This window comes from Octodon degus, unplaced genomic scaffold, assembly GCF_000260255.1.
Source record: "Octodon degus isolate 3935 unplaced genomic scaffold, OctDeg1.0 scaffold00245, whole genome shotgun sequence".
Lineage (NCBI taxonomy): Eukaryota > Metazoa > Chordata > Mammalia > Rodentia > Octodontidae > Octodon > Octodon degus.
Genome location: NW_004524821.1, coordinates 2,320,017 through 2,383,716, shown reverse-complemented (window position 1 = coordinate 2,383,716; position 63,700 = coordinate 2,320,017). Strand labels below are relative to the sequence as shown.

The following is a 63,700-nucleotide window of genomic DNA, read 5'->3' as shown; positions in this document are numbered from 1 at the left end:
GGGGGAGGCACTGCGGAGTGGTGGGGGGTGGCCCAAGGGGCTGGGAGAGGGTCCGGCCCTTGCTGTGCCTGGGCTGGGACTGGTCCCGCCGGCTCAGGGTAGCAGGAAGCTCCTGAGTGGTATTTCTAAGACACAGTTCTAACAATGTCTTTCTGTTTCTTAAAAAGTTTTCATAGAAAAAAAACTATGCTCATTAAGGTGACTCATAAAGTCCTTCCAGGGGCTGGAGAGATGGCTCAGTGGTCTAAAGCACCTACTTAGAACAAGCTTAGCAAAGCACAGGGACTGCGGTTCAATCCCCCATCACCACAGGCCAGTGAGCCCCGCCCCCTGGTGGGCTGAGCTGGCCACACACACACACACACAAATAAATAAATTGAAAAAAAAAAATGAATAAAGTCTTTCCAGAAAAGACCACTACTCAGATCTCAGGACTCATGTTTTCCCCAAAACTTCCTAAACCCCCACTCATACTGTATTTTTAGGCTTTATTAATCCTCTGTTGCATGTTCTTGCCACCAGCTCCTCTTTGATTTTATTTCTTTTCCCTGTGTATGCCACCATGACAGAGTCATCTTTGTAGCTCAGCTAATTTCCATTCTTACAGAATGTACCTGAGAAGTCTCCTTCTCTTTCCTGAACCACCTGGCCTGTCATGGGAACCTTCCATGGTACCTCATGGGTACCTTCCATGGTACCTTGTGCTTCCCCTGTCAGCACCCCCCTCCTTAACAGGAGTGAGAGAGCATTCCTGCCCTGTGAACTTTTAATGAGACAGTGATGAGAAAGGGGTAGGGTTGTCTAATGTACTGAATAGAGGGAGGCTCTGAACTCTCCTTGACCCCTTCCTGTGCTTCCAAACTTTTTCCCTAGGTCTCTTAGATCCTTACATCATTTGGTGAGTAGCACAGTATTAGTGCTTTATTTTCTGCTCCTGCTTAGTTATTTTTATTTTTATTTGACAAAAAATAACTTTGTGGGGTACAGTGTGATGATTTAATACATGTATATAATATGAAATGATCAAATCAAGGTAATTTGCATCTCCTTCTATATTTATCACTGCTTTGTGATGGGAAACTTCAAATGCCTTTCTTGTAGTTCTCTATCTATCTGTCTGTCTGTCTGTCTGTCTGTCTATCTATCTATCTATCTATCTTTCTTTCTTTCTTTCTATCTATCTAATAAATTGTTGGAAAGTATAGCACCCTACCTCAGTGACCACATAGACCAACCTGGTCCTCTTTCCCCCTCTTTCTCAGACTATCTCCATCCTTTTACCAGTCTCTCCTCACCCCATTTCCCTGCCTGAGTCTCCTCCACCTTGGTCTGCCCTCCTTCCACTACCTGCCTTTTTTCTGTCCCTCTCCCTTCAATTTGCTATCTCATGACTTGTCCCCCTATTCTCCCACCTCCATCCCTTTACCTCTGCCATTCCTCATCACCATACTTCTTCCCCAAGCCACATGATCCAGACCCAGATAGATACTAGGACATACTCCCACCATCTCTTCACCAGGCCTGGGAGTTCTTCAGTTCCTTGTGGATGGGGCATTTGGCTGATCTCAGATCTCCTAGGGATGTCATACCCAGCATCCTGGTGACCTAGTGAACATGGGGGACACTGGATGATGATCCACAATCATACAACCTGGAAGCACACCTTCTTCAATCAAGGGTCTCTTTCTTAGTATTGGGACCATGTCTTGATCTTCTTGCTGCCTGAATCTAGTGTGTCTCTCCATTCCCATTCCTTACTTCAAGTATGAATGAGAACTTACTGCTTTTATTTAAGGAACTTCATGGAGGAGGAAAGCTTAGGGAAAAATCACAGATGCACTCTGAATTCTGATCATCTCTATTGATCTCAATGTTTACGTTATATACACACAGGAAAATAAAAGGACACAAACAATAACTTTCTAACCCTGCAGAGAGATAAGCCTGGAAGTACATGGTAAATGCAGTTCTTTATTCACTTTTAACCCATTTCCTATTTCTTCTTACTTCATTAAAAAAAAAACATTTTGTTATGTGTGTAGGAATTTGTTGTTGTTGCTCTTGCTTGTTTCATTACTAAGGATTGAACCCAGAGTCTTTGCACCAACCTATAAGCCTAGCCCTTCCTTTATTTTTTTTTTGAAACAAGGTCTCACTAAGTCATTGAGTTACCCAGGCAGTGCTTGAACTTGAAGTGTTCCTCCCTCAGCCTCCTGCAGTGCTGAGACTATATGTATGTGCCACCATACCTGGTGTGTGGATTTTTATACAATATATAGTGTTTGTGGCTGCAATTTCAGTTCTGTGCATATTATGCTCTAGACTTCATTTTACTCCCTTTTCCCCACCCTTCTATTTTTAAGATCTGGCTGTATGCATACATGCTATCTGTGTTTCTTGTTTCTGACCTGTATGCTTAAAATGTGTCCTCCAGATTGTACATATACCCATTTCCCCAGGGACAGAACAATATCTAGATGACTTCTCTACCACTAGGATCGATTCTGAATCAACTGTGCTGACCCAGGCCCACTTCTGATACCATAGGAGAGCTTTCTCAAGTAGCTCCCTCACGCTGGGAGTGCTGGCTTAATGGCTGCTCCAAGCCTGCCCTCTACCACTCACACACCAGTGTTCTCACTGAGTTGAGAAAGCCTTCATCTCAGGTCAGTTCAGTAAGATCTATTTGGGTATTGTCATGTCTGGAAAGGGAAGGGATTTTATCAAACTTACAGAAGAACTGGTTTTCCTGAGGTGAGGTGAAGATTTTCATACCTAGTTTATATTTTACAGATTTCCATAGACTAAGTAGATGTTCTCACCAGTCTATTGAGGTTTGAGGCAAACAGATGCTCGTACAAATTAAGACATAAACTCTCCACCTTATGCCACCACAGTAAGCATTAGCTAACAAGTTACTGTCTGCATTAGGTTTTACTTATAAAGGACCTGCTGGCCTCACTTCCTCTGCAGCCTCTTTACAGCTTGTTGCTGTTATGTATCACTCCACAGTGCCCCACACTTCCAGAAGCAGATGGGACTTTAACCAAGTTCCTTTTCTTTAAGAAGGTTGCAGGCAGACGCTGGTAAGATAGCTCAGTGGTCTAAGCACCTGCCTGATGAGTGCAAGCACCCGGGTTCAATCCCCAGCACCATATGCCATGCCAGCCCCAGGGCCCCTGGTGCCAAGCCAGCCACCAAAATGGGGCGTGGTGGTGCACACCTGTATCCCAGTGCTGGGGAGGCTAAGACAGGATGATCACTATGAGTCTGAACTGCATAGTAAGACCCTGTGTCAAATAAATAAGTGAATGAATTCTAAAAGCAAATTTAAAAAATAAGATTGCTCTTTCTTCACCCCTTATCCGTGCTTGGTCAGTCAGCGGACTTGAAGGGAACCACCTTTTGTAATTATGCTCTCATACCATCTGGGTCCCTGGCCAAACTGTGAAAGATGTGAAGCCAGTAAGGACTGAGCTAGAGGAGAATTCAGGATCTAACCCTGAGAGAAATCATGGTTGAATTTCCTGAGCAACCTCGTTCCAGGGGTACCACCTCATCTCTATCCTGATTATAATCTGGAATAAGCATCTTCTCTCATCATAAGGTCTTTCCCACTTGCAGAATCCACCTGCTGAATAAAAGGGAAGGCTTCCAAGTCTCCCATGAAAGCCGTGACAATTTCAAATATCCCTGCCCCAGAAGTTATAAGGTAGCAGGGTCAAGAAGGGGATGGTGGGCTCCTACACAAAGATACACATTTGATGTTTCACATTTCATTTTAAAACTAGATGTTTTTAAGTTTAGAAAAAATTTTTACTGAAAAATTACAAAGGTGGAAGAGAGTTTCCTTGTACCATACTTTGCCCTGTTACTAGCATCTTACTTTTTTTTTTTTTTTTTTTTTTTTTTCTTTTTGAGACAGGGTCTTGCTATGCAGTTCAGGTTGGCCTTGAGTCCACTTTGTAGCCCAGGCTGGTCTCAAACTCGCAATAATCTTCCTGCCTCAGTCTCCCAAGTGCTAAAATTACAGGTGTGTACCACCACACCTAGCCATCTTACATTAATTATGATGCTTTATATTTGTTACATTATTTAAGCAATACTGATTAGCTGAACATTTTTATTAACTAAAATCCATACTTGATTTCCCTAATTTTGATGCAGTGCCCTTTCTTCTATTCCAGACCTTTAGTTGTCTCCTTAGGCTTCTTTTGGCTGGGGCAGTTTCTCCCACTTACCTTGATTTAAGAAATAATATTATTGAGGCATAATTTGTACAAAATAAAATGCACTCATTTTAAGTTATAGTCTGGTACATTTTAAAGAATGTATGCACCCACGTGCCCACCACCACAATCCAGACACAGAATATCTTCATCATTCCCCAAATTCCTTTGTAATGCTTTATAGTTAATATCTCCACCCACCCCAGATCCTCAGGCAACACTATTTGATATTTTGTCCAACACTATTTGATATTAAGCTTGCATGTTCTAGAATTTCGTTATTTACCTTTTGATTTCTTTCAGTTACTGGTTTTGTGATTCTTTTGGGCTGTGGTATATTGCCAGATGTGCTGAGTAGTGCTCGGTTATACTAATATGCCGCAGACTTTCCCCACTGCACCAGAGGAAGACGTGACACTTACCTCAACGCTGCCTCTCAACTCCCAACCAACCTATCATTCACCTATTGTGTGGTGGGTCACCGCCTTTAGTTTCTCCTTTCTGTGAGAACAGCATTGAGCTGTGCCAGTAGATGGCGCTGGAGGGCCACTCCCCGTGGAAGGAACGTCTCTTCCTGGTTCTATGGTACTGTATTTTAGTTTTCTTTTATCTACTGTACTTCTGCCAGAGACGCGTACGTAGGGACAGGCGCTGTGCCGCGCAAATTGGTACAGCTCTCCCAGTGAGGACCGCACTGCCTGCACTGCCTGGATGGTGGCTGGGCCCTGATGCCCAAAGTCCCAATATATGCCCACCGTCAGCTCTCCTGGCCATTTTCCTAGGGGGTTGCTTTCAGGTGTCCTCCACGCTTCCCAGGCTTGGTACCATTCTGCCTGCACTGCTGCTCTGACTCTTTCTGCCTCTTTCATATACTGCCTGCTAGTCTGCACCCACAGGCTGTACCTGTACCCACAGTATTTCCCACTCACCAGGAGAACCTAGGCCGGTTGTAGCCTAGGAAACCCAGCATGCTTTTTCCTATCACATGGCACATTTCTTTCTTTTTCTTTCTTTCTTTCTTTCTTTCTTTCTTTCTTTCTTTCTTTCTTTCTTTCTTTTTCTGTATTTAGGACAGGGTGTACAGGGTCTCATTGCGTGGATGGGACTCGTAGTGATCTTCCTGTTTTCAGCCTCCCAAGTGCTGGGATTACAGGTGCACGCCACCACACTAGTCTCATCAGCGCAGGGCAGGAGCAGCGGGGAGCACACACGGCAGGCCTAGCGATCGCACCCCCAGCCCCTGTGCCTGCCTAAACAGGCGCTTTAATCCGCTGAGCTATTTGGCCGGCCCTTTCACATGGCACGTTCTAACAAGGCTTAAATATAGTTTTAGGGAGAGGCTCCCTTCCAATTATTGCTTCTTTGGGTAGTCTCCTTCAGCTTAAGGACACACTTTAGAGTTCTTACACCTTCATAGCTACTACCATGCTAGAGGTAAATCATTTTATAAAAATTTCTTGTTCAAATAACTGTGCGGTTACAGTATTCAAATGCAAACCTATCAGACACATTACACTTTTGTACTGTTTCTAATTTGGGGCTAAAATGAAGGAAGCTGCCATGATCTGTATTGTCTTTGGGTGGACATGTATTGTCATCTTTCCTGATAAGTAAGTAGGGGTGGGACTGTGGGTCTTGTGATGTGTTTACCTTTATAAGAAATTCTATAGACAGTAGGATGTCAGTTCAGGCTTCTGAACTGGAAACTTCCTTCTGGTAACGAGGAAAGAGTGGTGACCACCCGGCGTGGAAGCTGCAGCAGGTTTAAAAATGGGTGATGTTGAGACAGGCAAGAATATTTTTGTACAAAAGTGTGCCCAGTGCCACACTGCTGAGGAGAGAAGCAAGCACAAGACCTGGCGGAATCTCCATGGTTTCTTTGAGGGGAAGACAGGTCAGGCTGCTGGATTCTCTTACACAGATGCCAACAAGAGCAAAGGTATCACCTGGGGAGAGGACACACTGATGGAGTATTTGGAGACTCCCAAGAAGTACATCCCTGGAACAAAAATGATCTTTGCTGGCATCAAGGAGAAGGGAAAGAGGGCAGACTTACTAGCTTACCTCAAAAAGGATACTAATGAGTAATAGTCACTGCCTTATTTATTACAGAACAGAAATGTCTCATGGCTTTTGTATGTGTACCATACTTTAATAGATCTCATCTGCCAGAATTCAGAACATGAGTGGCTGACAGAATGTTTTTGTTGGACAGTCTGATCTAAGTAAAATTGGCTTGTAGTTAAATGGATATCTTTTTTTTTTCTTCTCCTTCTTCTCCTTCTCCTTCTCCTTCTCCTTCTCCTTCTCCTTCTCCTTCTCCTTCTCCTTCTTCTTCTTCTTCTTCAGGTTTTGATAGTAATTCCAGTTCGGAAAATACTACCACTGTTTTCCCTTCTAAGTGTGTGGTTGGACTTGATTAGTAATGTTTGACTTATCACAAAGATTGAGAATGTCATCCCAAAATTACTTAAGGTTGGTTTTATATTTTGGTTTATATCACTGGTTATGTGAGCATGTTTAAATACTGGGAGAATCCATCATCTCAAAACCAAGCAAGACTCCCCTGTTTTCAATTTGTGTTTATTAGCCTGTTAAAGGAGTGAAGACAAGAAAGCTATGTCTATATTTTTGGTCTTGACTATGCTGATTTAATTAGAATTCCTTGTATCTAAAAAGTGCTGCCTTTTACTTACGGGAAAGCATTCTGGTGTGGGGTATGTATACCAGATAAAGAATATTTAACATTTCTTTAAAAAAAGAATTCTCCAAGTGTTCTCCAAAGTCATTATACCATTTTGTAACTGTCTTGTACCATTTTGTAACTCTCTTGAAGATGCTATTCCATAGGCCATCAGTGCTTGACAGTAATTACACCTGGGCAGCCTGGTGTAGATGCTGTAGGTGGATGGCAATGAGACTCTTCTCATATGCTTATTGGTAATTGTGTATTTGTCTTGTAATGCCCAAATTTTTTGCACATTTGTATTTCATTTGCCTTATTAAATTGTCATTTTCTTGTGAGCCTTAATGGTGCCTTTTAAAAACTTTTTATGAAATTCAATTGATCTTTATACTTTAGTTTTAGGGTTAGTACCTTTTATATACTAAAATATTGTTTTGTTTTTCAGCACTGAGGATTAAACCCTGGGCTTACTTGCTGAGCAACGTCCCCAGTCGTTTATTACTTTTTAATTTGAGAGTCTAAGTTGCCAACCCAGGCTAAAATTTGTGATCCTCCTGCCCCTGCCTCCCAGAGCACTGAGATTACAGGTGTGAATCACAATACCTGGCTTAGGTTAATTTTTCTACATAGTGTGAAGTAAGGATCAAAATTCATATTTTTTCTATTCAAATACAGGTATCTTCAGGGAATCTATTCCAGAACTCTCTGTAGATACCCAAATCTGCAGATGCTGAAGTCCCTTATATAAAGTTGTGTGGTATTTTTATATAACCTACATAAACCCTAAATCAGCTCTGGATTGCTTGTCATACCTAATATAAGGTAATTGCTATTTCAATGCTTGTTACACTGTATTATTTAGATAATGACAAGGGAGAAGTCTGTATAATTTAGTGCAGAGGTACTTTTTTTAAAATTTCCAACCTATGGTTGGTTAAAACTGTATGCATGATGCGCAGATATAAAGGGCCAACTATACACAGTTGTAGCACCATTTGTTGAAAAAAAATCATTGACTGATTTTGGTGCCTGTCAGAATTCAATTGGTCATGTGTACGTCTATTGTTACAGCATGTTCTGTTTCAGTTCCATATTTACTTTATAGTAAATCTTGCAACCAGGTAACCTAAGTCTTCCAATTCCATTCTTGTTTTTCAGAATTGCTTTAATTACTCAAGGTTCTTTGCATTTCCAAGTAACTTTTACTATAAGCATGTCAGTTGATACAAAAATCCTGGTGGGATCTTTATTGAAAATACATCAAATTTAGAGATCAGTGTGTGAAGAACTGGTATCTTGATAATGTTTTGTCTTTCAATACATGGACGTATAACTCTCCATATACTTAGATAGTCTTTAATTTCTCTCAACAGTGTTTTGTATTTTTCAGTGTATAGTTCTTATATTGTGCATGTACACTTCACATTCTGGGTCAATGGCAAATTTATTAGCTCTAGGTTTTCTTTTTTCCTTAGATATTATCTGTGTATAAAATCATACCTTAATAGAGACATCATGTCTTCTATTTTAATCTATAGATTTTTCTTATCTTGCCCTGTTTAATTGACTAGAACTGTTGGTATAAGATTGAGTAGGAGAAGAGCAGACTCTCTTTTCTTATTCCTGATCTTAGAGGAAAAGTGCCCAGTTTCCACCATTATATAGGCTAATCTTAAATTTTTCATATACGCACTCTATGAGGCTAAAGTTCTTTTTTATTCCTAATTTTCTGAGTCTTTTAAAATCAAACATGAATATAGGATTTGGTCAGATTATTTTTATGCATCTTTTGAGATGATTATATAGCATTCTTCTTGCTTTCAATTTATCTTATCATTCTTCATTGTTTTCCTTTTTCCTTACCATCTTTTGGATTATGTATTTTTAGCATTATCTCCACTGTTAAATTTTTGTTTTTTACTATTTAATTTTTAGTGTTTACTTAAGCATCATTAATCTCAGTCTACTATCTAATGATAATACTCCAAGTATAATGTAAAAAGCTTACATAATATACTTCCATCTCCCCATCCCATTCTCTGTGCAATAACTGTTATATACCTTAAGGCTTCTATATAAGCTTTTTAATTCCCCTTACATAGGTTTTACATGCTGTAATTGTAAATGATTATTAATTATGATTTAAGTAGTCATAAGAACTTAACTAAGAAGTATTTCATATTTGGACATGTAGTACTTTTGGTCTTCTACACTATTTATATAGCTCTTAATTACCATCTAGTAGCATTTTCCTTCAGGCTGAATAATATTTCTCAAAGTAGAAAGTTGATGGTCACACATTCTCTCAACTCAACCTCAGTCCTAACCAATCTATTTTTTGTTTCTGTATATTTGCCTTTTGTGGATATTTTATATAAATAGAATCATATAGTATCTGACTTTTTTGTGTGTGACTGGTTTCTTTCATTGAGCATAATGTATTTGAGGCCATGTAGCATCTGCTTGACTGTGTATTGTTAAATAGTATTGCATTGTATGTACATGTCACAGATTTTATTTACCTACTTATTTGTTGATACACACTTGGGCTGTTTCCACTTCCTGTGGTGTAAGTTTCTGTGTGGATATATGTTTTCAACTATCTTTTGTATACACATAAGAGAACTGCTAGGTCTAGTGGTACCTGGACATTTAAGCTTTTGAGGAAGTGCCTGGTTTTTATGGTGGTTGTATCATTTTACATTTCCAAAAGGTTTCAGTTTCCACCACTTACCTGTGTTCTTTTATATGATTATAGTCACCCTAAAGGATGTAAAATAGTATCTTATGCTTTTGATTTGCATTTCCTGATAGCTAGCGGACATTTTTTCATAGGCTCATTGGCCATGTCTATACTCCTTTGGAGAAATATCAGTTCAAATCCTTTGTCCACTTTTAAATTGAGATATTTGTCTATTCATGATTGAGTTGTAAATGTTCTTTATGGAAGCAATAGGGGAAAAATCTATTTCCTCACCTCCTCCAGTTTCTGGAGGCTGTCCACATTTCTTGGCTTGTGCCCACACTCATCCATCTTCAAAGTCATTACCAAAGCATCTCTTTGACCACAGCTGGAAAGGATTTTCCACATTTAAAGGCCCAAAAGATGAGGGTGGGCCTTTATAATTATTTCAAATAGTTTATGATAATCTCCCTATCTCAAAACCCTTAATTGAATCATATCTGCAAAATCCCTTTTGCTACCTAAACAACACACTCACAGGTTTGGGGATTAGCATGTGGCCAGCTTTAGGAGCTGTTATTCTCCCTATCTCATTGTAGTGAGTTCTTAAAGTGCCAATTGAAATTTTAATGAAAATACGCTGAGTTTATAGATTTAGGAAGAATTACTATCTTTACCTCAAACTGTCTCAGCTAAGAATAGGAATTTCCATTTATTCAGGTCACTAAATTTAGAGTTTCAAAGTTTTCTTCAAGAGGTCTTACATAGTCTCAAATAACCACTAGACACTCTTTGATTTTTATTGCTATTATTGGTGTGTTTATTATTTAATAGTTTAGCTGTTTTACAAAAATGCAGTTGATTTACATCCAACAACCTTGCTGAATGCTCTTATTCTAATAATTGGTACTTTTTAAAAATTAGGTTACCAAATTATCTATAAATGAATTTTTTCTACTTCAATATTTATATTTTTTTTCTTTTTTATAGCACTGCACAGTATTTCCAAAACTATGTAAAATGGTAGCAGTGATTATTTGCCTCCTTGTACTTACAGAGAGTATCAGAGGCCACCTGGACTACATCATGAGTTCAAGGCCAGTCTGAACTGCATAGCAAGACCTTGTCTCAAAAAAACAAAAGAGAGAAAGAGTATGTTTTGCCATAATATTTGCTGTAAGTTTGGGAGTATATGACCTTTATCAAATTAAGAAAGTTATATTCTGTTTGCTAAGAGTTTTTATCATGAGTCAAGGAGGACAAGGGGAGTTCCAAGGATCAATTATTGTAGTTCACAGCACTAGAGCTCAACTGCTAATGTTTACTGCTAATATGAGTTGTGGCTGAATTTAGCAAGGCTGAGCCAGCCAACTGCCTGAGCAGGGCCTTCCCCTAATCTTACCTTTCTCTCTACTTGGGCAACTCTTGTAGAGCCTGTGGGACTAGAAGATTTTGAGGAGCAGCAGGCAGGGATCCTGGGATCCTCAGCTGTGCAGCTCTTTGGGCCACTTCTAGAATTTTGCTGTAACAGTAGAGCTCCTCAGATAGAGATCAGAGGCCAGGGTCATATCTTTTATGCCTTTTTCTGAGATATACTGCTGCCCCAGGCAAGTATCTCTGCTCCCTTTCTCTTAATTCTCCTAGAATTAAGAACTGTCTTCAAAGAGCAACACAGAGGCCCAATTTCAAATGAACTTTAATCATTTTTTGCTGCCCAAATACTGTACATGCAGAAGCCGTGTGAAGAATTTTCTTCTTAAGGGAATTGGCAAGAACATTGTATAAAACAGCCAGCAGTCCCTCCCAGCTGTCCCCCTGCCACCCAGGAACCAGAGTTTGGAAAGATGCTGCACATAGAAAATTCAGAGAACACAGATATAAAAGGCTAATTGCTTTTTATCTAAACAGTGTGCTTGTCAGTCCCTAACTGCTAATCTCTCTTTTTGCAGGATGCATTTGGAACTTCTAAAAAAAGGGTTTCCTGCCTTTTGTGAGTTTATATACTAAAGGAGTTGACAGAACTCTCAGGCCTGTTTTCCTTGAGGAAGCAGCCACTGATTTCTGAGATAATGTCTGGTAAAACATTTTTGAGAGAAGAATGGTTTTAAAAAGCAAAATATTTGGATAGGAAATCAGTTCCCTCTCTCCTGCCACCTGAGGGTGTATTCTTTAACATTCTCAGATCTTCCGTTCTTCCCATTGCTGTCATGTAAAAGTAGAAATAATGAACAGCTCAGCCTCATCTGCTGGTAGGGACACAGACCCTACTTAGGATGCAGCTGAGGCAGTGACATCACATCAGCACCTTGAAAAGTGTTCACTGCAGACTACCCTTAATTATTTCTCATGCTGATGCAAGAGTAAAGGAGAGAGAAAAAACTAAGAAGAGGTGAAAGCAGAGTATTACAGGATTCCCAGAGTTGTTAGAGGCAGCATCTGGGCACAGATCAGATGAGGACCTAGGCCTAGCTTGGGCACCAGGCGCTGGATAAAACCAGCCTATGGAACCATGTGCTAGGTGCACCCAGCTCGCAGTGCTTAGCAGCTCCAGATCAAACTTCTAAAACCTGGAGGGAACAATGGACAACTAGCTAATGCTCAGATTTTGCAGATGAGGAAGCTGAGGCCCCAAAAAGTGAGTAGTCGTACAAGATCACAGTTTCTGGCAAAATGGCATAGAACAACCATCCCTGTCCAGGTCACTGGCTAAGAGGACAGATGCTCAGTTGTCCCTGGAATTCCCAGGCCCCTTTTCTGTTATCCAGGTGGTCTGGAATCTAGTCCAAGGGGCCCTTCCTGGCATCAGTGTGAACTTCTTGGGAGTTCCAAGGCCCTCTCCTTACTGGCCAGGTTTTCAGCAATGGCCCTGGAAGGCCTCTCCAAAGCGTTAACACTCATGCTTCTCAAAGAGCACCTTCCCAAGCTAGTCTAGGCCCGTAGGAGAGTGCAAGTTTCTTTTACTCATGTGGTTTCCTGCATAGGCACAGCCATGCTGGGCCTGCAGAATCCCAAGCTTGGGATGGGGGTGGGGGGATTGCTTTGCTACATGGAAAAATTAAGCCCTTTGTCAGAGAACATGGTCCCAGCCTTGGGCTTCCCAACACATCTGAGCTGCATTTCTGCAGCTCCCCCAGAATTGGTACCCAAGGAGGCCAAGTCGCTCTCTTTGGCATCACTGACATTGCTCTGAGATGCTCAGGCACTCTGTCAAAATAACCTTTTCCAAGCCAGACCAGGCCAACTCCACCACTATCAGGCTGCTTCTGATGGTGCGGGGCTCCCCTGCTCTTCCAATGTGATTGTTCCAATTTGTCCCATTCTCTGATGAGACCAGACTCGAGAGAAGTCAGAGGATGATCTACGTTTTCATCTCCTCCTTGATCATCCAGCAAAAGACAATCTAGTAGAAGGAGCAACATTTTAAAGAACCTTCGTGTATTCCAGGACATTGGAGAAGACAACTGTGAGGAGAGGAAGAGAAAGGAAGGAGAAGGCAGGGAAGCAGGCCTCTTTTCCACTTCCTGGCAGCCACAGCAGAAATATGGCCAGACAATCTTCTGGCCCTGGATGCAGCGCCACCTTTCCCCCACCCAGGTGGAGAGCAACTCATCTACAACATCAGGCAAAGGCAGCAGTTTCTTGCCCAGAGTTTGCACAGTGCTGGAAGCAATCAGAAAAGCACAAAAGAGCAGCTTTACTTAGGTCCTGCTGCTTTCTGAACCAAGGGCGATGGGGAATGTGAGGTATTAGGAGCTCCAGAGCCCCAGGGGAAGAGGAGCTTGGTGCCCTCAGGGCAGCAGGGCCTGGTGTGGGGCAGCAGGGCCAAGCTTAGCTCCACAGGATGCCGGCAGAGCTCCTGGTAATGCAGTCTAGGCTTGTGCTACATTTCATTTCCAAAGAAGTACCCTTGCAGCTCTGTTGTCTTTAAAAATAGAGGCTCTTGCTCTTGAGGCTGGCAGTAAAGAAGAGCTCAGTCACATTTTCCTGGTGGGAGTCAAGCTCCTGGAAGAGCTGGCTTTACCTCAGTGTTCCGGCTGGCAGTGGTTCCATGAGTGAGAAGTGATCCAGGGCCCTTTCTCTGGAGCCCTCCTTGATCCTGTCTCAGCCCCATTAAATGCTGGCATTGCAGGGGACCTGTGGGATCCCAACAGCCTTGCAAGTTCTCCTTTCCTAGTAGAAGTGGGTGGCAGAGAGACTGGATGGGGAGTACTCTCAAAGAGTGTTCACATCACCCTTGTCAAAACAAGACTTGACCCATCCCAATACTGGAGCCCGCTGCATACTAAGGGCCCTTTCCAGATTTCCCTGTAGAAAATGAGTCTATGAAGAAAGTGGGGCAAACTAAGCTGAGCAGAAATGCGAAGACAGATGCTCTGAATCATCCATCATTGTCCCTGCCCACAGTCCAGCATCACTGTAGGGGCACTTCTTTCTCTGCTACATCACTGATGAATCCTGCCTGCCCAGAGGAGATGGCATGACAAAAAGCCCTGTGCTGCCACCACTGCTAGCTTCCATCTGGGATAAGGGACATGTAACTTAGCCCCATGGTAGGGAAACTCAGAAGGATTATGTTCCTTCCTTTCCACCACCCTCTCCCAGCCCATATGAGGCCAGAATCAACACGTGAACCCCTCTCTTCTAGGACAGGTTAGCTCCAGAGTGGCTTTTCAGCAAGCCCTGCATCTAGGATGCAAAGAAATAGATCCCTGAATCTGGCCACACTCGTACACACAAGGCCACCTCACACAACCTCACTCTTGTGGGGGGCAGGGGGGTGTCTGCTCTAGTAACTTATTTGATGCAAAGGGTTAAAAATTCCCAAGGTCAATTTGCAGGGAATTAACATCTACTAAGAAGTGGACTGGCCAAGTGGCCCAACTCCCAGGCATTTTTCACAGCTGGGGACTAGAGGCAGGGCAGTCCAAGTTTCCAGCATATTGGGCCCCTCCCCTTCCTAGAACTTTTCTTGTGCTGACCCTAGGCACAAGGACATGATGGTCCAGGGCTACACAGGACAGCCTTTCTGCTGGCATCTCCCACCTTCCCCCAGGGCCTTCCTGGACCCATAGGGGCATGCGGGTGCTGACAGCCCCATTTCCTGAGGGTGACTCAGTGCCACATGAGCCAGTCTATGCTATCTGTGGATCACTCACACTCCCCCCACCACTCCAGGTGTATTTTCAGAACATCCAGAATGCAACTGCCCTAGAGGTAAACACACCACAAATAGAAGAGGAAAAACACCCTTTTGCAAGTGAGTTTCCTCCCTGTACTGTATTTCTCCCACTAGGGTTAAAGAGTTCAAAACCCTCTGCCCCATTTTTAGGAACAAAGGAAACAGACATCTCCCAGCGAGAGTGGGGAGAGGACTTTTTCCCAAAGAAGAAACTGGATGGCCACCTCCTCACTCTCCTCTATGCATACTGGGGCTCCTTCCAAAAATGCAAGAATCCAGGCTCAGCCCAGAGATAGACTATTGTACATTTCCTTCCTGCCCTTACCCACTTTTGTGGTGGGTAAAACCAGTGGGTCTTGGCTTCTTTCCCTCATCCCCTTGTGAGGTAGATCACAAGACTCTGGCTTCCACATAGTTGAGGATCCTTGCCAGAAAAGGAGGCCCTTGGACCGAGATGGCCTTTCCCCTTCCAGCTTTAGAATGACTGAAAGCTCAGCACTCGGGCCTGAGGCCCTTCACTGCTACGTCAGTAGCTCTCTCCAGCCAGTGTGCACAGGCAAGAAGTACATGAGCACTTGGGCACAGTAGCTGTAGAAGCAGCAGAAAGGCAGCCTTTCCCATATCATGGTCCCTCCTGCTACCTACTGCCTACCAACCTTGAACCCAGAGCTGCTCTGTCCATCCCCCGGGAAGCCTCTCACCCTCCACCCTAGAGTTGAGGAGAGAGGACAGATGTGGCATTCCTGAGCCAGACTTCAGATGGGACATCTCCCAGGGTCCATCCGGGCCCTGGTTCTCACAACAGGGCCTAGCAGTCAATTTGGTGTCTGAGTAGCTAAAAGAAGCCTCACACAGCGTAGGAAATAAAGCAGAGGCAATTGGTGTGCCCAGAGCAGGCCATTTCCCAGAGGGCAGTGGGAGCATATGAGAAGGCAAGGAAGCTAAGAGGGAAAGTATTGCTTATACAGAGCTGGTGACTGGGCAGACCAGAGTCCAGAGCCAGGCTGCTCATGGAGCCAGGAGGCTAAAGCCCAAGTATGTCTGAACTCCAGACAGGGACCCTGGTCTGGAAATGAGCAAAAAATAAGAGCCCCCAGTGAACAGCTTCATGCAGCTAATTCCCAAAGGTCAGGCAGATTCTCAGCAGTCAGCCTCAGCATTTCTTATTCTAGCAAACATCCCTACCCTCAGCATCTCTTGCCAAGCCATGTGCCCCTAAGGAGGAGCCCAGGGTGGGATGGGCCACTCTTGGAGTCTAGGGAAGGCAACATCTCCATGGACTCCTGGGTCTACCAAGAGAGCTCCTTCGGCATCTCAGAGGAGAGAAGGCTGGGAAAAAGGAGGTGACAAATGAAAGCCAAGGGAGCACCTGGCCCTTCCTGCTGGGGGTTCTGGCCAGTACCCCTGGGAACTAAGGAGTACTTGCCTGTACCTCCTTGTACTTGCCTGTAGAAAGAAGGTGTGTCTAGCCCAAGGAAAAAGCCATTCCAAAGCCCTCTGCTCCCTGGGCATCTTCAGCCACCCCTGGGTCCCTAGCTAAGGTGCTGGATGACTGCTACATGCTGCAAGATGTGTTCAGTGGGGAGAGCTGCCAGAGCAGCTGGGATGGGGTGTGGGGGCTCCCAGGAGGGCATAGTTATGGCCAGCTGCAGTGGATGCTACATTCCTCAAAAAAGAGCAGCAATGCTGGGAGAGGTAAAGGGTGTACAAAAGACAAGACAAAAACCTAAGCGAAGATCACCAAGCAGAGGCACAAGTGAGTTCTGCCCCTGGCAGGGGACCAGGCAGGATCAACCAACCAGTGGCCCCATCTCCCCACTTCCACTTCTGGAGATTCCTGGGAGTGAGTTGGGTCCACACAACACTCCTCTTTTCAGTGTGATACAAAGAGACATGTGGTCACCAGGAGTGACTGTACCTAGACAAGTGAACAGATATAATGTGGTCACACACATGTGGTAACACATACACATGTAGACACAGACACAAATCACACACACACACACACACACGCACACAGACTACAGTCTCCACTGCCAGCTGGGACGAGCCCAGTAGCCAACAGACATGCAGCAGGGTAAGGGTCCAGAGAGATACAGAGACTATGTACAGGGGGAGGTAAAGACCAGCAGGTCCCCTTCCCACACCTCCTCCCAACCTCTCATCCTGAGTGAGGTCCTTAGGAGCATGAGGGGCTGGTGGCACTCTCCAGGGAGGACTGGGATAGGCGCCTGGTGAGGGATCCAAGTGTGGAGTCTGCCACAGAGGAGGTGGGGAAGAGTTTGTACCAGCCGGTGACTGCAGCGCTCAGATCCAGCTCGTCCAGCATGATCTGGGCCATGCCCATGAAACACTTGTGGTCCATGCGACCATAGTCTCCCCAGACGATCACCTGTTGGCAAGGGAGGAAGGGTAAGGAGCTGAGCTACATCCTGAGCTCGAGAGCTGGGCAGTGGGCCTGCCCAGGAACCTACAAGTTTTGGTAGGGGATAAATGGGACAGAGGAAGCCAAAACTCAGGCCAATTTTAGAGAACAACTTTCTGAGCACTTAAGACATGCCAGACTTGATCCTGTGCATGACGTGCACTACTTCAATTGTTCTAACAAGCCTTGTGGTGAAGGGCACAGCATATTACGATTTCTACTCAGAGAAAACTGTGATGCACTAATGCAGAGATATATGGCAACTCATAAGTTATGGGGTTAGAACAGAGGTGTGTCTGCCCCAGGCTTCCCAGCATCCTGGTCAACACTGTCCCCAGCAAGGTGTAGATGAAAAGCCCTGGTCATGGCTCCAGCACTGCTGTGGACTCACTGGGCCTTGCCTAAACCCTTGGCTCTCAGGGAATCTCAGCTATGACTCTGGAGATTTTCAAACTTGTATTTTCAAACACCCAACACCAAGCCCCTTGCCCAAGAGCCCCAGGGTTCTGCAGTTCTCAGGTTGGACATCCAAGGGCTCTCATTCCAGAACCACCTCAGCCCACAGGAAGAGCCTGTTATGGTTTGGATAAATGTCTTCTCAGATTCGTCTGATAATAGTTTAGTCCCCAGAATGGTGCTCTTGAGAGGTAGTGGGAACCTTCAAGAGGTGAAGCCTGAGAGGAGGTTTTAAGCCAGTGGGGGTCAGACCTCAAAGAGGGCCATGGGGCCCTCCTGATCTCCTCTTTTCTCTACTTCCCAGCTGCCACGAGGTGAGCAGCTTCCTCTCCTACTGCCTCCCACTGTATGTCCTGTCTCACCACAGACCCAGAAGTGACAGGACCAACTGACCACGGAGTAAGCCTCCTAAATTGCATCAAAATAAACCTTTACTCTTTTTAAGCTGATTTCCTTAGGTATTTTATTACAAATAGGAAAAAGACTAACAGCTCAAGTGAGAAGTTAGGCATCCCAGACCAGCCTGGCTCTCATCTCTTTTCTGCCCCTTCTGTGGCCTCAGGCAATGCCAAGAGCCATACCAGCACCAAAATTAGTACTCAGCAAGTGGCAGCCTACGTGCCAGGCACCAGGGTTAGGCCCTCTGCGGCAACCTCTTGATCCATCTCTACAGCACATCACCCACAGCCAGTGAATGGCAAGCTGGACTCTGAACCCAAGAATGAGCCCAGAGTTAGATCCACCACAGTGCTGTCTGCCCACACAAGCTCTGGCTTTTCAATGTCACAGGGGTATGATGGAGCCTGAACCTGACTTCACTTGATGGCTGTGAAGGCCTGATACAGTGTGCCCTGGGGCTCTGTCACTCTCAAATACTTGGAATGAGAGTCACCTAGTTACTTGTTGAAAACTCCAGCCCCAAATATCTAACAAAAGCCTGGCTCCCTGCTGAAGCACAACGAACATCGGCACCAGGGAGTCAGACACAGCTGGCAAGTGCAGCCTGGGGAGCAGTTTCATCATCCCCTTAACCTTGGCTCCCTTATGAGTCAACAAGGGACAAGAGCACCTCATAGGGTTGTGAAAATAGGCAATGCAAACTAAAGCACTTGGTACAGCGCTTGACAGAGGATGAATCACAAATGAAAAGCATTTAAATGATTCCAGTCTTTGAGTGGCTGCCCTGCCCAACTCCCCCTGTAACACGCACCTGCAGCACCTTGCCATGGGGCCCTTCTTCAAAGAGCAGAGCCTGCTGGTACACAGGGTCACAGGTCTTCTTGGCCATCTTTGTCTTCTTCTTTGCTAAACAGGCTCCATTTTCCAGCAGGTAAGCCTTGATATAGGTGGCTGAGGGGTGAGGGAAAGTATGGGGAGCTTCTACGAGCAACAGCTATGACCTGCCCCATCCCAATCTCCAGGTGATCCTGGAGGTCAGCAGGTGAGCAGAATGAGCTGATCAGTGCAGAGGAGGCAAAAGAATCCAGATAAACCTTGATCCCTCTGGCCTCCTCTGCTCCCACTTCATTCACTGCCCTCCAACCAAGCTGTGACTTCGCTGTCAAGAATACTGATTTAGACCAATGAGCTGGGCATGTGCTTCCTCTAGAGCTCGGCTCAATACCCTCCCTTCCAGGACCCCATTTCCTAAGTCCCTCTCCCAGCTGCTCACCTGGGAGGGATTTGGAACTTGGCTTGGGAGTCAGGCCCCGAGCTTCAATGACTTCCACCTCTAGCTGGCCACCCCTGTCCATGATGGTAATGTGCACATCTCCTGCAGGGGAAAAGAGGAAGCATTCAGGAGAGCAGGGAAGGGGAAGACCAGCCAGCTCCAGAGAGGATGCTACAGCACCCGCAGAATGGAGCCAACTTCTTTGGTTGGAACTGCGCCTGGGGGACCACCTCCAAGAGACCCAGAAACACTCTGATAGGTCTAATGGGGAAGGTGGCGCATGACCTTCAAGGAACATGCTTAGGTCACAAAAAAATGGCTGCCAACTCCCACCTAAGTCTGGCTGACTGCAGGCTTCTGTTTCACTGAGCAGAACAGGAAGGGTTGGGGACAGGTTTCTGGGTCAGGAAGGCTGTAGACTCTGGCTTGCCATTTTCCCCTAACCCAGCAGTCCTCAGCTACTTCCCTTAATAGGTCAGACAAATACTGAAAAGTATCAGAGCAAAGAGATGCCAAGTTATGGGCCAGCCCAGGATATGAGGCACTACCTGGACATGGGGGCCACTTTGAACCATTGCCAAACAAGCGAGGGTGGGAGCCCCTGATTGACAGGAAAGAGCTCATTGTGTTCCCTTAAATGGACCATCCAGTGTGGGCAAGGTCTGTGTGTGTGGAATCTGTTGCTAATTGATTTCCAGGAACTCTTAGCTTTCTTCATCATGGATTAGCAGAATGTTGTGTGGTATAGTAGTCACTTCAAGACTGTGGAGAATTATAAGCCTGATCTAGAAAACCAAAATGAGCCAGACTTTGGGTTTAGTCACCCACCACGGATTCTCTGAGCCACAATACAATTGTCCATATATTCATGCTGGAAGGACTAGGATTTACTAATTCCCAAGAGACATCTTGGAATTCACTCTCCTCCCTCTAGGATTTTGGACCTTTTCTTAGGAGGGAGAGTTCCATTATGGCATCCCTAACCAAGTTATCCTGGGCCAGTGGATTAAAGGGCCTGCAAACAGGCGCAGGGGCCCAGCGTTCCATCCCTTGGCCTGCTGTGCCGGCCCTGCCCCCAGGACATGCTGAGATGGCAATTGAGACTGGGTGTGGTGTCACGCGTGCCTGTAATCCCAGCTCTTGGGAGGGTATAAACAGGCAGATCACTATGAGTCCAATCTAGTAGTGAAACCTTGAACACCCTTTGACCCTTCCCTGAAATACAGGGGGAAAAAAAGTTGCCCTGTCTCAGTTTGGACACAAGGGGGCACTACACTCAAGTGTTCTGCAAAAGTACGTGTAGCTGGTTTTCTCACTGCTGCCCACTTTGTAGCTAGATCTAGGACAGGGAAATGCAAATTCTCCAGGCCTTTTGAGCCTGAAAACAAAGCTGGGAATTAGCCAAGTCCAACATAAGAGCCAGATAAGAGCTGGCCTTCACTCTCTGAAGAAGATAGGGTAGTTCTGGGAAAGGATCCTGCACTTGCCTTCCTCCATTGCTAAGAGTCAAAGACTGAGCCCTGTCCATATGAGTGCTGAGTGGAGAGATGTATATTAGACAATGCCCAGGCCAGACTGGTGTGGAAAGCAGTGGAGGTTGAGGAGGCCCCTCTGGGAAGGCAGCCCAGGGAGGAGGAGCCTCTTAAAGCCCATACAGCCAACATCTAAGAGAGGGAGCTGAGAGTTCATGCAATGAGCCAGACTGCTACTAAGAGGACTAGGTATAAGCTTCAAGAATTCTTTTCTATTGCAAGGAAGAGGGATGAGAACATTACCAAAAGGCTTCTAGGTGCCTTCTACTCCAAACTCTGACTAGTGGTGTTTATATATCAAGTGGTATTGACTGTACAGTGAGGGAAGGCAGGGGGTGTGCTGTGACAGGTGCTGAGGGCAGTGGACAGAGAGGTTGGACCCTCTTTCCTCCTAGTGAGTGCTCTGGAAACTCCTCATTGGCACCAAAGCCCAAGGAACAGCTCCCTTCTGCTGCCTGCTTCCAGCACATGGAGACTCCCATGGAGCTTACCCTTCCTGCTGTGGCCACCATTATCCCGACTCTGCCCTCAGGAAGACTCACCCATGGGAGGTGTTGCCAGTGTCTGTCGCCCCACAATCTGCGCTGGTCCCAGCCCATCCAAGAAATCACTGAACTGGCTTTCAGCTCCGAGCCGGGTGGTGGGGAAGATAAACCTGCAGGAGGAGGCAAAGAGGCATGTAAGGGTGTCTGTCTAGGCAGCTTTGTGGTGGGGGCAGTGTGTACAGGGGCTGTGCACCTATGACACTGGGGCTCGCCCTATGCCTCAGTTGCTCCTCTGTGCAGTGTGAGCAACCTACTCTGCAGATAAGTTATTTTCTGCATATTGAAAAAAAAACATTTTGATGTTCTAAAGACTAATATAAATCACACAATGATGGCATATAAACCATAAACCCCAGGAATTCTGAGAGGACTCTTAAAAGGTAAGACTTGCTGGACACCTATGTCCTCAACAGATGTTGATGCCAGAACCAGACAGACAAGAAACTTTAATGCCTGGAGCCAGCTGCAAGAACTGAGATTTGACTTGACCATAAATTTAAAATCTAAGTCAATAATGTAAGGTGATGCCCAGAACAGAAACTGAAATGAAAATAACACAATTATAGGGTTGAGACGAGTTGGACAAGATGGTTGGTGGTCCATGGTTTTGGGGGGGCCTGAAAATAGTAGTAAGAAAAACTGACGGTGACTCAAAGTTGGCCAGGTGCCTACCATGCATTAAGTATTCCACGTACATTATGTCACTTAGTCCTTACAACCTCCTAGGTGATTGGGAATATTACCCAACTTTACAGATGACAAGGGAGAGGTTCTAGGAGATAGCAGACTTGGTTTGCCTGCAAACAGAGATAACGCCCAACTCACAGACTTGTGGTGAGGATTGTGCAGATGGTGAGGAAAAGTTTTGGACAAACGGGAAACAACAAATGGTAGTTATTATTGTTACTGCTGCTGCTGTTGTCACCAAGGGACAAGTGCTTCTTGCTCATGTCCTCAAGGCTAGATATTCTGGGTGTGGCTAGCAGAAAAAGGACAGATGAGAGTACTTGTCAGAGATCCTGTGTCTTTATGCCACTAGGCTCAGCATCCACTCCCCACCTAGGGGCTTCAAGGCACCAGCAATAGCCTGGTATCACATTCTTTTTTTTTTTTTGTATTTAGGACAGGGTGTACAGGGTCTCACTGCATAGCTTAGACTCTTAGTGATTCTGTTTACAGCCTCCCAAGTGCTGGGATTACAGGCCTGTGCCACCATGCCCAGTCTCAATCCGCCCAGTTCAATAACTGTCTGAGTGGGTGGGGCCTGGCAAGGTAGGCCCAGGGTTTGAACTCCTGGCCCTTGGCTCTGCCTAAGCAGGCACTTTAATCCACTGACCTATCTGGCCAGCCCTTGGAATCACATTCTTAAGATAATGGGATCTAAGAAAGATAAAGAAAAGATATGTACTCTACAGCTCACAGAATTTGGAGAGCTTTATAGCTTTACATGTGGAGATTGTGAATAAAAGTTATAGAGTCAAATGACCTTAATGCACATACTGACCACACTGCCACTTAACAACTATGACCTTGCATGGGGTTTTCTCTCCTTCTGTGCCTGTTTCCTCACTTGTAGATAAAGATAACAATGATACCCATGTGCCTCAGGTGGCTGCAATTGTGAACTTGGTTCTGGGGCTGATTCCAGTATAAGAATCATTGATCTGAGGTGCCCACAGATACGGGGCATGTGATACGGTATATGAAATGCTAATGGCTACTTCCATTCATGGGATGTACAGCGGGTCTCTGTATCCAGGGGTTCTGCATCCACAGATGCCATCAACTGCAGGTGAAAAATATTAAGAAAAACAAATGCATTTACTTTTTTTCTTGTCATTATTCCCTAAACAATAAGTCTTACAGCTATATAGGTAATCTAGATGTGATCCGAAGCCTATTGGGGGAGCTACGTGAATGCTGTGCCACTTTATACAAAGCGCTCGAGCTTCTGTGGATTCTGTGTTGCACGTGGGTCTTCATGCTGCCACCCACAGAGGCCGACAGCATGATCATTGAATGTTACGTAATGGGACCACAGAGGCCTGGGATTTGATGAAGCAGAAGCAGAGAACTTAGTCATAAACTACAGTTTCACAGACTTAGGAGAGGGACTGAGGAATAGTTAATGCAGGGACTTTCAATTTTTTCTTATAACTCACATGTAAGAAAAAAATTAACACCATGATGCACTAGAGACCTATGTGTTTCTATAAATCAGAAATTAAAATCAAAATTCACAAGATCATTTGTCCTTACTACATAGGATATACCTGAGCTTGCTTGCTTTTTCTAATGCTGATTTTGACTCACTATAGTAATTTTCCTTCCTATCATGAGTCAACAGCGATAGTTTGAAAGTCACAGATTGAATCCAATCTCTTTCCCTAACTCCAAGCAAGGCTACTTGTGGAAACCTCACTCATTTGAGCCAGGACAATGATTTCAGACTTAAGAGGAAGTTAGGATCATATTTTCCTTTTCCCCCTCTTCTCTGGAACAGAGCAGTATGTACGTAGCAGGAAGAAGAGGCATGTGTCCTTCCCTGAAGGAATTAAGTGATCCCCAACCTCTGAGTTATTCTAAGGCAAGCAATAAAGACCTGGGACCCAAGCACAGGATGTGTAGGGGAGGGGCCATGGGCAGCAGAGGCATAGAGAAACCTAGACACCTCAGATGCAAATACACAAGCAGATCTTGCTGCCCTGGTGGGCTGTGTGAGGGCAAGGAGGAGGGCAGAGCTGGCCAGGGTGCACGCACGTGCCATCGGAGCTGTTGCTGTTTGTGCTCCCATCCGTGGATTCCCGGCTGCCCTGACGCGTGACTCTACTCCGCATCTCCACCGCAATGCCTGTCTCCGTGCTTCTTCGGATGTTACTCCGCAGCTTCTTGGTAGCCCCTTCTGGGAGCCCCAAACCCAAGATGAGAAAGAGAATAAGGTAAGGTCACAGCAAAGGCTTCTCATAGAGTACTGCCACTTTCACCTCTGGGCAGGGGCAGGCAGTCCAAGATAGGACCAGAGGTAGGACTGTTGTCTGGCTGAGCCAAGAGCTGGTCTGCAGCCTGACACTTTGTTGTGTATAGGCCACTGACATACACAAGGCAGACTAGAAAGATGGCTGGACACAGACTGAGGGTGCTGGAGTTGGGGGCAGCTGGAACAACCGGGGAGAATCCCAGCCCTGGGGCCCTGGGGCCCTGGGGCCCTGGGGCCCTGGGGCACTGGGGCCCTGGGGCACTGGGGCCCGTACCCTTCTTCCCACCAGGCTCCTGAGGGTACCTTCCCAAACCACTTCAGCTCTTGCCCCTAAAACGTATGTATTCTTCTTCCCTCCATCTTCTGGATAATCTGTCTTCCCTAGGGTTCCCAGGCTTACTTTTCCTCCTCCAGGTACTCTCAGGACACCATCACATCCAGACCATACAACCCACCTCTTTGACACCTTCCCACACCTTATAAAAACCCATAGGAAGCCTGGCCACTTGAGCAAATTTGCCTTGTCAAGATGAATCTATACAGGGAGAGGAATGAGTCTGGTGAGCTAAAGAGGCCTTCAGAGAACAAGACTGAGAGGAGCTGCTAGCTGGACCTGAGCTGATTCTGGCTTTGAGAGAAAGGAATGCAGAACAGTGCTAGAGGCTCGCAGTGTGTGCCCACCCCTTTGCATCCTGTCCAGAGAATGCTGGCCTGGTCTGGCAGGGAACATGGGGCACTTTCCCCTTCCTAGCAGCAATCATACAACTTGAGTTTCTATAGCAACTCCTTAGCATCACAGTGTGGTCCCTCTGGGGAATGTGTTGGGGCTTTGCAGGGACTTCCCTTGCTGAAGCCTACCTGCCACAGGAGCTTGCTGGGGAGGAAGGGGTACTCAGTTAGGAACTGCACTGAAGAAGCCATTTGCTGTCACTGGTTAAAGGCTCAAGCAAATTAACAGTGGAGTTGCCTTCAGGGAGAGGAGAAGGGTGGGGAAGGAGGACTGGGGTGGAACAGGTGACACAGCCCCTGGAAGCAGTGGGAAAGAGGTAGCTTGTCACCTTGATAATCTTTTCCTGCCCAAACAAAACAGTTCATTGTGAGGAGGGTACCTTATTCCTCCTGCTTTGCCTTACTGATCTTTCAGAAAGTCTCTACTGGGCGGCTGGAGGGAGAGGTGCTGAGAAGGCTAGGATCACCAGTCAATGGGATAGCAGAGGGGAGGTGATGGGATAGGGTTGAGGGTGGCCATAATAAGAACTGTCTTCTCTAAAATCAGCTCAGTTTGGGGCATATTTGAATAGCTACCGTATTCTGGAATCAATGACACCATTAATACATCTGTCTGACTGTCTGTCTCTCTTTTTGTCACACACACACACGCATGCACACACACACATATTTTAACTATATATTCCTTTAATACAGACAGGCATAAGCAGATAAATGTGAGTGCTGTTAGTCACTATATGAATATAATCGTCACACAAAGTCCTGAGTATGTTTATACAAAGTCACAAGGTTGTAGATGATCCGGCCAAGTCTTTGTAATGTGTATACATGATGTACTCTGTCATGAAGTCAGGTCACATACATGTGTACAGGTCTCACTATACAGCTTGGACTCATAGTGATCCTCCTGTTTTCAGCCTCCCCAGAACTGAGATTACAGGTGTGTGCCACCACACCCAGACTCAGTGGCCAGCTCAGCACACCCGGAGGCAGGGCCCGCACAGCATGTGGTACCAGGGGTCAAACCCCAGTCCCTGGGCTTGCCTAAGCAGGTGCTCAGTCTGCTGAGCTATCTCGCAGGCCCTTACATGTGTTCTTTAAACCAAAATACTTGGAATTGAATTCATCTGCTTAATTCAATGTGAATTAATACACATGCAATGAAGCAAGTCCACACATCTGTGACCTGCCACACACATGGACAGCTGGATAAAAATGGTGGCTGTGGGAGGACTCTCCTAACAGCCACACTCCCTCTAGTGGACTTAGAAGACAGATGGGCTGTGGGGGCTGCAAGTCGCCCTCCCTCCCCTTCATATCCCTACAACCTTAACACATGCTCTTAAAGCTTGGAGAAGCTCTGACCCATTTGGAAATGAATTTACCTTCTTAGATAAGACCTATGCAACCCAACATGAGTCTTTAAATAGGAGAGTTACAGAATCCTTGAAGAGGTAAAAATAGTGCACTAGCCCCCTACACTTCATAGATGGAGGATCTGAGGTTCAGGTATCAAAAGAACAAGGACTCCACCCAGGCCTGTAGACTGTCAGTCTGATGATGTGCCGCTTCTCTTTCCCTCCCAATGCCTATCTAGTTGAGATATGATTCAGCAGAGATTATGCTCCATGTTTTCAAGAGAGGAAAAAGGTCTTGCAACCTCAGGAAAAATTCCTCTATTGGCTTTATATTTGTCCAGACTCTTGATTCTGGAAATAACTTTATGTAGCTTCTCTCTAGAGAGCCAAGCAAAACTTCCTGTAATAATTTTGTGGTTCTAGAGATATAAGGACCCCAGGAATCATCCATCTGTCCCTTCACATATAAGGAAGGAGTAGTTGCAGCTGTAGCAACAGCCACACAGCATCTTCTGGAATAGTCCTGATCTCCCTGTCTTCTCAGAGCCTAAAGGACCCTAGAAGGGAGCGTTGCTGTCCTTGATCCTGAAAGGACAGGAAGTTGTCGCTTTAGCTTCCTTTTACAAAAGAAGAAACTAAAACTCAGCAGAAAATGACTTTCCAAAGTCCCATAAGAAATTTCAGAGCCAGGGGCCGGAGAGATGGCTCAGTAGAATAAGGGCTTGCCTGGCAAGCATAAGAGCCTGAGTTCAATCCCCAGTTCCACAAAAAATAAAGTAAAATAGAAATTCCAGAGGCAGGTGTAGCCCTCTAAAGCACCTGAGTGAATTTCTGAAAGTCTACTCTGGGACAAAACAAACAATAAACTTGAAGGGCCAGTCAAGCAGGGGAACTAAGGAGAAGGCTGATAACAATGGTTAGGCTAGTTATGCGGCCTGAAGCAGGAGAGAGGCTTTCAAACAAAGAGATGGGCAGGGCTTTAATCAATGCAGGCTATAAATAATCTAAGAGAAAGGGGACTTGTGGGAAGGGCAGAACCACAGCTCAGAAAGCCAGGTCTAGTAGAGGAATTCCTCCAGACTCCACATAGCCTATCCCTGCAGGGAACTAAGGCATCCCATTTGGGGACAGCAAAGGACATGCTTCTGGGACCTGTTCCCAGAACAGTGACTCTAGGGCCAACATCCTTGGTGAGCCAGCCCTACACATCCCTGTGGTATGACTCCCACCCAGGAGGAGGTTGAGGCTGGGACACTGACATCCTCAAGTCTTGGGAGAAAAAACAAAACAAAAACACAGAAAAATATAATTAGGAAAGGAGTGCATTACAAGGAAGAGACAGGTGTAAAGTCCAGAGAATTTGTTTCTCTCTCAGCTGTACTATGTGACCATGCATAACAACAGCATCAAAACTTCATTGAGTAGCTCCCATTTGTCAGGCATGAGGATGCCTGCCTTTGCATATGTGGCCTCATTTAATCCCTAAACAACTCAAAAAGGCATATATCACTGTCCTCATTCTACAAATAAGAAGCAGGATCAGATGATCTCTGCCTTGATCACCCTGCTAGTAAGTAACAGAGGGTGGCTTTGAAGGCCAGCCTAAGATCATCCTCCAGGAGAGTCCTTTTTTCCCAAGGTTTAGATACTTCATGGATAAATGAGTACATCAAACTGAATGACCCCAAGAGGCCCTTCCTGCTCTGACATTCAACAATTAGATGATTCACAGGGATCTGCAGTGAGAAGCACATCTGGGTGGTTTCCCTGGCCCCTGGCTCCGGGCCTTCAGTCATGCCCTGACATAATTGTGGAGCCCAGAGATCCAGAAGGCCAGCATCATTCATCTCTTCCTAAGGCAAAAGGTCTTCCTGGCATCTGCTCCCATCCCTCCTGTGGTCTATGAAAACTACACTGCCTTGGCTGTGAAAGACTTCCCCTCCCAATTTGGGGTATGAGAAGCCTTCAGGTGTGAGGCTGGGTTTTTGTGCATGTTCTCTGAGGGCCAGATTGCTGGGGTTTAACAGCTCTATGACTACCTAATCTTTTTTTTTTTTCTTCTTCTTCTTCTTCTTTTTCAACTTCATAATCTTAAACCCCTATCTGTAATCCCTTGGTCCTATCCCAGGTCTCTTTGTCCAAGCCCAAGTCCTGGACCCTTAACCCCCACTTTCCTGAATCCCTGGTCTTAGGCTTGTACCACCCCCCAAGGCATTAGTAACAGCAAGCCCCTTCCCCATCTCACCTCTCCTAGCCAGGATGCACATCACAGCTTGACGCTGGAAAAGACCATCCAATGTGCTCCTGTTGAGGGCTTTGTAAAAATCTATTTTAAGGCCTGGAAAAGTCCCCTACCCAGCCCCCAAGGGAGAGTCTTGATGAACATTCTCCCAGGTCCTCCAGTGACCTGGCCTCCTCACCACCCCCATCCAGCTGCCTATCTGAAGGCTTCATGGGGAAGTTGTTACACTTAATAAAATAAGCAGGATGAGATTTTAAAACAAAACCAGCTGGTTTCTGAGCCAATGCCACAAAGCAAGGGGTCTCGGTATGGGGGGCTGGCTCCTCTGTGACATGGGGTCTGTGTGAAGCTGGGTACAAGGCTAGTGCCCCAGCAGTATGAACATAGCTGAGATTCTGCTGCTAGATGGCTAAAAAAATATATGGCATTCATGAGGATATAGCTATTAAGGTGCATGTGAGCATGGCCCCTTGTCATGTGTGACATGTTTGTGACCTAGATTTGCAGTCTCTACTCAGCAGATTGTGTTTTTTGGTTTTGTGACCATGTACAGTATGAACAAGAATTACTGTATTGTGATTTCCTGGCAATATGAGTGACTTACCTGGGCAACTGAGCATCTATTTATGTAACTGTATCTTTGTATGTCTGTCTTGTGACTCTGATATTAATCTGCATGAATAAGTGACTGCATTTGTGTGGTGATTTGTACTAAGGAGACTAAGAGATGACAGGTGAGAATGAATCGTGGGGATACGTATGTCTGTAAAACTGTAGTGTCACTTAGCATAGTGCCAGGAACACTGGGCTGTTTAATAAATAATTACTGTTTATCAAAGACTTATATAAGTCTCTGTGTGTAGGCAGAGTATAAAATACACAGCCTGAATGAGGAAACCCACCTGCTAGTGCTTGATGCCAGGTTACACCTACCCTGGCTGTGTACCCTGGGGCTTGTGACTTTCCTTGTCTGTGCCCCAGTGACTGCCTGAAGTTAACTGTACTAGATCTACAATAGTGCCAAGCCTTGTAAATTAGAAGCCCTATATAAGTGGGTGTAAGCTGACAGGGCACACTCATCAGGTGAATCCCTGGGTACTTATTGCAAAGAGTTCCCCACTCCTTCCCCTTGGTGTCCTGTGCCCCAGGCCCCCTCACCAGGTTGAGGAAGCTGGAGTGTGCTCTTGCTCCACTGAGTCAGGCCCACGATGGCCACCATCTTGGCACCCAGGCTGCTACGTCGCTTCTTGGCGGTGGTGGTCCCAGTCCCACCCCCAGTTTGCTGGGATCCGCAGATTTCACCACTGATGCTGGAGCTCCGAACCACATTCCTGGGGGCCCCAGCTGAGGCTGGACCAGGCTCCCCGTTAAACATGGTCCCCAGGGCTGCAGGGCCTCAGGCAACTCTGAAAGTAGGTGGGAGATAAAAGGATTCCACATCAGACTCCAGTGACCTGACCATGGCCTGCCACTTCTACCTGTGTGATCTTGAGCAAGTCATTTAGCCTCTTTGATGCTAACAATTAAATGAACAAATAAATCTCAAGGGTACACACAGGGTCTAGCTTAATAAATGAGACTATTCTTATAAGCATGCAGCTATGAAAACTGGCAGGTGATCTGGTTTGGTGGTGAAGATCAAGGCTGTGGAGTCAGATGGCCTGGGCTTGAATTCCAAAGGCCCCTACATACTTGCTGGGTGATGCTATGACCAAGCATCTTGGGGTTTCAGGAAAACAATTCAGAAAAATGAGAAATGAAAGACCTTCCTTCTTAGGATTATTGCAAGGATTAAATGAGATAGTGCAGGGAAAGTGCTGAGAATAGTGTCCATGCACAGAAAGGCTACTGAGCATGTGTTGCAGATGACTACTTCTACAGCAAATAACAAAAGGAGGGGAACAAAATAGCCTCCAGCCTGTGCAGACTGTGGAAGGGATGGATTCTCCTAGGGGAAAAGGAATGGTCCAGAAAATCCCAAACCAGCAGGCAAAAATCACCCTTCAGTGCACTGCTGAGAGGCAGTCAATGTCAGCATTTTAACCCAGTGCTTTCCAAACTCCTGTACATGCACTCAAAACAACAATTGGACTCATACTGAAATGCAACTTTTGTATCCTGATATTTTTCATCTAATATTTTGTCATAAGCATTTCCCAATGTCATTAACACTTTGTACAAATGTTTTAATGCAACCATAATCATCTGTTGTGTATAGGTAGAATAACTGACTTAAATATTTCAACATGGTTACCTCTTCTTCTTATGTATTTAGTACAGGGTCTACAGAGTCTCACTACATAGATCAGACTCACAGTGATCCTCCTGTTCTCAGCCTCCCAAGCCCTGGGATTATAGGCATGCACCACCACGCACAGTCTCAGTCAACATCTCAGTGCTCCCTGGGGGCGGAGCTGGCAGGGCATGCCTGGGATCGAACCCCAGTCTCTGAGCTTGCCGAAGCAGCGAAGCAGGTGCTTTAGTCCACTGAGCTATCTGGCCAGCCCCTAACATGGTTACCTCTTGAATCAACTCCAAGTCTGTCTCTTCTTCTCTTCTCTTCTCTTCTCTTCTCTTCTCTTTTCGTTTGTTTGTTTTTTGCTGTACGGGGGATCAAACTCAGGACCTTGCACTGCCCAGGCAGACACTTATGTCACTGAGTTATTTCACCAGCCCTTCTTCTCTTTTAAATAAACACTGAAATAAACATTTCTCTACACTGGTTTGTAGGCTCACATCCTTAGACTGGCTCTGAGAAATGGTCAGATAGAAGAGTATGGTACTTCTGGGAGATCCCTTCCTGATGTCTGGCAGAGAACTGGTTTCATCAGGTGCTACCCTGTGCCTTGCTGCAGGGACAGATCTTCATGAGTTTAAGGCCATCAAGGAATTACTTTCTCGTTAGCCACTCTCACTTACCTAAAGGTGGTCATATGCTTAAGTCAGCTCTGTTCAGCTTAAGAGAATGGTCTGCATTCCACAATTAAGGGAGAAATTGGGGAAAGGCTTTTTTTCTGTATTCCTCTCTCTCCCTTCCTCCTCCAAGACCCCATCTGCTACATGGGGCCCATCCTTAGGGTGCAGCCAGTGCATAGACCCAAAAGACTTCAGGCCATACTTGAACCCGCTTTCCTCTGTTCTTCTACATATGTATTTTCCATTGCTTAAGCCAGTTGGAACCAGAGTTCTCAATTATATTCTACCTGACACTGAGGGAATTTTTTTTTCTTTTTAACCTTGGACTATATTGCCAAATTCTATCCAATGTATAGAAATTTACTCTCCTCATTAGCTCTGTTCAACAAATATTTAATTTCCTAAAATCCAAGGCCAATGCTAAATGCCAAGATATTGTATAGTAGTGAGCCAAGAAAACTGGGTGCTGCCTTTCCAATGCCTTCCAGTCTGGCAGGGCAGATAGACAATAAGTAAGTGTCTAAATGTACACTTAAACATTTAATGGTGGGTGTGGAAAGTGCTAGGAAGAGAAGGACAGGGGCTCTGAAGTCCACTCTGTAGGGAGGCACCATCAGCATGTGAGGCACTTCCAAGAGGATGAGGTCTCCAGGTGTTAGCTTCTATAACTTGACTGCAAAACCTGGTGCTGCAGTCAGTCTCCCTGGCTCAAGTAGAAGACAAGAAAGCCACTGTTCCAGCTGCTCAGCACCTAGAGCCCTCCTGGCTCTGTCCCAGCCCTGTCTCGAGCCCTCTTCCTAGAGCAGCTGTGCAACCCTGAGATAAAGGCACATAGCTGGACCTTCTACCCTCAAGCTTACCCCTGAGGGAGTCTCACTTTTCAAAAGAACATAGAAAGGGGCAGGAATATAGGATTAGGAGAGGCACTACTCTGGCTGCTGAGAAAGACAGCCCCCTGATTCTGAGACTCGTCACCTGGTCTCTCTGCAAACATAGTTCCTGTAGCCTGGTGTATTAAGGCTGACAAGGCAGATGAGTCAGAGCCCTGCTTTACCATCTTTGTAGCTCTCTGGGTAGTTCTCACTCACCCTATGACATCATCAGAGCCCCAGATTATATTTCTCCACCCTCCCCTATCAACCATGTAGCCAATGGAAAGTCCCCCTGGACTTTGGCCTACGATGATCCTTTCTCTTTAGTTTCCAATTCTAGTGCCAGTTTATGTGGGTTTTTAGGTATCTGCATAGCCTTTTGGTGGAAGATGGGACAGGACTTATCTGATACTGTGAATCTGCCATAGTATCAGTATAATTTGCTCTTTATAGCACTTTAGAATGTATGTAGGTATCTTCACAAGGTAGATGAGAAAACTGAGTCTCAGAGGAGTGTCCTCCTCAACAGGAAGTGGCAGGGCTTGAACACAAACAGTCTTGCATTTCCACAAAGAGATGTACATGCTCAGCTGCCTTTGCCCCTTCAACCCAGAACTCATTCAAAGATGTGGGCCCATCCCTCAAGCTCTGGCTTTGACCTGGAACTTTAGGCTCTTTGAAAAACCTGCAAATAAAGTGCTTATGAGGAGAAAATTTACCCCCTCTGGTCCTAAATTCCCTCAGGTAGCTCAGCAGCTAAACTGAAGAACCCCCCTCCAACTCCCAGAACTTAACTGGAGAAGCCTCCATGGTGCTTGAGAGCACAAGCCCAGGGGTGAGACAGAATTCCTGACCCTGCCAACCTGGGAGTTCATGTTTCCTCATGAATAATGAGTGGAACTGATGAGCACATGGTTTGACATCCAGAACCCTACATTAGACAGAGCTATTTTATCATCTTCATGTCCCCAGAGATCACAGGGACCTGGAGGACTTACAAATTCTTGGGGCAGCCCAGCCTACAGTCTATAGGATGCCCCCAAGGGGAAGGAGGAATCAGAGGTCCTAGGCCCTGCCTTGTGCTCCAGGACTCTACAAAGGAAAGCCGGGGGGCGGGGTAGGAATCATGACGTGGAGTTAGAGTGTGAGCAGCCTTCATGTATATGTCTCTAGGCCTTAGCATCTTCATCTATGCTAACGGAAGGAGTCAGAGTAGGTTCTTTGGAAAAGTCCATTGGATTGAGAGAGCTGAGCCTGTGATGGCATGTCACAGTTGGTGAGGAAGGGACCCCTGATCTGGGGTTCTGGCTCCTTAATCTGGCAGCCAGTCTAGAAAGGTGAGCCAGAGATCTAGACAGATATGGCTGCCCTGCCCCTATAAGGACGGCAGCATAGCAACTTCGGAATCATCAGACCACGGGGATGGGAAAGAAGTGGCAGAGCTGGGGGAGACTGCTGAGAGGCATCCCATCAGGACACATAATACATGTCATGGGCCAGTGGTTCTATGTAGTTAGTAAATGAAACAAAGCCTTTCCATTAAAATCAGTTCAATAATTCCCCTGCCTCTGAGCAAGACTATCCCTTTCCCCACCTAGTTCATGGTACCTAGAACATGGAACCCTGCTACAGTCTTGCTAAGCCATGGGAGCTCACTCTGAAGTTCTGCCTGATGACTCTCATCCATTATTACAGCAGAAAAAGAACGTGGTTCTTGCTTATTCTCCAGGGAGCAGAATTCCAGGAGACACCATCTAAGCTTTCCTGCCAGAATTTCAGGTGACACGATTCAAGCTTCCTAACAATAAGCCTACATGGTTTTTTCTAGCCTGCAACATTTGGGCTCTGCCTGGGGTCTTTCTGCCCTAAGAGCTCTCCAAACAGGTCCCAAACCCTCCCAAGAGCAGGTTCCAGGCCTTGCCCAGAGCCCCTGGGTCCCTAGATTCCTCTGACCATGTGTCTACGCAGCTAAGGAACCTTTTCTGATAGTCAATGAAGAACCCAAAAAGCTAAGGTAAAGCCAGTAGCTCACCTTCTATAGGAAAAAATGAGGAATCTATAGTAAGTTGCTGGACTATTAGGTAAAAGCAGGCTGTGAACAACTGAAGCTTCTAAACAGTGTCCTGAAAACAGCTCATGACCAGTTCATGAGCTAAAACTGACTTGCCATCTCCATTCCAGCCTGGAATCCCACTAAGCAGAAAATCAGGGCCCCAAATAGGGAAGAGACATGACCAAGCTCACAGAGAATGCTGGGGGCCAAACCAGAGATCCAACCTGAGAGCCAAGGTCCCCCATCACTTGATAGTCTATTAGGTCCTTCCTCCCCACTCCTCACCTGGAAGAAAAACCAAACTCACCAAACTGATGATTCCAAGTATAGAGCTCTGCATCACCGGAGATTCTTCCCTTTGAACAGCACACCTCTAGGGCATTTGCACAAGGCTTCACTTGTCTTCTGCTGAGCCACTAGTCTCCAGGAAAGGAGGTAAAGGAAATCAAGACAGGCTCTCAGGAAGAAGTGATGTGATAAAAGATCTGGAAGGGAAAAGCTGAGCTCAGAGGAAAAGCTAATGAAGACATGTGTCATCAAGGGCTTCCAGCAGCCCTTGTAGAGTAAAAAGATGAAATAGCTGTGAGATCTTGAGTAAATCATTTTACCTTTCTAAACCAACCAACCAACTAACCCACCAAACTGAACTCCCAGGTCCCTTACTCTGGCTTTAAGTACTTAAGAGAGGGAGAGACGGGGGGAGGGGGAGAGAAACAGACAGACAGAGAGGCATAGAGGCAGAGAAAGAAGATTTCTAAGAAACTCTAGACTCTATTCTTTCACCAACCTCCCTCTGACTACTGGGGTCTAGATCTCTCCCTAGACACTGTAACATACCAGAAGTCACAATTGGGAGGAACTCCTGGCTCTGTCCCCAGCCATGTGGCCTTGAGAAATTGCTTCTCTGACCCTCCATTTCCTCTCTCTGAGTCTGACCACCACTTGGATTCCACCCAACCCTCCTAGGTGGACTGGAGATCAGATGAACCAGTAAGAAGCAAGAAAGCAGAGTGATAAAAACATGTGCTCTGAGGCAGACTAAGAGCAAAATCTAGATCTGCCTCTTACAAGCCAGTAATGGAGAGTTTCTCTATCAAACCCCACAAACCTACATTCCTCTTCACTAAGTGGAGATGACAACATATACTTTAGGAGACATTTTAGATACATATTATAAAATGAAGATTGGTACATGCTTAGTGACCAGTTGGTCTGGTACCCAGTTATTACTCATAATGGTGCCTTGTACATGGTAAACAATTGCCAGGTTTTAATTTCAATTCACCAAGAGCAATCACCTGAGGGGATGGCCCATAAGTTACAAGATGGCCCAGCAGTTACCCAGAATGAGGGTTCCAGTTGGTGTAGAAGGGCCCAGGAAGCTCTACCAGTCTTAGCTCCTAAACCTTTGTAGTATGCTGGGTCTGGAATTTGAGACCCCTTCCCTGTCCTAATCCTATCTGGACCCACATGGGAGGCCAGGGCCTACAGAAAGGGAAGGGTGAGCCTACAGTCCAGTCTTTCCTTTCACCACTTTGGGAGTGGTAGGTGGGTGATAGGGGCTGGGATGAGGTAGGGGAAGCAGTCTGGACAATAAAACATGCCCCTCCAGAATGAGGAGCACATACTAACCTCTGTCCTTACTGTGTAGACTTTTGTCTCCCCAGACTACCTTACATAGATATACACAGACACACACAGACTCACAGACACACATGCAACACACACACACACACACACACACACACAGCACTGCATTTCAAATATTCAATCATACATAACATGGATCCACATAGATAATATACACACAAAGACAAATCACACATGTTTACATGCCCCCAAGATACTCATCCACTCAAAGGTACACAGAAGCAACCAAACAGGCAATCAAGACAGCTACAGGCATTCAGATTCACATTTGCGTATACACTTGCATGAACTCATCTCCCCATGCCCAGGCAGAGGCAAGAAAAGCCCCATCACTACAGTGGCCAGGGAAGTGGGAAGCATCTTACCCAAAACCATGAGCTCTCCAGGCTGAGGTATAAACACCAGCTCTGAGCAGGCACCTGAACACAAACACTCGTATATGATCCGGATCCCAAACCCAATCTCCTGACCCCATCCCTGCAAGACCAGACAAAGAAGTGCATCGGTGAGGTTTGTGGTGAGGAGAGGAAAAGGCTGGCAGGGAGCAGCTGCTGTCACCATGGCTACCGGCTGACCCACTTCTCTTCCACCTAGGCAGGCCCACCCAGCCTAAACAAGGTGAGGACAGGCTGCTTTGGACAGGGTAGGCCCTCTGCCACCCTGCACAATAAAGAGAGGATCTCTGAGAGTATGGAGGGATGAACAAGCACCAGCTAGGCTGAGTTCCATGTAGGAAGGCATTATAGACAGACATCCCTAAGGGAAGCAGGACGCTAAAGACATGGCCTATGAAAGACCTAGCTTCTTCCAGCACCCAGGCCTATGGCCTCAGAAAGTCAGACAGGTCTGGATCCATCCTTAGTCATAGCTGTCATGCAGTGCTGCTGTGGGGTGGTCAGCACTATGTCTCCAGGCCCTAAGAACTCAGCACATCCAAAGCTGAGCATACCAGGCTGGAGGCCCTGTCTGGTTTGGAGGAAGGTTCTGAAGGTGAGGCCCATTCACCATCCTCCAACAAGGGACTGCTGGGGATAGGCTGTACCTCTTTCTCTGGACAGAACTGCCCTGTGCCTTCATATAGCCACAGGGCTTCCAAGAACATGGTTATGTGTCCTTAGCAATAGGGACTTAGAGGAACAATATGCCTTCAGAGTCCTCCATTTGAGAGGCGATGGCCTACAAAGCAAGATGAACTGCTTGTGTCTGACACTCTGTCAGAGCTCTCTAATTCACTCAGGACAAAAGAGACACCTCATATCATAGCCCCAACCCCATATGAACCAATGCCTGACTTGCTCTCCCAGGTCCCACCTCTTGTTCCTACTCTGTATTATAGCCACATGGTCTTTTCATTCTTAGAAAGTGCCACTTGGTCTTCTGTCTGTCTGGAATGCTCATATCCAGCCTGCCCCAGCCCTGTGCTCTATGGACAGCACTTGTCTGTCTGTCTGCCCTGCATGGATGATCCCTACCTTTCATTCATCTTCACTCAGGCCTAGTTTCAGGGTCATTTCTTTCTAGGCATGGTTATTCACTTCTCATGCTCCTCCAGAATTGTATGCTGTTCTTTTGTGCCAGGGGTTGAATGATGCCCTGTTCCCAACAAAATCCTGATGTCCTACCCTCTCAAACTTAAAATGTGGCTGTGGTTTAAAACAGGCTCATTGAAGATGTGATTGAGATTATGCTAATTCAACAGGGGTCCTTCAGAAAGATGGCCATGAAGCAAGACAATGTCATGTGACAACAGAGGCAGAGACTGGAGCCATGCAGCACCAAGCCAAGAGATTCCAAGGGTGCAGCTGCCACCCGAAACCAGGGCACTGGCATGAAGCAGGTTCTCCCTCAGCCTCCAGAAGGAAACAACCCTGAAGACACCCAGACTTCACACTTCCAGCCTCCCAAACTTCAAGGGACTAAATTTCTATCATTTTAAGCTGCCCAGTGCATGGTACTTTATTATAGCAGCTCTTAAAGATACAGATACTGTTATTCTAACTTGCTTGGTACCTGTCTCCCATTCCTCATTCCCTGCTATGAGCTGCTTAAAAATAGGAACCATGTTGTCTTCACCCTAAATCCCTGGTCAGGAATAGATCTGAACTATTTCAGGGATGAATAAATATTTGTTCAATGAATAAATGCCAATCAGAAACATTAAATTGGGGGCCAGCAAGATAGCTCAGTGGTCTAAAGCTCCTGCTTAGGCAAGCTTAGGCAATGCACAGGGACCGCAGTTCAATCCCTGGGACCACATGCTGCACCAACCCCACCCCCAGGGTGGGCTGAGCTGGTAAAAAAAGAAAGAAAGAAAGAAAGAAAGAAAGAAAGAAAGAAAGAAAGAGAAACGTTAAAGTAACAGTGCTTGTACCTGGAGAGAATTGTGAGTTATTTTTGTTTTCTTCATGATATATTGTGTTTTCTAAAGTTACTACTTTAGAAAGTATATTAATGTTATAATGGAAAAACAGCAATATTTTTCTTTTCAAAACATACACTAAAGTAATAGACCTTGCCACTAGTGTGTGCTCATGGACTGGGAAAAGTTATCAGCTATGTGTCTGATAAATGCTTTTTATTGATTAATTGATTTCTCCTCATGTTACTAGAGTGCTTTCTGGAGCCAGATTTACAGAGCTGAAACTATGTGGCCTCTCATGGTATGAATTCCAGGTTGGGAAGGGTTCAGGAAGGACACATGCTGAGCTTAATCAGTCTGCCCAGAGGTTGTACCCAAGAAGCCCACCCACAATGGCCAAAACCACACCCAAGCAGACACAAAAGCCTGCCCCTCAAAGAACACAGTTCCAGGGCTTCTTGAACTGAAATGTGCACACAAATCGCCAGGAATCTTGTTGAAATGTAGCTCTTGACCCCCAAGGGTCACAGGTAGAGTCTGAGGCCCTGAACTTCTCACAGCTCTTGGTGATGCTGCTAGTCACCACTCAAAGCACTGAGAAGCAAAGATAAAATACTCTGGTCATCCTGTAGAGGAAGAGAATATTTGTGCATGGGAGAGACTAAAGAAAGTGTCACTGAAGAGTTAGCTGCAGAGCCCTTGGAGGATAGGTAGGATGTGGAGAAGCAGATGTGGTTCTACAGGAAAGCAGTGGAACTACTGGGAAGTAACAGACAGTAAATGACGTGTTCAGAGGCTGGTGAACAGAGCTGATAAATTAGAGCAGAAGGAAAAGATAGTTGTGTGAGCAGGCACTGGAAAAGGGGGCTAAGAGCAGCCAATGAAGGGCTCTGAAGGTGGTGCCAAGAATCAAGGTTCTAACCCTGTAGGAGTGAAATCTGACAAGATTTAGGTATAATGTTTGACAGGGATCAGTCTGACAGTGCAGAATCAGAAGAAAGCTGAGAGCAGTGAGAACATCCAGAAGGCTGTCATAGCCATGCACATAGCAGGGACTGCCCTGCTTCTGATCTGACTGTTTAAAGAGAACAGGGTAGCCAGGCACCTAGGTGGGATTAGGGGATTATCTGTTAAAGGGACAAAGTTGGAGAGAGGGGAAAAAATAGAATGCAGGGCGAGTTATGGGAAGGATGGAGCTATGAGATTCTCATGGAAGAGCCTGATGTCCTGGAAGACAAATCTGGCTTAAGGACAAGATGATCCTCCTCTTAGTCACAGGTCTGAGATAACACTGCAGCTTTCACATGGAGATAGATGCAGGGCCAGTAAGCAGATCCACTGAGCGCAAGAGAGGTGGGTGAGTGGGCAGGCATTGAGTGTGTTCCCAGAGGGAAAAGTGGGGTATAAAAAGGAAAGGGAATGCCCACGGGGAAAGACAGATGAGGAAGGGGCAGGAGATAATACCTGAAATGAGAAGGAAGAGCACAAAATCCATGGATGGGGGGAGGATGCGCAGTTTGACATAGGAGGAGAACTTAGGGAAGCCACAACCATGCAGATGGCCAACCTGGCAGCCCTACAACACCCTTCTGTGGATACCAGGGAAGGGACTGCCTTGGATGGAGGAGGCTGAGGCAAACATTCCAACTCTGCTCCAGGAGGCATGTGAAGCCCAGGACTGAAAAGGAGCATAGTTGAATGGAAAGTAGCACGTAGGCTAGCAAAGAGGGGTTCATCTCCAGGGGAAGGTCTGACTTGTAGTAGAATCCCAAGGTCCCTGAGTCTCCTGAGCTCTTTTTTCAGCTCAGCCTTAGTATGGAAAGAGCAATCTCCCCAGTCTCCATGCAAAGTACACCCAACCTGCTGCAGAAGCCCCGGGGCAGAGCAAAGCTTAGGGAAGAAAGAATTCTTTGAAGCAAACTCTTACTGCTGGCAAGCACATAATTTATCATCCAACTGGAACCCTTTTGTGAGTGAGCAAGGCACCACTAACAATCACACCAGGACCACAGACAAAGGTGTAAATTAAGACTGCCTCAGGCAAACCCAGGTATATGGTCCCCCTGTCCCTGTGAGATACTGAATACCCGTTTAGTTCCTGCTGCCCCTTCTTAGATGGGGTGGCTGAGTTGACAGTTGGCAGTACACAAAGGCAAGCTCATCCCTAGATGAGGGCTCTGCTGAGTGGGGTTGCTGGGTGAGACAACCCCTACCGCCTAGCCAGCCCTGCCCTGCACAGACTCCCAGCTAGGGCAGAGGCGGCAGCACCAAGGACAGCGACTCCGTCCCTGCCGGCCCCTCCCCTTGCCTGACTGCTGGAGAGCAATCAATATTTCATAGGAGGAAGGGGCTCCAGTTACGAGCCCCACGCCAAGCTGAAAGGCGCCACTCCACCTGCTGCCTGCCCTAGGGGAAACTTGGGAACCCATCATCACAACCATGCTCCAGGCCAGGCACAGACATAGTTCCTAGGGCCCACACTTCCCCACACCCCTCCACTCCTGAACCCCTTCAAAGCAGGCCACACACTTTCACTCCACTATCCAGACACACCACATGACCAGAAACATGCTGTACAAAGACAGCATGTACACAAAACGGCAGGCACACACCACACCCAGCACAAAAAGCCACCTAGACAGAGCACACATACACAGAAACACACAAGACAGTTATCACACATATAGTAAATAGAGATACAGTGCTCAAAGACCATATAGACATGAGACCTCTACCACACACACACAAAGGCACATGCTGCACAAAAAAACCCTCCCAAGGAACTTCAGACATATCCCATGAGGATTCATTTGCCACATTTACCATAAGCATGCTACATATACACATGTGCACACAGGCACATGCACACCACACCCCCACACACAATATCTACAGAGAGATGCTCACGTACCATAGACAGACAAGAACACATACCCTACTCTGGTGAGGCCCCCCACCCCTCACTGTGAATGTAAGTCTGGACAGAAGCAGACAGGCTGTCCTCCCTCTCATCTGCTTGGCCCAGGTTGTGGGCCCTGTAGAGGAAATCATGTACCCTCGGAGGCCTCCTGGGAGGTGCTCTCTAGCTCCAGGAGCAGGCAGTCTATAGCACAAAAAGGGTGGCAAATGCAGGTGCAGAGGAATGGGGACTTTTGAGAGTCCAAAGCCTCTTGGCTTTATGGTCCTCAGGCCCCAGCTCTGGGACACACAGTGCCAGAGACAGCTTTACCCTCACTGCTTCTCCACAAGGCCCTGAGTCTGCACTGTGCATGAGGACCATGAGAAGTGGGGGATGTGAAGCTCCTGCTCCCCCCTGGAGGGTTCCAGCCTGGACTCAGAGATGAGGGGGCTACTCCCATTCAGACTCTCCACCTCCTAGAGTCCCCTTTGCAAGCAGGTCATACAGATGGTGGCACAGATTCTCCTGACTGCAGGACAATCATGGCAAATAACAAAGACAGAAAAAAGTTCAAGCCAGGGCACAGAACGAGCAGAGGGGAGGCCAGCAAGGCAGGGAGAGACCCCCAAATTTGTCACAATGGTGGAAGATACAATTTCAAAATTAGGCCACATTTCTGACTTCCCACACCACTTCCTACTTTTTATTAGCTACATAACACTGTATCTGTATCTCACTTCAACAATTTCTGCCAAATCCATAGGTCCCTGTACTGTAATGCACATTTTTAAGTTGACATTTTTTTTTTTTAGGGAGAGGTCTGCAGGGTGTTCAAGGTCTCACTACTAGATCGGACTTGTAGTGATCTACCTGTTTACAGCCTCCCAAGAGCTGGGATTACAGGCGCTCTCAGTCTTAACTGTCATCACAGCATGCCCTGGGGGCAGGGCTGGCACAGCAGGCCTAGGGATTCAACCCTGGGCCCCTGAACCTGCTTGCAGGCACTTTAATCCACTGAGCTATTTGGCCAGCCCTAAATTGACACTTTTAACTTAATATACTTAGTTTTATGTAACTGTTACTACTAAAAACCAAAAAGCCCATTATCACTTTTAATAAATAGGACAGTAAAATAAACACAATAAAAAACAAAGCTATATTATAAATTTTATTTATTCATTTATTTATTTATTTTGATACAGAGTCTTGCTATGGAGTTTGGACTCATAGGTATCCTTCCTCAGCACTGAGATTACAGGCTTGAGCCACCACACCCAGTTGCAGCAGCCAGCATGGCATGCAGTACCAGGGATTAAACCTGGGTTCCTGTGCTTGCCAGGCAGGCACTTAGACCACCAAGCTATCTCCCCATCCCTGTAGCTACATGGAATTGTCAACTAAAGCTCTCAGCCTAGTTAGAGAGCTTTCTCTGTTCAAACAGGAGGGTAACAAATATTGAAAAGCTGTGAAAGACACACTAGAAGCTACACTGACACTTTCTCCCTAGGACAACCTTGGACTTGATAGAGTTGAGAAGGAACTAACCCAACCTCCTCAGTATGTGAGATGCTGTCATACAAGGACAGGTCCATAAGCTCCTGAGAGTCATGTCAGGTAGCACTCCACGTGATAGGAAATGCGCCCAGCTTGCCCAGCTCTGTCAGGAGCTCTGTCAGGAGCTGGGCACAGCAGCTTGCTGGCACCCTGTTGCTGCCACCCATTCTGGCAATAACAATTCTGTAAAGGCTGCACAGTTCCTTCCTATTTACAAACTGTCTCTGCACCCTCTACCCAATATAGCCCCACAGCAGAAAGTATTATCCCCATTTTTGAATGACAAAAGTAAGCTTAGGAAGGTTCAGAGATTTGTTCACAGCCACACAGAATAGACCCACAAATAGGAGATTTGATTCCCACCCATTGCCCTGCACTATGTCCACCTGTCCTATAGTCAGGAGACCTTGTGCTGGGCTGGCTCTGTGTTGGACAGTGGGACAGACAAAGGATGATAACCAGGTCCATGAAGGCGTCATAATCCCCAAGGGAAAACAGTAAGTAGCAGAGATTAAGAAGTTTTACTCTGCAGTCACACTGCTGTTTCCCTAGTCTATAAATGCCATTTCTCTGAGCTTCAGTTTCTTTTTCTGTAAAAACTGAGGCAACAGTAGTAGCCCTCTTTCAGAATGCAAGGATGAAATGAAATAAAACATATGCGGTGTTTAGTGCAGAAAAAGTACTCAAACACTGTTCATTATTAGGACATTACAAAGAACAGAATCAATACAGGTGAAAAAGGGCTTACTGATGGGAGGGGGATGGACATGGTATGTTTTTCATTGAGGAAAGGAAATGAGGTAAGTAGGGTGCATAAGATATTGGTAGAAAAAATAGTTCTGACCGCTCATGTCTTTTCCTTCCCTTTCTGTGCACTCCAAAGACAGGTGAGGAAGTTCAGAGTCTCATCCCACCTCTCTCTGCTCAGGCTTCTGAATTATATGTCACAGGTTCTAGAGACTACCCTATCCACTGCTGCCCAAGGAAGAGCCCTTTTTTGGTCACATCTGAAGTCTCTTTTCTCCACATTCTGTCCACATGGAAGCTCTGGCCCACCTGCTCACAGTTCAGCATATGCCATATGAAGTATTTTCCCAGTTAACAAGGACATCCCCCCCTTTTTTCAAATGGGCCCCAAGAGCCATGTTTCAGGTCTGACTTGGTGAGCCTCTCCAGCAGGCTGCAACTGGTTGGCCCTGATTCCCTCAGAGCCAATCAGATCCTCTGCTGCAGCTCTGGAAATGGACCTGCCAAGCCCTGCATAGTGCTATCTCTGAATGTGTCTGGAACCAAGCAACACAATATAGGAACTATGTTTGGCTTGGTGCCTGGAAAAGCAGAGAAGTCCAGTCTGTGGTGACAGGAAGGCCAATACACAGAAGAGTATGAGGGACTGATTCAGCTCTCAGCCTTCCAGAGTCCACCTTCCCAAGGCTTACAATCTTCCTTCCCTTCAAGTTCCAGAAAACCCACATATACTTATAATAAGCCCTTCTTATTACTGAAGTTGGTTTGAGTGGGCTTCTGTATATAAGCAAAGACCTAATTAAGACAGAAAAAAGCTAGGAGCCAGAGATGCAAAGATAAACAAACCAGGGAGGTGGGGAACAAAACCTGTAAATCAGGCACACCTGTAATCCAAGGACCCCAGGAGGCAGAGAGAGGCAAGAGGACTGCTAGTTTAAACCCATCTTGGGAACTTGGTGACTTAGTGAGACCTTCTCTTGAAATAAAAAAATAAAAAGAGCTGGGGATGTAGCTTAGTGAGAAGGTCCTAGGTGAACAAAAACAAAACAAACCCAAGTCACAATCCCTGTGCCCTGCCCTGGAGAAGCCTAGTCCAGCAGAAGCCAATAAGCGATCGGGCTTCCACACAGATGTGGCAAAGGGAGGGAGGGCTAACATCCAGGGTTTAGAGGTCTGCAACTCAGAGGAGCCAAGTTGGTTTTAAAGAGAGCAGGACATTCTCCACAGAGACAGAGTGGGTGAAGAGGCCTCGTAAGCAGCAGGAACAGCAAGTGCAGAAGCACAGAGGCACAGAACAGCCCAGTGTGTGTGACAGAGGAAGTGCCAGGTGTTCAAAGTGTGCTGCGGAAGCCAGGGAGAAGGGGTGGACAGGGACCCAGGGACAGATCATAAAGAGCTTTGAATATCATGATAAGAGAAGCCCTTTTCCTGCCAGCAATGGGGAGCTATTGAAGTATTTTAAGTAGCAGGGGATAACAAGGTCAGTTCCGTGTTTTGGAATGACTGCTCTGGGGTGTATAGAAAAAGAACTGGAAAAGACAGGCATAGAGGCAAAGAGGCCATTTAGGATGCTGTAGGCTAGTTCTCCTGATCTTTCATTAATTTACCAACTCTTTGTGGACCTACTATGTACCAGAGTGAGGCAATGTAGGATTCCTGACCCACAGAGTACACAAGAGATCAAAATGTTGGAAAATCAATTCAGATATGCCAGGATATAGCTCAGCAGCGTAAGTTCCTGTATGGCAAGCACAAGGTCCTGAGTTTGATTCCTGGTACCAAAAAAAACCCAAATATGCAAAGTATCACAAATTACAAGGTATTATGGAGGGGGTGGTGTGTATGTCTGGATAAGTAGGAGTTAGTAGGGCTCCAAGAGAGGAAACACATGACAAGATTAGGGACAAATGTGAAAGACCTGCAGCTGAGGGAGAGCGTGAATGTCAACGATACAAAAAGCAAGCAAGGATCACATCACATAGAGCTTTGGAGACTGTCATTGAATCTGGACTTTATTCTAAGAACTCCTGGAAGTCAGAAATACATACATTTATTTATTTTGGTTTTTTGAGACAGGTTCTCACTATATAGTATAGGCTGGTCCTGAACTCACTATGTAGCCCAGGCTGGCCTTGAACTCTCAACAATTCTCTTGCTTCAGCCTTCCGAGAGCTGGGATTGCAGGTATGCACCACCACACTGGCAAATGTTTATCTTTAGATCAGTCTAATAAAAGAGTAAAAAATGAGCCCAAGGGAGCAAGAATGGTAAGGTAAGGAGCCCAAGTATGAAGCTGCCACCAAGTGTGTAGGTGAGCACTGATGGTAGCCTGGAGGAGCCATGGGCAGGAGGAGAGTCCATGAACGCAGACATGTTCAGGGAAACTAACAAGACTTGCTGAGGATGTGGGGACAAGGAGCGGGATGAGTCCAGGAGAATTTTCAGCTTCCAGCTTGAGCAAGTGGGTGGAGGATGGTGTCAGAGATGAGCTGGGGACCCTGGAAACAGAGTAGGTGTGGGTGGGTAGAGCTGGGGACTTGGGTTTGGGCCTAGGGCTGACTGTGTATGTCCAGGAAGTAGCTAGAGAGGCAGGCCCTGAACCAACAATTAAAGTTATGATAGCAAATGAGATGGCAATGGAAAGAAAAGAGGGGGAAGAACAGTTCTAAGGAGTCACAGGAGCAAGCAGAATTATGGCAGAGTGAACAGGAGCTCGGAGCTCGGAAACTCAGAACCCTGAAACCCAGGGGTTACCTTCTCTCAACCCCTGAAAGCTGAGGTTTGGCTTCCCTTTTCCACAGACACTTCCCCACCAAGGGTGCCCTCCTTTTCCCTATGCACCTTCTTCTCCTCAGGTAAAGCCACGTTCTCTTTCAGGGCCAGCTCAGGAACCCATCCTCCCGGGTGAAGACTTCTCTGGCTCAGGCCTGTGCTCTGCAGCTGGACAACATGGCCTTCAGTCCCAGCTCTGCCACTTGACAGCTGTGTGACTCTGGTCAACTAATCTGTTTCTTCCTATCTATACCATGGAGACAACAGTTGTGCCCACTTCATAGGGCCACTAGAAGATGAGCATGCAGAGTGCTTGGCCAATCATTAGCACACAGCTAAGCACTGTTGTGATTAGCCTGCCACCCACCCCAGCAGTTAGTCATGCCCTCCACCTTTTACAATCTCGACAGGAATTACTTGGAGGTCTGTCTTTTCCTGCCTCTGCCTACCCCTCAATGGTTTATGGACTAGGTAATATGCAAGGGTCAGTGCTAAAAGAAAACACATGATCATCTCTTGTTCAAAACTATTAAGATTTTCAAGATGGAGACAACAGATAATTAAACCAAATACAGGGTCCTTCCTTCTAAATCCATGAACTCTTACAACCCACTCTGCTCCCCACCCCAGCCAGCCTTGTACCTGGTCTAGGTTAAGTATCAGCACACATAAAACAGAGTAAAAAAGCCAACTGATGCTGAGATCAGGCTTTGTGATTACCACCTATAATTTCACTTTATCCTTCTACAGAAAGGTTAATTTAACCCCATTGTATAGTTTAGGGCATTATAGTTCAGAGATGTGGTATGCCTTGTTCATGAGCTGCAGAGTTGGGATGTGAACACAGGCCAGTCTGGTACCAAAGCCCTGCCTCCTGCCTTCTGGCTCCCTAGGGAAGTTGATAAAACCTGGTCCCAAAGGGCTAAGCATTGTCAACAAGGCTGAGATGTAGTTTAGCCCAGAGAGAGGGAGCTGGAGGGACTAGGAATGGTTTCCTTCCTCCTGGGACAAGCTACATAAACAATCACTCCCTGGGTGCCAAAGCTGCTGCTACATGGGGAGAGGGTAAAAGAAGTCAAAAGGTCACTGGGTGAAGGCTCCCCCTGCAATCCACAGGCTTTAGACTATGCTCTGGGGAAATCTGACCCAGTTTTCTCTGCTTACCATCTCCCCAGCCCCTTAAAATCCTTTAGGGGCTGCCATTAGCCTTCAGAGATATCCACACTACTCCAGTAAGTATCCTGCTAGACCAAGGAGGTCTGGCCCTGCCACCCCCAGGCCTCTCTCCCCATTACATCAAGCCCTACACATGGTTCCCTTCTTCATCCCCATTTCTTTGCTTCCTCAACTCCTTGGCACCCTCATGCCTCAGCTAAAGTGTCACTTTCTCCAGGAGCCATTCCCAGACCCCAAAAGACAGGTGAGTACCTCCAGTGATAGATTTGCAGCCTCTTCAAGTCCTTCCTTCCAATGCCTGTCACACTGTAATTATTGCTCTGGGTCATGACCCTGCTAGAATGACAGCTGGGCCTCACAGGGGCCTACTAGTTCGCAGAGATCAGCACCTCTTTGGTTCCCAGTGCACTTAATGCAACCTCCTGCAAGAGGCAAGAAGACCCAGCACTCTTTTTCCTTTCACACCACTCCTCCCTGATTCTTCATTTTCTTGACCAGGTATCTTGAGCTCCAAATATAAAAAGTTCAATCTTGCTCGGGAGAACCACTGCGCAGTAAGTACCTTCAACCTGCCAACCATGGCCTGGGGGCTGTGTATCAGATTAGTAAACTGCATTTCCTAATCCTTTTCCAGACTGAGTGGGTGGGTATGGATACAAATTAATCCTATTTTCCCCCAAGGAGACTGAGGCTCAAGAGTTTAGGCCAATACCTAAAATTGCACCAGGGAGAACAGAGGATGAGTCTCTTCTCTGCCCAAGACCTCACATCTCTGTGACTCACCATCCCAGGCCAGCACGCCTACACTCAGAGAACATGTGCTTCTAACCCACGCCCTCAGTCCAAACCCCCAGACCATGAAGCTCCTCTTGAAAGGCAGTGATCCAACAATATGAGAGATGGCCTGTCAGTGCCAGAGGCCAGTGTCAAAAGTTGCTTCTCCACGCATTGAAAAAAAAAATGCCAGTGTGGGATTAACCCCCCCCCAGGTCAGCAAACAGTACTGGGGGAGGTACCCCCATTGTCAGCAAAATGCCAGTATAGGAACTGTACCCTGCACCCCAAGTCAGCAGAAGGCCAGGAGCAGATACACTGCCACAGTCCATAAAAGGGCTGTGTGAGGCACTTCCCCCTACACCTCCTCTGCCTGGGGGTGCAGAGACAGTTCTCTGATGTGGGGCCAAGTGGGGCTCTCAGGGTGGGAGGAGGCCCTGGAGCTTTGGTTGCCTGGGGAGAAGGCTTTGGCTGGGGAGTGGGGCAGACTCAGGTGAGAGTTCTTACATGGCACTAATGAAATCAACCACCAGTCTGCCCCCTTCTCCCTGGGGACCCTCCAGGCTTCAGCTGATGCAATGCCCCAGCTGGATAATTGTTTTCTTTCCTCCTTAAAGGGCTAGCTGCTATTGCAGCTGCAGACATCACCCAGACCCCTGACAAATCCCACAGAGCTCAGCACCTGGGCAGGGAAAGCAGGAGTCCAGAGAGTAGCAGCTTCAGGCCTGAATTCCACAGACTAAAACCCAATTAATATCCAGAGATCAGAAGTGTTGGCGAGCAAGAAGAGAGAATAGCTAAAACAATGACATAGACCACATGCCCCAAGGGAAAGAACTAAGGTCCCTAGCACTTGGGTCTTGCGTATCTCCCCCAGAAAATACCTGGCATGGAGGTTACTCAAGATTTAAGAAATTGTCTACAGGTCCTCCTGCTTACCAGGCACTGATCTAAGTAGCTCAAATCCATTTCACTTACTGGTAGGTGACAGGTCTGTTTACTGAAAGAAACTCAGAGAGGAGAAGTGATTTCTCTAATATCACATAGCCAGATAGTGTCAAAGCCTGCCTTAAGCCAGGGCTCAAGACTCAAGGTTTCATACTCTCTAGTGTAGAACCACAGTAAGTGCCTAAGCCAGGCAGCTATATGAGAGCAGAAAAGGGTCTGTGGGCCCTAAGCAAACTCCAAAAGGCCTAGTGGTTGGTTTAAGCACAGGTTGTATGGGTCAACTCCCCCAGCAGGCTCTTGCCCAACCAGAGAATGCCCCATTAGGCTGACCACACACCCCTAGGGACACTTGGCAGCTGCATGATTACAGACTAATTGGTGGCTGGCAGCAATTAAGAGAATGGCTTGTTAACCTCTTACTGACCAGGCCCAACCCAAGGACCACAGACTTGAGAAGTCATTATGGGTAGAGCACAGGACCACATGTGCAGCAGCCTTCTTTCTCACACCCAGGCAACATGGTAGGGATAGGTTTTGGACACTGGCACTCATCCAGGTTCTTGAACCCTGAAGGGCCACATTCAAACCGGCCCCCAGAGGGCAGTGTCAGACAGTGTCCCCCTATTATCTTCCCTAAGGGAGGGGCACTGCATCCTCAGTCCAGAACTAGAGGAGCTATGGGCCCGTTGCTGAGCTTCCAGGCCTAACACACCGGGAAGAACTCCCATTCCTCTGGGCTGAGTTGTCCAGGGAAGGGGATGGGACGTGGGGTCCAGGCAGCCATGAGGCCAGCGGGGGAAGATGCACTGTCTGAAGGAAGTGTGTATAAGTTTTCTGCCAAGGCTCCCACCACTCCCTGAACCCTGGGCGCCCCACCATGCCATGCCACTGATCATCTTTCCTAGCTTCCCCAAAATGCTCTTCTTCCCCACCCTAAAGATGGAGTGTGCAACCCCATCCTTCTTCTTCTCCTTCTCCTTCTGGAGTAGAAGAATGGTGTCACGTTAGAAGGAAAAAGTGGCCGCTTCTTAACCAGGGCACTGGCAGAAGAGAGAAAGGCAGGGGTTGCCTCCCTGCTCCCTTTCCAGGAGGGATTTTAAGCACTTTCCAAAAATGCCATGTGAGGCAATGCTGTTGAAGACGAGGGCCCTAGTGCTCTGAGCAATAGCAAAGAACTCTGGTATCTGGAGTCCCCTTCCCCATTTTCCAGGCGTCCCCTCCCCCCTTCCCCTCCACCCCTAGCCTCACGTCCTACCTCTGCCCCCACCACCAGGCCCCGCACACTCAGACACCGACGCTGCGTTTCGCTGCCGGAACCCTCCCTTCGCCCTCCCACACCGCAGCCCCCTCCCCACTTCCACTCCTAGGCGAGCCAGGCCTGCTGACTTACCAGAAGGTGGGGCCGGTGGCGTCCTGACCCGGCGGGGGCTCCTCAGGCCGGGCAGAGGCGCCTCCGCAAGGCGGGGCAGGTGCTGCCCCAGGACCCCGCCCCGCGGACCCGGCGGTAGGCGCGGCTGGGCCCCGGCGGCCCGGACTCCAAGGGGGTGGGGACGCGGGGCGGGGAGGGGCGGCGAGGGAGGTTCAAGGGGGCATCGCCCGACACCGAGCCAGCCAGCTCTCCTCCGACTGCTGCGTTGCCAGCTCCGCAACAGCCACAGTGCTTAGCCGCCGCCGGGTGCAAAGCCCCAGTCTTGGCTGGCGGGAGGCGAAGAAGGAGGTGGGGCCTGAAGGGGCGGGGTCAGGGTGGTGGGCGGGGCCGAGGGTGGGGTGAGGCCGAGGGTGGGGCGGGGCCTGGGAAGTGGACAAAGTTAGGGTTTGTGGGGTTGGAAGTGCTGTGGCTAGGTGGGACAGATCTCCATGGGTTGGCCCTCTAGAGTGTAGGGAGAGACCCTCTAAGAAGTAGGAGCAGGGTCTAGGGACATCTAGAGCCTCATCCCTGTCCCTGGGATGCTCCGAAGGCCTCCAGGTCACCACTGTCCATCACCACCCCCTGCCATCTGTTCTCTCTCATCCTTCCCTCTCTTTGAAGCACCTCCCAGGACCTCTCAGGCACCGCTGTGCCCCGTGCTCTACCATGGACAAGATCCACAAAAGTCAGATGGTGAGAAAAGGAAAAACCACTTACAAACAGTAAGTCTATTTTACAGATGAAGAAACGGAAACTCAGAAGAATTGTCTAAGTGCTTGCTATGAAGAAAACGACCTTACAGTGTCCTTTCTACACAGAGAGTAAGGAGTAGAGCGTTCACCTTGTAACCTGAGTTAATCCCCATCTTATCCTAGGGCAGTATTTTCAACTGGGGTTGATTTTGTCCCCCTGGGGACATTCAACAATGTTTAGAGATTTTTGATTGTCACAGCTTGTGCATGTGAATGTGTGTTAGGGCATCTAGTGGGATTGTCACAGCTTGGGCATGTGAATGTGTGTGCTGGCATCTACTGGGATGAGACCCTGAATGCTGACAGACTTTGTCCAATGCACAGGCCAGCCAGACACTAGAACTGTCAATCCCCAAACATCAACGGTACCAGTATTTTGAGGAACCCTGTTCTAGGCCTCGGCACCTGCCTAACTGAACTCCTAGGTGGACCGCAAAAATCCTGAACAGCCCAAGACATGAGGAGAACACTATGAAGTCTCATGCAGGGTCATGGCTCTTTCCCACTTGCCGTGTTTAAGCTTGCTTAGGACTGGCCAGTTCCATTCTTGGGCTCCAATGTTCTTAATTTCACTCATTCACAGAGAGATTATTATTAATATGTACTGGAGGATGGTAAAGTAAACAGGCTCCTTGCCAAGGGCCTGAACTGTAAAATGTGGGTAGGGGATAAGGAAGATAGGAGATGAAGAAAATTGTTGGGATTAAAAAACCTCTGGCAAGGGGCCAGGGAGATGGCTCAGTAGAATAAGTGCTTGCCTGGTAAGTGCAAGGGCTTGAGTTCAATCCCCGGCTCCGCAAAAAGAAAGAAAGAAAGAAAGAAAGAAAGAAAGAAAGAAAGAAAGAAAGAAAGAAAGAGAAAAAGAATAAGTGCTTCCCCTGGCAAGCACAAGGGCCTGAGTTCAATCCCCAGTTCCAAAAAAAAGAACCTCTGGCAATAGGCAGCTCTTTCTTTTACACACTCCTCATCCAATCTCTTCCTTTCTCATCTGGCCTATGAGAAGTTAAACTGAAGTCTGGCAATGCAGAGAGCCTTAAACTGGATCCCATCACTGGTCAGAGGTGAAGCTTGGATGCACAGTTAAATATTTACTATGTAAATAAATTAATATTTATTTATTAATTGAAATACTGTCATCTAATCAACACTAGGCCTTGGCCTGGAAATAGAGCCTCTGTAGTGACTAATTGCTCTGGAGCTGTGATGTGTTTGTAGGGCTAGATCAGGGGAGGCAAACAGGGGGCCCAGGAGATATCAAGCACAATCAGGGAAGTAAAGAATGGAGTGAGAAGAGGATCCATCATCCTCTATGCCCTTGCTTGGCCTCTGTCCAGAGATAGGTAAACCAGGTGTTCCCTTTGCACATCTGATGAAAACCTTGGGCCATCTCCCCATAGAAAAGTGCAAATGTACACTTTGCATATATTGTTAAGTATTTTAAAGTGCCATATTGGCTTCCAGAATGATAAGGTAAGTAGGGGTTGGTTCTTTTGGTACATATGGACAAACAAATATATATGAATTTTAAAATCTCAAGAAAATAATGAAGAAAAGTTTTGCCCTATAATCTCAGCACTCTGGAATGCTAAGGCGGGAGGTTCACAAGTTTTGAACTCAGCCTGAGGAACTTAGGAATTTAGCAAGAACTTGGCTCAAAATAAACAATAAGAAAGGGGCTAAGGATGTAGCTCATTGTGAAGGTCCTGGGTTCAATCCACAGTGTGACACACAAAGATAATAATTTGCCTTACCTTATATAACACCATACTATTAAGTCCATTTAGTTAGAGCAGTATGGTATTGAAGCAGAACTAGATAGATCAGTGGAATAAACAGAGCATAGAAATAGGCTGTGGCTGGGATGTGGCTCAGTGGTAGAACACTTGCCTAGCATGCACAGAGCCCTGGGCTCAATCTGGAGAGAGAAAGAGAGAAAGAGACTACACTTAACTGTGGCTCTGGGGCCAGGGAAATAGCTCAGTAGAATAAGTGCTTGCCTGGCAAGTGCAAGGGCCTGAGTTCAATCCCAGGTTCCACCAAAAAACAAACAACAACAACAAAACCTACCCCCCCCAAAAAAAAACTGTAGCTCATAATATCTTGTGAATTACTAGAAGAGAGGAACTTGAATGCCCCAAACACAAATTAATGATACAGAGACAGAAACATTAATTACTGTGATTTGGTCAATACATACCTTACATGTCCTAAAATAACTCACTGTATTAAATAAGCACAATCTTATATAGGTTTTGGGGCAAGGGAGCTAGCTCAGTGGCTTAAGTACCTGCCTGCCAAGTGCAAGCTCCTGATTTCAATCACTGGTACAAAAACAAAACAAACAAACAAAAAAATTTTTTGAGAAGAGCCAATCATGGTGGAACACTTCTGTAATCCTTCCAGTTGGAGAGGCTGATGCAGGGGATCACAAATTCAAGCTTAGCCTGGGCCACTTAGCAAGACCCTGTCTCAAGAAAAAGTGCTGGGGATATAGCTCAGTGTGAAGGCCCTGGGTTCCATTCCCAATAGAGGGAAAAAAAAATTTTAAGTTTGAAAAGGAAATCTTAAGTATCTTAATTTGATCATTACATGTTCTATATGTATCAAATCATGATATTGAGCTTCATTAATTTGTTAAAATGAAAAATAAAATAAATGGAAACAGCAACACATGGGAATTCATTATATGAAGATTGGACTTCAGAGAAATGGGGGAAAGAAGGTGTTTCAATAACTAGCAAGTCATTTGGAGACACAGAGGAAAGCTGTGTTCTCATATATAGCTAAATAAATTTCAAGTGGAGCAACTTTTTTTATTACATGTTTGTGATATGCAATAATTACATTTTTGGGGGAATTGGTACATATAGAGCATAGCTTGATTCCTCCTTCTCCCTTGAGCCACATTTAAATAATAACACTATAATCAACCAAAAGAAAACATGAGTGAATGGTTTGATAATCCTAGAGATGAACAACACTTGCATTTTTTGAAACAGGGTCTTGCTATGTAATTCAAACTGGCCTACAACTCACTATGTAGCCGAGGCTGCCCTCAGAGTCAAGGCAATCTTCCTGCTTCAGCCTCAAGCATGCGCCACCATGCCCACCAACTTCCTTATTATTTTTTAAAACAGGGTCTTGCCATTTAGTACAGCCTTGACCTCAAACTGGTGATTCTTCTCCCTCTGAATGCTGAGATTGTAGGTGTGCACCGCCACCTCTGGCTTGGAAAAGGCTTTCTAAGCACGATGAAGCATAAAAACTATTAGCTTCACTGTAAAAACTCCGATACAGAAGAAATGACCATAATCAAGTGTATAAGACAAATCATAGACTGGAAAGGATAAATTACTCCGCCTGCTATAGCCCGCCAGCCGTTCCCTCAAATCGAAAAGGGACTAAACACATCGCAGCAGCTCCTCCTGCGGCGCCCTGGCCAGCGCCCACCTGTTCAAGGACCAGGAAGCCCCAAAAATCTCAGCTTTACCATCTGGATCCTCAGCAGGAGCCTTAGCCTCACAGGGGCAGCCCCTGCTGGAGAAGGCTGCTCACCACTTCCCTCGGGTGGCCATCCTCAGAACTACAAGCTAGAATTCTGGTTCATGCCCCTTGCCTGATTTACAAGTGAGAGGTTTTTCATAAAATAAATAACACACACACACATGCACCCATGCACATAAAACGCAAATAAATTGACCTAACACTTGAAGTTTCCACCAGTGCCATCCTAGGAATCCCAATCACAGTGCTGGAAGACTATATTTTACACAGGCACATGTAAGATATAGTGATATCGCCAATCTCCAATTGACAGGACAACTGAGACTTGAGAGAACTTGTCCATCCTCTAAGTGGTGTTATCAGGACTTCACGTTCCCTTCCTAGGTCTAAGTCTTGATATGATGGAGTCACATACCCAGGAAATTCCATCCAAAAGTGCTTTTTTGAAGTTTGCCTTGTTTGGGGCCTTGTATAAGGCACCAGGGATTGAGGAATGAGGTAACCTTAGGGAGGCAGGCAGAGAAACACTCTTGAATCCTGGAGATCCCAGGAAGGAGTAGAGTTAGTGAGGATCATGGTGGAGATGAAACTGAAAGGGAGCTTTGTGGCTTCAAAGGAAGAGGAGAGTTGGGCTAGGGGAGGGACAGAGGTTGCTGTGCCCAGAGTGCAGGGGGAGGTTGGAGACAAGGCTAACTAAAGCACACTGAAACAAGCAAAGGAGTTCGAGCACAAATATTTTTGAAGCCTTCTCCATGTTTCAGTTGTCCTGGTCCAAAGACCACCTTCTCTGCCAATGCAAGCTGCCTGTTTCCTTGCACATGCTCCCAATCCTGTTACAGTGGTTTGGGTCATGAGTGTCCCCCAAAGGTCTATGTGGTGAAGGCATGGCCCATGACACAATGCTTTAGGAGGAGTCCAGTAGGAGGCCTTAGAGCATGACAAGCATGGGGAGTTTCCCCCAAAGGGCCTTGTGGGATCCCACTCCTTCTTTTGTTTGTTTTTCAACCATGAGATGAGCAGTTTTGCTCCACATGTGCTGAAGTTGAAACAGGAGAGAAGAGCTTGATATTCCCAAAGAAATATTTATATTTTTCTATGGCTACCCTGAGTGCCTCATGGCCAATCACAAATCCATCAGACACTCATGGCTGCTCTGGAAGACTTTGCTTTGGATACAGCAAGCTTTGGGTGTGCCTAGATGACTCCACCCCCGTGTAACTGACCTCAATCTGGCTCTCACCTATTTTTTTAAAAATACATATTTCTTATAAATAATGAACATATTCATCATGGAGAATTGGTACTCATTAATGTTATATCTTATTCCTTTTCACTCTTGCTTGTCCTCTCCCCCACCACTCATTATTCATGACTAAGGAAGTCACCAGTTAACCTGAGGAATGCTATGCATATATGAGCCCACCTTTTCTTTTTCTTTCTTTCCTTTTTTTTTTTTTTTTTTTTTTTTTTTTTTTTTTTTTTTTTTTTTTTTTGTATTTAGGACAAGGGGTACAGGGTCTCACTGCATAGATCGAACTCATAGTGATCCTCCTGTTTACAGCCTCCCAAGTGCTGGGATTACAGGCATGTGCCACCACACTCAGTCTCAGTTGCCCTCTCAGTGCCCCCCCCAGGATGGGGCTGGAATGCCTCTTTTTCATAAGCAACTTCCTCCATATCCTTTGTAGCTCAGTCTTTGCAGCCCCTTATGCTGCAGCATTAGCTCTACTAATGCCTTTGGCAGATAGTGTGCTTTTGCCTACTCATGATTTTTATCTCAAGTAGAACAGGTTGACCTGATTACACTAAGATCTGACAACTAATATTTAAGGTTTTGGACCAAAAGTAGGCAGCAGCTGGGGATTGCTAGTGGCCAGAGAAATGCTGATGACAACAGAGAGTTTCCAGGAGCACCTGGGTTTGATTGCTGGAAGACCTCCTAAGGGCTGCTGGTAGCTGCTGGCTCCAGCTGCCAGGGGAGCAGGAAGGAGGGATGCTAATACTAAAAGCTGATAGCTGCTGGCATTCAAAGCTCAGAGCTTTTAATAAAAGGAGAGCTGCAGTTTCCCTCCTCATGATTTCTATCCAAAATGAGCAAAAGAAACCCCAGCTTCTTGGTAATATTACTATGATATGCCACCACAGGACCAAAGCAAACTGGGCCAAACCATTCACAGACTGAGATCTCTAAAACTGTGAGCTAAAATAAATCCTTTCTCTTTATAAGCTTATTATCTTAGGATAATTTGCTATAGTGATGGAAACCTGACTAACATGACAGATAAGTGAGAAACCAGGGAATCACTCTGAATTCATTCCTTGTTTGCCCTCTGTATACTTAATTATCAGGGACAGCCCCAGTCTGTTGACTATTTCCCTGACTCACCTGATTCTCTGTAACCTCACTGCCACTCTCCTAGCCTTCCTCTTGCTCCTAGTTCAGTTGTCATCAGAGACTTTATTTTACTACCCCCAGGTTACCATGAAAGAGAAATCCTTCTACAAAAAAAAGATGACCACATCCCTTCTTCTATTGAAAGTGCTTTTGGAATGTATCAATAGATTCATTTTAAGAATTTGTTAGATGACAAACAAAAGAGTCTGACCACTTCCATCCTGGTCAGAGACCCCTCTAAACACCTCTCCCTGAACAGCCAGACCTGGAGGCTCATAACACAATCATCCCTGCTGTAGATAGGAGCTACTTGTCCTTGTGCTTTTCCAAGCCTCATCCTTGGTCAACCAAGACTGCTTGTTCTCTCTCAAGTCTTGTTCTTGGCAGGGAGCCACAGACTCTTCTGAAATTCCCTTTGCCTATGACCCACAAAAGACCCTATTGCCTATACAAGGACAGCAGTCATGGTCTCTAGTGCCAGAGTGGTCCCTCAAGTCTGTGATGCAAAAAACCTGTCCAGTCGAGCTTGTACCTCTGTTTATCTTTTTCTTTTACTTCACAAGTACTGGGAATACAATGATGAGCAAGACAAACATAAAATTTAAGGCCTATTAGGGTGACAGACATCCATCAAATATTGTCCTGAGTAGTTGTCTCATTAAAAATGGGATACATAGTATTAGAAGAGCTAAACTAACAAAAGAGACTTTCAAATGAATTGCACCTGACATCTGACTCAGGGTCAAAATGGAATAAAAGTTTATGCAAAGGACCTGACATCTCAAGGACTGAGTTCTCTGAGTCTCAATTTCCATGTTTGTACAATGGGGTTATTTAGAGTTATTAGAATTAAGTGAATTACTGTGTATAAAATCCCATAACAGGGTTTGAGACAGTAAGTTTTTCATAAATGTTAGATACTATAATTATTTTTTTAATTAGAGAGCCACTGGAATTCTTTAAGTAAATGAGTTAAATGAGAAAGTAGCATAGTGAAAATGTTACTCCAGCTGCAGTAAGGAACACAAATTGGCACAAGGAAGAACAGATTTGGAAGAACTAATTGTTTTTTTTTTTAATTAGAACTGATTTTGGAGAGATTTTTGGACTTAGGTGGCAGACATGCACTTGATGTTTGATTGATGGCAGGAGTCTCGAGAGGTGAAAAGGAGAGCTCTCAACGTTTTGTTCTGAGCAGCAGGACAGATGATGATGTTCCGCATCCATTCAGGGAAGCACAGAGGAGCATGAGGGCAGAGGGTGATGCTGACCTCATCCCAGCTGTGTTTATGCCCAGGTGTGTTGGACATCAAGAAGCCACATAGAGGGCAGGCAACAGCTCAGCAGATTAAAGCACCTGCAAGCAGGTGCAGGGGCCAGGGGTTCCATCCCCGTGCCTGCAGTGCCGGCCTCACCCACAGGGCGAGCTGAGATGGCAATTGAGACAGGGCACGGTGGTGCACACCTTTAATCCCAGCTCTTGGGAGGCTGTAAGTAGGCGGATCACTACAAGTCTGATCTAGTAGTGAGACCCTGAACATCCTGTAGGCCCTTCCCTAAAAATACAAAAACAAAAACAAACAAACAAAAAAAAAGAAGCCACATAGGCAGCTGATTAGATGTGGAGTTCACAGAAGAAATTATGACTGGAGACATAAAACTAGGAGGTTGGTAAAATTTGTTGGGCATCAATCACTCTATCTGTGAAGTGGTAGAAGGAAAGTGATAGATGAATTAAAATGTTCTCCTAGCTAAATCGTATGTAAGATTCTAAATGTTGGGGTCAGTAGGACTCCAGAGGCAGAAAAATTCATGTGGCCTGAAAGACTTGGCAGAATCCTCTTAGAGGCTGTTCATCATTCTTTCATCTGTTTTTTACTGAGCAGCTACCAAAAGCCACACACTTTTTAGCAGTTACAAGAGCTACCAAGAGCAGGGATAGAAGAGTGAAAAAGATTCATTTCCTGCCCTCTAGGACTTCTCAGCTTGGTTGAAAAGACAAAAAAAAAAAAAAAAAAAAAAAGCAAAGGGCAGTTACAAATGAGTGTCCCAGGTTCCTTAAGAAAGGTTTGAGAGATTAAGGAATGCTTCCTGGAGGAAGCAACACCAAGACCTAAAAGTCAGACAGAAGAAAATTTCTGTTAGTGTTGCTTTGAGCATTTAATGTTGTAATGATCCTCTTTTATTCTGATTGTTTCCACTTTGGACTCTCTCCAGGCATGCTGAAAATCTAGTCCAGGATCAAAGGCCAGGCAAAGCAGTTGATTCTTTAGGTTCTGTTGAGTATGCTTTTTGCTCCTAGGTCCTTCTTGGTGCTTCCTCCTGCCTCATCCCCAGGCTTTGCTGTGACTAGAAATAGAGTGAGGCAGGTAAGGCACTTACTCCTGGGTGATGTAATGTATTTGTGTGCCTTGGCTCCAGCCTTTCTAGCTTCTGTTTGGAATCCCTCTGATGATAATCCCACCCTAAACACACACACACACACACACACACACACACACACACACACACACCTGAAAAACAGTATACTCAGGCTCAGCTCAGAGGGTACCTTCTATTGGAAGTCCACTGCTCTTCCCATCATCCTTGTCTCCTTCCTAGGCCAAGATGGTCCTCAAAACTACAATAGCAGGGTAGCAGCTGCACACACAGTATGGACAGAACAGGCTTTGGCACAGATCTGCTATGCTGTGCTATTTGCTTTCTGGGAGCTGGGCTCTGAGCCTGTTTCCATCCCCATATATGAAATGTGCTGCATACTTCTCAAGGAGTTGCAAAGATTAAATGAGAAAATTGATGTAGTCAGCAGCAATTGCACATGGTACTCAGTCAATGTTACTGTGTTTATACTTCTCTTAATGCACTCATGTATCCTAATTGTTTTCCTGTCTTTAATTAGCCTACATGATAAGTTCCTCAGGGAAGAGAAAAAGAGGGGGAGAAGGAAGAAGCTATTCATGACCATGTTTAGCAGGTATTGAGGCATGTAAGGAAAAGTAATGACAATTCCATGGGAAAAGTTTCAGTCAGGAAATCAGGAGCCTTGAACTCTAATCACAGTCCCAGAGGTGGAACAATTTCTGCCTGACACCCACATGGAGGAAAAGCTGCCTAGCCCATGCATACTGCTCCTGTATGTTCAGACTGTGTGGCCCCTGCAGCCTCTAGACTTAGGCGATTCGGGCCAGCACCTGAGGCAAAGGGTCACCATTTCCTACACGAGCTGGTGATCCTGACCAATGATGTCACACAACAATCTGAGACAGGCCAGTTTGAGTCTTCTAGGATCAAGGAAATTGGTGACAGAGGGAGTTGAAATAGAAAGGTCAGAAAGAAATAGGATTTGGCTAGGAAAGCCTTGTGGCAAAGCAAGATAAGAGGGAGCAGAGACCAAGAGAAAACAGAAATTTGAATATTGGTCCAGGAGAAAGGAGAAGTCATGTCTAGAGATGGAATGGGGTGGGGAGGAGAGGGAATGAATACAGCAGTGAGTCTCAAGCCTACTCCTTCCTGCTTACCCTTCAGTTCATCCTTCCAAGACACTTTTTTCTGTCTGAGCTAGATTGAGTAGATTCCTGTCCCTTCTTGGCCTCAGTTTGAGTATACTATCTCTAAGGTCCTTTCCAGATGTAGAGGAAATGGTGTTCCCATTGTTGGCAATGAGTTCAGTGTTAGAGAGTCCATGACATCCTGGCTCCCAAAATACCTCACTGGCTGGTTAAAGGGCCAGTTAGAGGGCCCAACACACACCTGGCTTTGAACCTAAGCCCTCTCATACAATCTTCCTCCCTCTTTGATTGTATACTTTGTTGATCACAGATGAATGTAGGGACCTGGCAGCTGTTTCTCTAGTGTCTTCTGGCCACTGAAGGACCAATTGGCCCCTTAACACTTTTCTAGACCAACATGAGCATTTCAGAGGATTTCTGTGCCAAGCGTGTTCCACAGCAAGTAGAGCCACTCTAGGAAAAATTTGAAAGTTTTCTTTAACATTAAAATTTTTCTATTTTCCAATTGGCTCTTGTCCTGTGCCCCACCTTCATCCTCCTTAGCTGACAACTATGTTGATGATAAAACTTCCTTGCTTTTGTATGATGCTTTGTACATGCTTTGACCATGGCAAGGGAATGTTAAGAGTAGCGTTGTCCTTGCCACAGATGTTCCTTTGGGTCCTAAAAGGTCATTCACAAACATTCCTTACAGAAACTTTGCTACTCATAGTGCTTGGGTAGCATCAGGAGGCCACAGATATGATCTGGTTTGAATGTGTTTTTTTAACAGTTCCTCCAATATTGGCAAGGCTAAATGCTGTTGGAAGATTCCATTTTCTTGTTTTGATTACAGAGCACTTGGTGGAAGGTAAGGCAGAGAATGTTGAGAACCATCAGTCTGTCTCTTCATCAGCAGTGCTAAAAATCACATAGGAGTAACATTCTTTGTCTCTCTTTCCCTCTAAAACTCAGTTCTTTGGCAAAGACACACACACACACACACACACACACACACACACACACACTGGGCCATCTATTTTGGACTCTGTTGTTAACTGTACTTGTTGCTGTTCTTCTACTTGGTCATTCTGGAGCTTGTTGCTCCACAACAGAATCAGGGTATTGTGCAAGTTGAGCAGCAAACACCCCCCAACACACACACACTCACACACACACACACACACACAGTTTTTGTGATGCTTGAGATTGAACCAAGGCTTTATGCATGCTGTACAAGTGCTTTACAACTGAGCTATCTCCCAGCACTCAGTGTGCCCCTGTTACTTTATTGCTCAGTTCAACAACTGCAAAGTCCACAATTGGGAAATTCCTCATAATCGAAGGATCAATCAGAAGAATACTATTAGACACAGAACTGTACATAAAACAGACACTACTAAACCCTTGTTTTTGTAGTGTGGCATTTATTCACAGCCACCACGGCCAGAAACTCTGAAGGTCTTCATACTCTACTAGCTGCTACCACAATCTTCAAAAGATGCCGAGAGCAACTGCTTCACCTCTACTGCTGCCATCCCTCTCCAAGCATGGTTTCCCATGTGTACTTCCCATTGGACTAATCTGACAGGAAGCCAGCTGGCAAGAGAAATCTGGGAAATGTAGTTTTGAGGTCCAGCATTCTTCAATACAAAATACAGCATGGGAAGGCTGCAATACAGCTCAGAGTGAATGGGCAAATAACTATTAGCACAATTAATATTGAAACTTTCAACTAATTTTGGCACCATTATTTAAGATCACAGTCTATTGACATTGATTACATCAATTCTATCTCGCTCACTTTCACTCACTCACTCTCCGTCCTGGTTATTGAATCTGGGGCTCCCATCCTAAGCTATATTCCTAGCCCCCTTCTTTTTTACTTTAAGACTAGGTCTTACTGTGCTGTCAGAATGGGCTTGAACTTGTGGGGGATTTTGGGGTTTTTTTGTGTGTACTGGGACTCAAACTCAAGACCTTGCACTCCCAGGCAGGTGCTTATGCTGCTGAGTTATCTCCCCAGCCCTGGGCTTGAAATTGTGATCCTTCTACCTCAGATTCCAGATGCTGAGGTTATAGACATGTGCCATAATGCCAGCTTTACTTCTCTTTCTAATGGACCCTGATTTGCTTCCCAGGAGCTAAATGTTTTCAGAGAGCTAATTCAAATAGGAATAAACCAATCAGGGAATTGGATCCTACTGGTCACAATGATTGGTTAGGTGATCATGGGAATTCAGCCAGTCTAGTCAGAGTCAGTTGCAGGATTGTTGCTGGGAAATCTAGCACACAGATTTTGCTTCTTATTAATTATAAATTAGAAATATTCAGGTCCTATGAGCTGTTGGCAATTATCTTGGGACAATAAAGGGTGTGGAGGCCAAGAAGGAAGAGCAGACTTGAAGACCAGGGGATTAATTTTTTGGCACATATATAATCCACATGCTATAGCCACTGGTTAGGGAGTTCTGGCATAGTTGATGAGGCTCATTCCCTTAGGCTGTTTATTATCTGTCTCAAAGCAAGACCAGTGTACAGATATATAGCAAACTCTGGAAAAGAAAGTTCTGGGGAACAGTCACTTTGTGTGTGTGTGTGTGTGTGTGTGTGTGTGTGTGTGTGTGTGTGCAGGTGTATGCACATGTGTGCACATGTTTGTTAGGGATACAGTCCAGGGTCTCACATTTGCTAGGCCAGTGCTTTACCACTGAACTAAA

The 63,700-nt window shown here is 46.1% G+C and overlaps 2 protein-coding genes across 2 annotated transcripts; one reads left to right on the top strand and one right to left on the bottom strand.

The window, feature by feature from the left end:
• Positions 1 to 5,999: 5,999 nt before the first annotated feature.
• LOC105740952 (cytochrome c-like) lies at positions 6,000 to 6,371 on the top strand. The gene has a single exon (XM_012512629.2). It carries the CDS (start codon positions 6,000 to 6,002, stop codon positions 6,315 to 6,317), a length of 318 nt encoding a protein of 105 aa, XP_012368083.1. The 3' UTR covers positions 6,318 to 6,371.
• A 4,946-nt stretch (positions 6,372 to 11,317) lies between these two features.
• On the bottom strand, positions 11,318 to 50,909 carry Rims3 (regulating synaptic membrane exocytosis 3). The gene is made up of 8 exons (XM_023706224.1): positions 50,824 to 50,909; positions 34,862 to 35,039; positions 29,872 to 30,119; positions 24,168 to 24,309; positions 21,405 to 21,517; positions 19,331 to 19,432; positions 18,869 to 19,008; positions 11,318 to 17,169 (listed from the first exon to the last, which is right to left on the bottom strand). Exons 3-8 carry the CDS (start codon positions 30,086 to 30,088, stop codon positions 16,957 to 16,959), a joined length of 927 nt encoding a protein of 308 aa, XP_023561992.1. The 5' UTR covers positions 30,089 to 30,119; positions 34,862 to 35,039; positions 50,824 to 50,909; the 3' UTR covers positions 11,318 to 16,956.
• Positions 50,910 to 63,700: the final 12,791 nt, after the last annotated feature.

What these genes read in the sequence shown, in the direction of transcription:
- LOC105740952 (XM_012512629.2), top strand. Translation starts at nt 6,000, where the DNA reads ATGGGTGATGTTGAGACAGGCAAGAATATTTTTGTACAAAAGTGTGCC.
- Rims3 (XM_023706224.1), bottom strand. Translation starts at nt 30,088, where the DNA reads ATGTTTAACGGGGAGCCTGGTCCAGCCTCAGCTGGGGCCCCCAGGAAT. An exon ending in AGCAACAGCTCCGATGGCAC is followed by an intron (nt 21,518 to 24,167) that starts GTGCGTGCACCC and finishes CTCCTCCTGCAG; the next exon opens with GTTTATCTTCCCCACCACCC. An exon ending in CCCATGGCAAGGTGCTGCAG is followed by an intron (nt 17,170 to 18,868) that starts GTGCGTGTTACA and finishes CCTTGCCAACAG; the next exon opens with GTGATCGTCTGGGGAGACTA.